This window comes from Lichenostomus cassidix, chromosome 3 (genome assembly GCF_008360975.1).
Source record: "Lichenostomus cassidix isolate B80296 chromosome 3, HeHo_3.0, whole genome shotgun sequence".
NCBI lineage: Eukaryota > Metazoa > Chordata > Aves > Passeriformes > Meliphagidae > Lichenostomus > Lichenostomus cassidix.
The window spans coordinates 41,443,611-41,503,351 of NC_139483.1; the positions used below are offsets into that span (position 1 = coordinate 41,443,611).

Sequence of the window (59,741 nt, forward strand, 5' to 3'; positions counted from 1 at the left end):
TGTTCTCTCCCACCTTGCTGGTCAAGAGCTGGGCCCTTGGAACATTACAAAGTTATTTGCACAAGCTGCACCCAACTTAAAATCTGACAATCCTAACAGAGGTTTTCGTTCTTTGATGCCTCAAAACGCATAGCAGCCACCACAGTCTGTCTGGCCTGGAGACTTGCTGGATAATGGGAAAATCTGGAAGCCTGTTAAAACATACCCTCTGGGTTAATCTTGACCCTCTGACCATTGGTTGCTCTGCATGGCTGATAACTTAATTTGGGGAGGATGGATCTCCTGAGGAAAACCTGAGCTGCTGGCATGCTGGGGAAGCCACGCTGCATAGCTTCTTGTAAGGTGTTGAAAAACACCTCTCAAGTCTCCACCTGTTGTTTTGCTACAGGTGAGTTACAAAGCAAGAAAGAAAAGCAAGTTATGCTCAGATAGCGTCAAATACAACTTATTGGCTGGGCCCTGGTAAATATCTGGAACAGATGGTACAGATATATGTATCACCTTTCCATAACCCTCTTGACACTTCCTGTTACATTCTGGATTCTGGGACAGTGGGGAAATTAAATATCACCACTGATGTCACAAAAGTCAGCATGTCAAACAGTAAACTGAAATATCTCTCTCTTTTTTTTTTTTTTTTGCCACTGTACTTGGAATAATGACTGGGTAGTGCAGGTGTAGAGTGTATGCTGGCAAATGTAAATTCTTGTCCCGCTGTGTATTACAGTGACAGTGTTTATGCTCACAATGTCATTTGCTGTGTCACTGCAAACCAACAATTTGAAATAAAAAGATCTAACAAAGAGGCTGTGTATTCACTAACCATTTTTCCTTCCTTTACCTTTATGTAGTCTTATTAGAGGGAAGAACAGCAGGAGAAATCCATCTTCTTTCACCCATTTCTGCTTTACACTTCACTCACCCCAGAAGCTTCCTCATGGTCACAGGGACCACTTCACATGTCTCTCCTTTCTGAGCAATTCTTAGCAAAAGGCCATGATAGCTCTTTGTGTATGTAAAACGTAGCAGAAATATTAAACCAAAGATCAAAGGCAGTTCTGTTCCTCAGATATTTTCCCTGACCCTTTAAACTGGCTGGGTGCAGAATGAATAATAAGGACCAGACTCTGCCATCAATTACACTGAGTTAAATCCAGAGCAGGCTGTTGTAAATCAAGTTATTTTAGAGTTACACAATGTAACCGGGACCAGATTTGGGACCTCAGTCTACAGGCCAAAGCACCAGACTGCAAAGGTAAAACCACACTTCTTTCCCCCTTCATTTCACCTAGACTCTCCTTCTCTTCCCATAAGCAGCCCCATCAGCCTGCTTAGAAAAGCACACAAAGCTAAGGCCTTCCTAAGCCACCCAACCAGAGCAATCCTACCTCTAAACACCGCCAAATGTATCACAGATAAATCAGGTTTTTGTTTAACTAATGTGTTAAAATGCAGCCCAAAAGGACCGAACAACATCTAATTTTTATCAGCAGTTATGAAAGGTGGAGGCATGAATTGCCTGCGTGAAAAACTTGCTGGAGGAGAAGTAAAACCAAAAGACTTTAAATGTTGAGTAAAAAATGTCTGGAAGTACATTTATACAATAAATTCTGTCTCTTGTTTTTCTCTTCACATTGCATGATGCTTCTCCCCTTCACAGAAGCCTAATGCTTTAATCCTGCTAAATATTTGCAAATTGGCACCACATTGGATCAAGACAATAGAGGGCGAAAAGCAAAGCGATGCAAGTCATGATATACTTCTTATTACAGAGATAGCATTTCACAAGATTAAAGAGGATTTTCTAGGCAATGGAGACAAATCCAGCACCAGCTTTATTGAGCAAACATCGCAGATGCTTCACCCATTAACATGTGGTAGTGCAAGCAAAGGAGATTATCTCCTTTTCCAAATGAGCACCATCAATGTTGCCATTCCATTTATTACACATTTTCCCACTCAAGTGTTCGCTTGTGAGAGGTGATGCATGTTGGCTTTGGGGACCTGTGGGAGGCAATGGAATAGTCTTTGAAGCAGATGTTCCAGCCTGGTTGCAGCATCCAAGGAGATTATCAATCTGGAGTATTGCTCTTGGGAATAGCACCACCAGCCAGAATAGGAGAAGAGAAATGGGGAAAAAAAGAGCAATGCCAAGCCCTTCCATTATGGGCATTTTATGGGCAATGTGTCCTGAGAACCTCCACTCTGGTCAACCCAGAGAGACAAAGCTATTTGTATACACCAGAATGTGCCATCTTTTTGCCACTTTGATTCCTAATCATCAGGAACAGAAGTGCCTAAATGAGTGTAAGGGGAAAATGAATAGGAACCTGTGCAGCAACTGCTGTCCTACAGTGGAAACAAGTCAATAGACCGGATTACACAGCAAAGGGGAGCTTATGTTAAACCAGGACCCTAGGATATAGCACTCTCCAGCCCCAAACACCTTTTAATCCTGTTTATGACAGAAATGACAACTGTTGGGACTGTGAAGAGCCCCAGCAGTCCCAGGGCACTGCTTGGTTGCAGCCCCGACTCTTCCCCTTGCCACTTCAATTTCTTCTGCTGTGCTGCTCTCTCCTCTGTGGTGTTCTGCATTCAAAGCACAGGTCAACATTTCAAGCCTCATAAATGTTAAGACCTCAGGTGTTCATACAAGCGGCACAAAGGACCCAAAAGAAAGCTGCTGGGATGTGTGTATTCACTATGAACTGTTGCAGATCGATGAGGATCTGGGGCTGCTTTCTGGTTAGTCAGTCCTGGCTTGCACCACGAAACTTTACCAGCAAATGCAGCCTCCGTTCAGAACCACCTGGTCTCAATTAGGATGGATTTGTGGCACTTTAAAGGGGTTTAGTGACTGCTTTAGCTGACCCTTCAGATGAAGAACTTCAAAAATCTGGCCTGGATCCCTAACAATAACGGTGCTTATCGAGGCATCCTTCCATCATCGGGCTTGCCAAGTGCCTCCTGTCCATTTCTCATTACTTTTTTGATGTTTTTGCTCCCAAAAGCATTGAATGTAACAGTTGCTTCTCTGAATTCACAGAGGTAAAATGCCTGATCACATCCACAGGCTTCTGTCTGCATCCTGACAGTAAGCTCCCAATGTGAACAGGGGAAGTTTCACCTCTTTAAAAATCAGGTTAGAGTCCAACCTGTTTGCTTCTTTTGCAGTTTCCTGTTAAAGGCAGCTGCTATAACAATATCATACTCCATTTCTCCCTGGCTTAGAGCAACAGTATATTAAGTGTCCCCCATCACCTGAAGTCAAGCAACAGCAGTTGTACATTGCTGAAAATCTGGGATCACAGACACCCAGAAAATTAGGAATACATTGAAATTACTAGGCCAAACCTTCTCTCTGGGTTGCCACCACAGATGTTTTATTTGCACAAGTGCCTCTAACAGTCAAATTTATGATGGAACATTCTCAATGCAATTTTGATTAAATGTAATGAATATCCATTCTAATCGGGCAAATGATACATCCTGCAAAAATATTTGTCCAGTTGGTCAAAATCAGTTTTAAGTTATACTTTGAAGAAGGACATAAAGACCTCTTTCTCAAAGAAATTTAGCAGGAGAACATTATTTTGTACTGCTGCTCTGCCTCCTACCTCAGGCACTACAATAATTTGTGGCCTCCTAAAGGTGAAATGCAACTGAGGATTAGTGCAATCTGACTTGGAGAAATGATAAAGGGACTCGATTTCCACTGCTCTTCTCCGCCTCCTACAATGCTCAAGCTAGCAATGATGTGATGGAATGAACAGGAGATCAGTTTAAAACAAAAAAAAGCAAATACTTTTTTTACACAGTACTTCTCTATGCCCAGAGGTGTGGGGCCTCTGAGGCTGGCTGTCCTGGACAGCCACATGAGCAGCAACAGCCACATCTGTGAAGGAGAAGGCAAATTCATGAGCGACAGTTCTATGCAGATACGGAAAGGATCGGGGAGGGATGTACCCACAAATGGCTGCCTCCTTTAATTGTAGGCTTGAGTCAGATGCTAGAAACTTGATTGATTTAAACTTTGAAACCCCGAGATTTAGCATTACTTTGCATTTTCTACTTGAATCCCTGCAGATCTTCTCAGTTGTCAGCAGCCCAAATTTTGGTCTCTTTCTGGGTTACCCAGCCTAGATAAACATACGTGCAGTTAAAACTGTTTCCAGGAACGCCTTCCTCTCCCTGCAATCTCTTATCTCCCAGAGGAGATTGTCAGAGTGTACTTCAAAGCCCTTTGAAAACGGCCAGGGCTGTGCCTGTAGTCCAGCAGATGCAGGCACCCTCACCCCAAGGAGTCAACAGCTGCCCCTGCATTTGGAGCTGCCTTATCACCACCACAACAGTGAGCAGCAGGAGAGACTTTACCCCTCACTATCACAACCCAATCTTCAGTCTTTGCTCTGCAACACATTGCCCATCATCTCCCCAGATTCACCCAGGTGGGTTGTAGAAGATTACAGGAAAATGAGCAGAAAAGGAAAGGAGTGGCTTTGCTCAGCCCTGAGAAAGAGGGAAGCTTGAGGCCCACTGAGCTTGTAATTAAAATGTGGAAAGGCCATGACAGAGCTCAAAAGATGGAAGAATGGGACACAGGCAGCAGAAAAATGCTGAGCACCAGGCTTCGGGCAACATGCCATTTTGAATTAAAAATAAATGAGAAAATTGCCTATAGAGAGGGGAATGCAGGGGAGGGGCAGCTGTGGAAAGAGAGGGTGACAGAGCAGGGGCTATTGTCCAAGCACTGCCCTCAGATAAATCTTGTTCAGCGTTCTTCCACTGAAAGACTCTGAGGTGTAGTGAGGCAGAGGAAAATGGTGCAGCTGTTTTACAGTGTTATTATCCCTGCTGAACCATGGATGACCAAGTGCCTGCCAGGACAAAAGACAGGACACCATGCATGCAGCTCTCACTCCATCAGCAACTTGAAAGTGGAAGCGCCAAATATAAAAGTCGCATTTTTGCTTAGAACTTGTTTTCTGCTACTGTTAACAAGCAACTCAGGGGCAGGCTGCCCAGGGAAGTGGTGGAGTCACATCCCTGGAGGTATGTAAAAGGTGTGTAGATGTGGCACTTAGGGACATGGTTTAGTGGTGGATGTGGCAGTGCTGGGTTAGTGGTTACACTTGATCTTAAAGGTCTTTTCCAATCAGTGTGATTCTCTGACCATAGACACAGGCCGGGTGGCCACAGAGAGCCCATGGTACACACATGGCCAGGGACACTCCACCATGCTAAGAAAAGTAGTAGCTGTCTGGACAAGGACCATGCTTTATCCCATGTCATATTTCTCCTATCTACATTAACCCCAACCCGCTGCTGCTACTATTACCCTCCCAGAGAGAAGGGCTTTAGGAAAATGTTTGGAGTTAACAGACCGACCTGTGAACCAGAAGTCAGAAACATCAGATAGGAACATGGGAGATTGGTCCCAGGGGACATCAGAGAGCAGCAAAACTCTGAGCAGCAGGAGAGGATCAATATTCATCCCTCCCAGTGAAGCCAGGGGGAAAGTGCCAGAGAGGCAATGTCATTATAAGCGTACCTGCAGCGAAAGAAGCTCAACAGGCATCCCCACCTCAGTCTTTTTCAGGCTACATAAAGTTTTACAGGTCTGCAACTCTGCTGACCTGGGTGAAAGGATTCCTCATTTGTCTCTAGATAATAAGAGTAGGATCTAACCTAAACACACAGACCTAGAGAACCACAGACTCCTGGGGACACTCTCAGCACTAGAGTCAGAATCAGTGTCTAACACAGGTCTCTTGCAGCCAGGGGGGAGCTCCTCAGATTGGTACAGTCCCTTCCAGATCAGCAGGGCTGCTCCTCATGCTTTCTTCTCTGGACACATTTCCCTTGCTGAATAAAAAGCTGCTCCAAGGTGAGGTTTTATGCCTTTTTTCGTACACATCATTGATCTATCCACCCTGGTAAAACTGTGGAGAAATAAATCAGCAATGCTGAAGAATACTCTGCCTCAGATGGTAAAATTCATTGGATTACTCAACTGCTTGTTCCCCAGGCTATACATAAAGGACTGCACTAACTGGATAATGAACAACCCTCAGCCATTACATCTTCCTGCTGGCTGCCAGCAATGTGGGAAGCTAAGGCTTCAGAAAGTCCTGATGGATTCTGGGGCCCTGTTGTTGGCCTGAAACCCATCCTGCTCTTTTGAAAACATTGGATAGACTAGGACAGTCAGGCTGATTGATGCCAAAAGTCCACCTCATCCCACATCCTGTCTCTAGTCAGCACAGATGCTTAAGAAGAGAATGTTAGAACCAAGCAAATGCTGAGTGATTTTTCCCTATTGTATCCAGTGATTTTTCCTCCCAGCTTCCCGCTGTCCACAGCTTTGAGACTTCCTAAAGAAAAGGCTTTGTTTTAATACAGCCCTCCTTGGGGTTGTTAATTTCCTCATGCATTACTCTAATTGGGATTTTAATGTGCTTATGACTAAAGTAGGTAAAAGTAGTGTCTATCACTACCCATTGCCCAGGAGTCCCTTTGCCAGTTCTCCTGAGGTTTATAATGCCTCACTCTTTCCTGAGCAGTTTTTTTTTCCTCTCTCCTCACTCTGCTGCATGCCAGGGCAACACTAAAGGCAGAAGTTGACAGAGATCTCTGTCAACAAGAGAGCACATAAATTACTAGAGCTCAGAAAGGTTGCTCAATTGTAGGGGCACTCACATGCTTCAGCAAGGTTCAGTGTTTAAGCATAATACATACGACATCAGGTCTGCTGCATGTGGTCATACAAAAACCCCATCTCCTGCAGCAGTGCCCCCCCTCTCTGTGGGCAGTAACTGATGTCTAGAAAGAAAACCAAAAGCAAACATAGAGTGGTGAAGTGTCCTTACAGACACCTTGTAAGGACAACCTGTCACATTTGTCAATGTCTCAGCTCTAGTCAACCTTCAATCATACCCTAGAAGTATGTTCAATCCACAAAATACAGGGGAAAAATGGTAAATGTGACCTTTTCCTCTGTTAAAAAAAGTTGAATTTATCCTAGACTACTTTAATTTCATGCAAAAGAAAACAAAGTCCTCTCTTGGGAACTTCCATCCATCACAAAGCATGAGCAATTTCAGCATTCCTTAGGTACAGTGGACTTACTTCAGCATGCCCTTATCAGCCTCGCTGCCGGCCCATCCAGTATCTGAGGCAGAGCAGCTGAGGGAGCCTTTTGATCACAGCAGCACATGCATACACATAGTTACCATGGCATAAAGGATGACCTGAACTGCCTTAGCCCTGCCCAGATGCCAGGATGTGTAAGACAGCAGCCCACCTCCACAGAAAAGTGACACCCCACAGGTAGCAGAGGGGTTTTTGTGCCAGGATTTGGTAACAGCAGGTTCTGGACTCTCATCTAGCGGAGGCCCTTTTCCTGCAAAGTCAGCATGCAAAGGTGGGGTGACTTGGTCTCCAGCCAGCACACCCCAACTCCCCACCCCGCAGAACAGGAACCCCATGGAAGCAATTCATCGAAGGCACCAGCAAGGGCAGTGGTGACTCCACACCAGGTACTCACCAGAAAGCAGCCTGCTGGCAAAGCTCCTTGTCTTGGGGGGAGTTGCAGAGCTGCAGGCACGACCAGATGAACCATCTCCAGCAGTCCCCAGTGTGGCCGTTAATAAAGCAGAGATTCCAAGCTTTGTTCCAGTGAGGAACCACCCATGAGAAAGAAGAACAGTGCACCGATCTCCTTCCTCCACTTTGTGCAGGTTGTGTGCATTCCCATGGTTGAAAATGCCTTGGCCTTGTAACCCAAGAGACAGGAGGCACAGGAGGGCAACCTGGTATGGCACCCCCCAGTATGCCTGCTCCTCCCAGCTCCCAGAAAAACAAAAAAACCAGGGGCAGTTGACAAACCTCAGCCTGTTCTTCCAAAAATGTCCTCTGGCTCCTCCAGGACATGTGTGGCACAATGTGCAGCAGGCAAAACACCACATTGCCAGCCTTGGTGTTCCCCACGCTGTCCCCAGCTGTGCTGTGCTCCCTGCTGCTCACCCTGCTTTCAGGGCCAGGCACAACGAGCCTGTCCACACCTCACAGGGCCACAGCAAGATGCTGCTGTGCTGGCAGGGAGACAGAAAGCTGGCCATCACACCCTTCCCACCCAGCCCAGCAGCCTGGGGATGGGGCAGTGCAGGGAAAAGGCTGTATTTTCTGGCCAGAGGCCTTCTGCTGGGTCACTGGGAATGCAGTCCCTCCCTGCTGGGTATCGGCACAGTGCACAGCCAGGGACTGACCTCCAGCCTCCTCGAGAAGGCAGCAGAGGCAGACATATACACAGGTCAGAATTTATTTCCAAATACCTCATTTATATCATTCTCACATGAAATATTTCTTTTGGAATATAGCCTACACTTAGAAAACAGAAGAGAGTTTTTTTATAAGGCACATCAGATTATAGACTACATAGAGACATCTCCCCCTCATTTGAGCTCATAAAATACTGGTAATTTTAAAAGTAATATTTCTAAAGCCTAGACCCTGTGTAGCCCCGTGTAGAGCAGTATCCATAAAGTTATTAGACCTCAGTTTACACACACCTAGTAAAAGGCTATAACAAGTTGTATATAAATCACATCTTCAGAAACAGTCACAGCTGGCTACATTTAAAAGTAATGCTACTCCAGACTATGAAACAGGCTGCTTATAAAGTATAACCTACTGCTTCCAGTACAGCATGATATCAAGCAGTATGATCTTGCAGAGGAAATTTTGTTATTTTTGAAAATGGAAGCTGCTCAAATTCAAGCCTGTCTCCTCAAACCCACAGTTTTGATCGACCGAGACTGTTTCTTACAGAGAAGCAAAGCACCCAAGAGAAATCTAGCTGTTTTTCTCCAACACGTCAGAATGACTGCATATCTGAAATGCTGTCAAAGCATTTGAGTAAGAAATATAAAGGCTCAGATCTGAACTTCATGACCAGTAAACATTAAACCATTACCAACCAGATGCAACCAAGTTAAATGCATCCAGCTTCTGTGCTACGGAAACTGTTTTTCCAGGCTCTTCCAGTGCAGAAGCCAACACATTTTTATTGAATTAGGCCCTAGGTAAAGATTTCCATCTCATTTTTAAGTTTTTAGTGGTGGAACATTACCCATTCTGCACTCATTCTTCTGCAGAGAAGGAAAAAATGCTGTCTGTGGAGGCTATGCCAATAGCACAGAATCCATTTACATAGTGTCATTTTCCTTAATGGGCCAGGAGGTAAACTATGGTCAGCTTTATCAACTCAAATGGCCTCCACAGTTCTTTATTATCAAGCATTGATTCATTTCTGATCAAAAAAGGTTCCAGCCTTCTGTCATTGCAGTTTAGTTTAAGAATAAGGAAAAGGTCACTTCAAGGCTGTGGCCAAAGGAAAAAAAAAAAAAAAAAAAGAGATCTTGAACTATCTAGAAGGGGAAAAAAACAGTAGTTGTCACCATGAAAAGGCAGACAGCACAAACTAAATGTGCTCTGCAGAACAGGTTTAAATACTGATTCTTGCAAAGAGTAGTGTTGTCATTCAGGTTTCTCAAACTCACTAGAACTGCAATTAGGCATAGCTCAGTAGGAACCACCAGATTCAGTCAGAGAACAGCTCACACTCAACCCTATGTTGATCCCTCAGCTACATTTTAGGCACATTTTAGTTAATTTGTTGGACTGATCTGGGAAAAAAGAAAAGAATTATCAGTTACATTTCTGGGGTGGCCTCAGACAATTTCACAACTATGAGCTTGGACAAGATTCAGCCACAAGTGACTGTTGTCTTTAGATGGGAAACATTAACTTGGTTGGAAACAGCATCATGAAGAGACTGCAGCAGCCTCAGTTTCTAGAGTCCAGTTTGTTATAAATCTCAATCTGCCTGATTTGTTATTTGTTTAGCAGCCTTAAAAGGTGAAGTGGGGCATCCTGAAATTCTTGGCTGTAGACTTAAAACCAGATGCGGATTATGTGGTGCTGCACAGATATTTGTTACATCACTTAGGAAAAAAAATTAAAAACCCCAACACAACAGTATTTACATTCTTTTGAGCTGAAACAGATGAACTGTCATCATGTCTGAAAAAACACAGAAGAAATCGCCACTGCTCGAGGTAGCGAGTTAAAGCTTGGTCATGTTCTTGGGCTTCTACTCGGCTTCCTGGGAAAGGCAGGAAAGGAGGACAGAAAGGACTTTCAGAAAGACAGGAGGTGACAAATGAGATGTCAGCTCCATAAGGGATTAGGTTCCCTCACCACAAGCTGAAGGTATATTCATGACCTTTTTAACCATGGCATTTGCGTATAGATTACACCTCTTGCATACCCTTTTTAAAGTGATCCCTAAGAGCATTGGCTTGGGAAGACACAAAGAGAGCAGGAGTGGGGTTTTAAAGCTACAAATGTCAATTAGGAGGCACAGTGTTATTTTTCCCTTTGATCGTCCATGTACAGAGCTCTACATTTCCACCGTTGCTTGTGCGTTCCTCCTGCAAAGCCCTGGCAGTGAAGGCCTCTGTTGTGCTCCTCCCCATCAAATACACCTTACAACACAAGAAGTTGAATCCTTTGGACAAATCCTTCTACGCTCACAGACACATGGTGCTTTTTTTTTTCCTTAATGAGAAGTTCTGGTCACAAAACCAGATGCCAGACCTGATTTATAGCAATTATTTAACTAAGAATCCTTCTGCAACCCCCAAAAGGGCAACCGAGTTATCCAGTAGCAACATATACACATACATACAGATCTACACTATACACTCAGGACAACACAAATTGAGATTTCAGCTAATATAGCCTCTATTGATTTCCTCAGAGTAGCACTCAGGTCCTTGCAACCCCTATACAAAACAGCAGTATTTTTTCCACCAGGATTTGGAGAGGTTTTTCATCTTGTCTGGAGTCCTACACTTGGATTTCTTTGGTTGCTGCTGGGTATCTGAGTACTGAATACCAGCCACGATAGCTGCATCAAAGACCTCCTTGAGGTTTTTCTGAGTCAAAGCAGAGCACTCGATGTAGGACGCAGCTTTTATTTCCTCAGCACAGAGCTTTGCAGCCTCCTCTGATACCGGCTTTTCTTTGCACTTGTCCAGCTCGATGAGGACTTTGACATCCTCCCGCAGGTCCGACTGCGTCCCAACCAGGATAATGGGTGCCTTGGGGCAGTGGCAGCGAATTTCGGGAACCCACTTCTCACTGACGTTCTGGAAGGACGAAGGGCTCACCACGCTGAAGCACAGCAAGAAGATGTCCGTGTTGGTGTAGCACAGAGGCCTGAGCTTGTCGAATTCATCCTGCACAGAACAAAACTGTGTGTTAGCACTCCACAGAAAGAGCAGATCTAGCCTGCCCTGACCATTGGTGAAGCTGAGGATCACCTGCCACTGTCATGTTGACAGGTACCCCAAAATGAGCACCCATGCCACCCAGCGAGGTGTGTTATAAGCAGAAGCCACCTGTACCCAGCCCAAGGGCTTGTGGCTGCCAGCCAGCAGGCACCCTGCCACTGTCAGGCACACAGGACAAAGGTGGTGGCTTCCCCGAGTACCTGAGATTTTCTGACTAATGCTGCAGGTTATTTCAAGTGCTTAAATATTTCCTTTGCTCTTTGTGCAGGGCCTCTGCCCTACTTGAGCAAAGAAGCAAAGCTGTGGGAAGCAGGTTATGGCACACAAAGCCACAAACTGAAGAGGGAGAAAGCAGTTTCCACAGGCCCACCTTTTCTAGGGGTGAGTCAGTGAGCAGCTCTGATGAGGAGCACCCAGTACCTCAAAAGCTGTTCTGCCAACACACACTGGCAAGGGCAAAGCTGACATGTGGCAGCAGGTGTACCTTTCTGGGTACCCTTCCTGGAGTCAACTTCTAAACTGGTAACTACTTACCAACATCCTACAGGATATGGGAATAAGTTCCCTGCCATTGTGCCCAGGGATTTAAATCTGATGGGAGCAATAATGACTTACAATATGCAGGCTTAACATGCCAATGGCATAGAGTAAGAGCTTTACCTTTCCCTCCCACCCATGCCACATCAAACAAACTGCATACGGGCCTCCCAGCACTACCCTTCTGGGTTTTTTTTCCTTTTAGTACAAACTCCAGCAAAGCAAGGCCCTTTTCCAGCTTCAGGACCTAGCCACAAGAAAGTCAAACACCTCATGGTAACAAAGGTGTGCTGATTCTCAGGGAAGAATGCAGCTAGATGCGACAGTTACCCCAGGCAGGCTGCTTTTATGCTGACAGCAGGTTAAAAGCAGGGTAACACTAGCAGCCTGAACAGGTAGGATTTGCCTCAGCAGCAGTGACATTTTAATTAAAACGGGCCGCGTTCTCAAAAGCTTGGAATTGAAAGTGCACAAAAACATAAAGCCAGAAACGTCTCTCTGGTACCAGTTAACTGATGAATTTGAAGCTGCATGTTAATTTTTGAGATGTGAAATTTTGCTTCAGAGCCTCTGGAGGCCTGGGATATGCAGTTTAAAGCCCCCTGGAAGCCTCAGAAGGCTTGTTCTGCTCAAATGAATTTCTTGCAGTGGTATCTCTGAGAGAGACAGCGATTTATAAAACAGGAGTCAAGAAAGTAAACTTCATTAGCTCTCTTGATTCTCAGATCAAGCCTCAAAGGAAACCAGGCTATCACCACTTGGCTCAAGAAAAACCTCACATTTACTGAGAGATGCTGCTCTGAACAACAAGGCTGTTTGCAGAAGGCCACCTGGCCATGTAATTGCCTCTCCTTGCTACATGAGAAAACTCGAAAGGGCTCAGTTCAATGGGTTTGGAAGTAAACCTCAGATCTGAAGGGTTTCTACCAAGATGAAATAGTGCCCTTTATATCCCAAGTATACTCCTGCCATTTGAATGGTAGGAACACCGCCTGCAGGGATTTTACACCTCTTTGGGCTAGTGACACTGAAATAGAATTTCCTGCTGCCTGGAGTACTTTTTTTAGCTGCAGATTTCAGCAGACATCTCCCAGCAGCAGTTTTACCAAAGTATCCAGTCAGAAATCTTTTACTCAGGACAATCTCTGTCAGTTTAGATAACTTCTTCATTTTAAAGGCAGTAACTTTACCCATTCCAGCTGTACTTGGGCAGCCAGAGCAAACATCTTAACCATTAGTGGCAGGGAAGGCAAGAGGTGACAGGGCCTGCCCATCCCTCCTGCAGCTTGCAGCTGCATTTCCACAGGCACTGCATGTCCACAGGCTGTCACCCAATGGCAAGTTCACCTGCCATGCTCTGCATATGAACATGCACAGCCAAGACTGTTGCACACATCCAACCACCCCATCCCTTCAGCAGGACACAAAATCATGGGACAGTTCTACTGCTTGACTTCATATCAGCACCAGCATAACGCTGTAGGATTTTTGCTGTTGCTTGTAGAGCACGTGGGAATTCTACACTGCTGTCAAGTACTGCATAGCCCTTAAAATCCCTTTCCTAAGTAGGGCGCCCAGTTACTACTCATCTAAATAGGTTTGTATGTTAAGACCACTGAGATTTTTCAGTGTGGTTTTGGTGAAGGCATAGACCTAGATCCACAAAGCTGCACAGGATCGTAATTCCCACTGCCTTCAAATGACAGCAAGGTAGCAAAATAGTTTGGCTACTTTTGGTTGTCCAGCCTTGACTCCTGGCAAGCAGTGTGGCACACTGCTCAGGGTGGTACAAGTCTGGGTCTTCTAGAAAATCAAGAGGCGGTAAGAAATGGACTCTTTTTATGTATCAGGCAAAGTAAGAGATGAGAGGCATCAGCCACCCTCATCTCTTCAGGTCTTAGATTACAGCAAACCTCAGCTTTGCAGCACTTTCTAAAGGGGTGGGAATGGCAAATATGAAGCCTCCACAGACAACACCCAATAGGACTTTTTTCTCCCTCCAGCTTCTTTCCCTTCAAAAACACAGTCTCTATCTTTGGACACCTACGGCTGTGGATGCTTTGCATGCGTACATCCCGAACACCCTAATTCTTAAACACACAGTTATTTAGCAAAAATAAAGACAGTGACAACCACTCAAAGAGACAACCAGGTGGCCGTTGAATCCCCAATATGTTCAGCCTTTCTAGTCTGAAAGTCTAGGGCTAAACAGAGCAGCAGCTTGAGCCAGCAGAGCAGCAGCCTGTGCCCAGCCTGTCTAAGGAGGCACAGTATATCCCCCACCCTTCCACAGGCAGGCAAAGCAGTGAGTTAAGCAGCAGTGAAAATGACAGCGGATAATAACATGATCAAACAAACACTGGGAATACTTTCAAATCCATGAAGTCATTTGCCGGACTACTTTGCGCAACAGCAACAACTTGTCCCCTCCCGATGTCACTTAAATCAAGTAAGTGGCTTCACTGACCTGACCAGCTGTGTCACAGAGCTGAAGTCTCACCGGCTTGCCATCGACAGACACAACAGCTTTGGAGAGAAAGGAGGGAGGGGGGAAACTGTGGTGAGTTCAACTATACATGTTTTCCATTAAAGAAAAATTTTAAAAGGAAGATTTACCATCCCTCAGCTCTTAAAGCCTTTTCTTCAATTACTTAGATTTAACAACTTAGCAGAGCAGGAAGGGAGTCTGTCGCTAACACTTGGGCGCACACAAGCCCTTCAGGGCTTTCCGATTCATTTTACTACAAGAGATGAGCTAGGCAGGGACGGCACAAGTCCTCCGCAGGCAGCGCAGAGAGCGAGCCCGGCAGTCCGGGATATTCTTCTGCTACAAAGGTTTAGTTCCATTCTCCCCCCCGTACACATTCAGCACGCCCGGGACACGAAAGCCCCCGCTGAACCACAGAGAAACCCCTGAATTTGCCCCTTCGTAAGGCGGGTATTCAACCTGCCCTTTAGGCGATTCCGATGTCCCCGAGAGCGCTAAGCTTTACACCGGAGAGTTCCCAATTAAAGCCCGGCTCTGGCCGCGCGGCCGGGCATGACACCAGCTGCCAGCCCGGCTCCGTTACACCGGAGACCGGTCGGTGCTGCTGGCTGCGATGGCAGCCTGACGAGCTCGCTCCTGCTTCGTAGAGTCCCGCTCCCCATAAATAAAAAATGAAATCACCGAGCCTGGACATCGCCCCCCTCGAGCGGCTCAGCCACGGTCCCGGGAGCGGCACGGGCGGGACGCGCCACTCCCCGCGGCGACAGAACCCCCTACCGCCGCCCCGGTGCCTGCGGCCGCCCCGGTGACTTACCGGAGAAGTTGTCGAAGGCGGTGGGGATGTACTCGGTGGGGTACCCGTTGGTGGTGTAGCTCACCACCAGGCTGGTCTTCCCCACCGCGCCGTCGCCCACCAGCACGCACTTGATGCTCCGCCGCGGCTCGGACCCCGCTCCGGCCCCGGCTCCGGCCACGGCCGCGGCCCCGGACCCCGCCGCCCGGCAGCGGCCGCCCAGCGCGGCTCCCAGCGCCGCCGCCGCCCGCCCGCTGCGCACCCTGCGCGGGGGCACCGGCGGCACCTCGCAGCCGCCCGGCGGCACCGGCTTGCTGATGTATCCCGCCTCGCCCTCCTGCTGCGGCGGCATCCGCGCGGCCACGCAGAGCCCCGCGGTCCGGGGGGCGGCGCGTTGCCCGGGGCCGCCGGCCGGGGGGCGGCGGGGCGCGGCGGCGGTGGCGACGGGCGAGCGGTGCGGGGCCCCGGCGGGCCGGCAGGAGCGGCGCGACCGCCGCGAAGCCAGCCCCGGTGGCGGTTCCCGGGCGCGGGCGGTGGCGGTGGCTCCCGGCGCGGCTCTGCTCCCGGCGGCTCTGCTACCGCCGCGCCCCGCGCGCCAGAGTCCCGGCCGCCGGCCCCGCGCCGCCGCGTGACATAGAGCGGCGCGGGGAGGAGCCCGAGCCGCACGGCCCGGCACGGCACGGCCCGGCACGGCCGCCAGGCGGCGCCGCAGCGCCCCGCGCCGCACGCACCGAATGCCGCGGGCGGGCACAGGGGGCGGGCCTCGCCGCGCGGGCGCGTCTCTCATTGGCCCCCTCGCCCCACCGCGCAGCGCCATTGGCTGGGTTCGCCACTGGGCGGGGCGGAGCCGCCCGGCCCGGCGGGGTTCCCCCGCCCCTGCCCGCGGAGCCCCGTGACGGACTGTCCTGCCCGGCCGGGCAGCGCTCGCCTCGGGGTCGTGCCCTGCGCCGCGCTTAGCAGGGCAGGACAGCCCTGAAGTTGCGGCGGCTCCTCTAGGCGCGTTTGCCCTGGAAGCCGCTGAGTGGGTTCCCACCTGCACGCTTGGGGAGGGATAAACTCGGCCGTGTGCCGTGGGAAAGGGGCTGCCTCATTTTTAGCACCTTTGAAATGAGTTGGCCGTGGAAGTTTTGCAGTTGAACACTGAAAGTAAAAGGCTGATGAATAGCTTGGCTCTGCTCTCAGTTGGGAGCATTATGAACATATTTCTTTTGGGGACCTTAAGTCACCATATAAATAGCCACCTGGCGAATCTGGGCTACCTCATTTGGCAGGCAGCAAGTGCATGTGTCCTGAACAACTTACCCAGATCCTAAACAACTTACCCAAATCAGTTCTGATAAGCACTATTCCTTATCTCAACTCTATGGCAGAGTTGAGAATTCAGTTTACCATTTTCAGCATCACTGAGTTGCCAGTGAGTCCTGAAGTGCTGTTTCCCCTTTTTCCTCTGGGACAGGGAAACCCATGAGAGGCAGCACATGGACAGCTGCCCAGCATGCCCCATCTGTCTGTCCCATGGTCACTGGAACTGACATCTTCCCGCTCCTTTAAACCCTGGGGCTGTGTGGTCTAACCGCCAAAGGGTCTACAAAGACTCATGTCTCATGGAAAAAAGCCCTCTGTACAGCTGATCTCATTTTCTTAAGTGCCCTGGCCTCTTTCATGTGAAGCGTCACTGTGGCTCCCCATAGGGCCATGGCTCTTGTGCACTTAGACATTTGGATATTCCAAAGCAGGGCCAAAGCCAAGGTCCTTGCTGCCTGAAGGCAGCTGGGAAAATCCCAGGTTGGATACCCTGTGCATGCAGTTGAAGGTGTGGAAAGAAAAATCTCCCTGGAGCCCCATGCCAGCGCAGCAGCACCCACTACCTGCAGGGAGCATAGCCAGGCAGGGATGGAGCACAGCAACCAGCAGAGCATGGAGGCTCAGTGTGACCCTCATGCTCAAACATGGTCCTATCACATATGGCATTAGCCCCAGAGAGAGCCATCACAGGGCACCTGGCTACAACCAAGAAGCATTTTTGCATTGGGTGCTTTCATACATTTATCTCTCTGTGATGAAGCCTCTTAGAGATCACCCAGACTGCTGAGCTCTGCCAGAGGCGACAGGTAGAAGGTCTGGAGTGGGAGTCTGCCTGCACTCTGGCTTGTGCTAAAATAACAGAAATGGCTTAATTCATACCTTTGGTTATTTTGGTACAAGTCCTCATGGGGATGCCAAAGTTAGAACAAAAGCATTCTATTTTAATTCAGTGTAATTATAGCCTGTCTACCTAGAAAAGCTGAATTGCTTTAACAATACTACTGCAGCTAATTCCCCAGAGTATGGTTGCAGTTGTGCCAGGATAATGCTAATATGGCTTATTCTTGTCAGGAAAGGGAAAAACATTATGTGTGCAGTGCAGGCTCGCTTTGCAGGCAGCTGCAGCTGTTTGGAAGGTTACCTCCAAGGCAGCCTCTCTCCACACTTATTCTTGGGATTGCTCCCTCCATAGCAGAGCCTTTCAGCAAGTGTGCTCTTCAGCCACCTGGCTGCAAAATCACAGCATTTAATTTGGTATTAAGCACCTTCAGCCCAGCAGGTGTTCCACTGAAGGGCACGAGAAGACTTAGGATGGCTGCTGTGCTGTAATGGTGAGGGAGCTCAGAGCTATCTGGAGCATGGCAACATCTTGAGCAGTGATGCTGTTTTAACAGTGAACCGCGAAGCTCAGTATAGGAGTGATACAGGTGACAAATGACATCCCTGATCAAAGTCAAGTACAAACCCCAGTACCAAAAATTATTACAGGTCCGCCTTTTCCTTTAAGTGAGACAAAAGGAAAACTGATTAATTGCACAGAAGCTTATGTCCCTTATTCTGCATTGAAAACAAGTATCTTTTCAATGGAACTCTGAAGGTAGTCAGGATCTTCGTAAAGCGAGGAGTATCGTCAGTAATTTCTGGTGAACTGCATGGAGTATGGAGACTGCATACTGTTACTTCTGCTACATTTCCTCCCTGCATTTCCTGCATTTCCTCCCTCCTCTATGCAGGGGGCAGAGCCACATTGGCAGCCCAGTGTCTCATTTTTATTCTGCACGGTTCTGAGTGTCTGCATAGCTGCATCTCTGCACAAGACAAGGCATTGCTTGTGAAAGGCATGTACAATGGGAAGAGGTACAGCTTTCAAGGGTGTAGTTCCCTCAGAGTTTATTCTTCAGGCTCTGAGCAGCACCCAAAAAAGTTGTCTCCTACACACATGAGCTTTGATAGAAAGGCCTGTTGTGCCTGAGGAGAAGAGCTGTCAAGAGGAGTCTCCATCTCTGTGCCAAGCTGTTTGTTACCCTTCTCCTGCCAGAGCCCAGCAGCTGGTAGCTTTCCATCTCTTGAAATCCAGAGGAACTTTCCACCTCAGGGAACAAGAAATTGGAGAAAAGTCAATAGACCAGACTAGGTTCATTCCACATTTATGCAAGGAAAGAAATAAAAGGAGCACTATAATTACATTTTAACTACCTTTTACTCTCAGCAGCATCCCATAAATTATGTACCTTGTTAGTACTGTGGAATGGCACATGATGCTGGAAGTCAGCATACAGTAAATATGCTGACGGTAAATACAGTAAAGACTGTAAGCTGGATGGCTCTGGTCATCTTGGGCAGTGTGTCCTGGCATGCTGAAGTCATGAGAGCAGATGAACTTCTGTCCATTTTGTCCATTTTTGACAAAGAGAGGTGAGCAGATGTACTGTGATCTCTGATGCCAAGCCAGAATGTGACCCAGCTGAGGGCACAAGGATTTGGGGAAATGCCACCCCATTTGCAGCAGCAAATGGCAAATTCATGTCCTGCATCAATGCCACGATGAGAACTCATTGAGAGAAAACATGCACAACCACAAGGAAAACCCCTGTAGGTGGGAGATGAGGGGGTGGGCAATATGCACTGGGTGACAATCCATTTGAACAGCATCGAAAGATGATGTGAGAAATCTCCTCATGCAATGCTGCAAGCAAAAAATGCCACGTGTACATTTTCAAACACCTTCAGCAGACAAAGACAGCTGATGCATTGAGCTAAATAAGTTTCAGTGGGATAACTATAACAGTCTGCATTGTTTCTGTGCTCGGGGAGGGGGGCGTGAGTGGATTCAGAGCTGCATGGTTGCCCTATACTGTAATGTACCCTGCCCAATACAGTAGCCTTTTGTGTAAGAGGATGAGCTAACCGGTTTTTTGTGCAGAGGGGGGGCCTGTTTGCACCACAGCAGCAAGTCAGAGCAGCTCCCAGGCAGCCCTGGTGGCAGTGGGCTGAGGGGGCGTTGATAGAGGGATGCTGTAACAGATAGCCCCCATTTCTGAGCTTTTGGCCTCAATCCTATCACATGCACACATCTTACAGGTTTGAACCCAATTGTTTCCAGATCTCTAAGCTGGGGGATAAACAGGCTTAACTCCACATAGGTCAACAGGGTGGCAGTTGTCTGTCTCAGGGCTGAATTTGACACATTATCAGCCAGTTCACAGAAAAGTTCTAGCTCTATCCTACATGCTCATATTAGTCAAATATTATTCTTTGAGAAAAATGACAGAGAGAGGAAATTATTTTATCAAAACATGAAGTAGGTCATTGTTATACCCTGGCTTATCATTTTCCCTACGATACAAAAATATGAACTGGATGCTGGCCTTGGAGAATGAAAGCTTTTTTTTTCTTTTCTTGCAGAAACTTGAAAAGCCTGACAGGGAGAGAGGTGAGGGAGTGAGGCAGCACGCTCTGAACATGACGTGATGGACTGCTGCTTGTTCAGGGGAAGGGTATGGCCTGCTCTGCAGGACAGTCATCAAGATGCTGATCTTTGTCAAGAAGAGCAACCCCAAGATCTGGAAAAAACCCATCTGTGATTCCCCCATCCATTTTTCAAAGAGTGACTCAACTCAGCCAGTCATTGGCAGGTGAGGTGGTGAGAAAAGAAAGGGGAAGAAAAGGAAGGGAGGAAGAGAGCAAGGAAAGGAGAGCAACCTGGGAAAGAAAAGGCAGCTAAAATCAAGGACTGTTCTGACCTGCTCTGACTCTAGAGAAGTGCCTTTGAGGCTGTTCTCTGAGAACTGTGAGGGGAAAGGACTAGAGAAGTACCAGATTTTACTGCTTTCATTATATATTTGATTTGTAATTTTAAAAAACTATAGATTTTCCAGGGCTTTTTTTTATTAACGTTTCCATGCCAAGGTATGGATTTCAGGGAAGTTTTCACTACCTGGGAAAAGGTATCATAAATGGCACACATTATTAATGCAATAAACTCTCATCACCCCACCAGCTATGTTCAGACTGAGGCAGGGTACCAAAAACTCATAGGCAAAACCAGTTGTTGAGATAAACCTGGGAAAAAACCCACAAAACCAAAACAAAGCACAATTGCTTCAAGGCTCCCAAACTCCTAGTTAATTCAGAAAACAAATTAACCCTAGCCTCCTATCTACAGTCCCTCTGCAGGAGAACCACAGTGGGAGGTGAGCCCTTTATCTCACTTTCAAAATCCTTTTCAGCTGATCTGGGGTCACAGATGCAGAAAAGCACTGCATGTCCTTATTTTGTGTGACAGTCACCAATTTGCCAGCTTGTCCTGTAAGCCACTCACTGCCTTAGGGCTGCCCCACACCCCTCTGGGTGCACCAGAGGTGGGAGCTCATCCCAGGGCTCTCCCTGCTGGCTCTGAGCAAGGATCAAGCAGTGGACCCAGCAGGTCACCTAGGCACCACTGGGGACACACTGGATAAGACCTAGGTGGTGGCAAATAAATGTCTTGGTATGAAAAATAACAAAGATACCAGTTTTTCCAAACATCTGAATGAAAGAACTGCCCTTGTCCTGCAGTATATTGCATTTTGCTGCCCTTCTGGTCAATTTATAACTATTCTTCTATTTCTGCCACAGGACCCCCTATTTACAGATACAACCTGGAGAGAGTGAGGAAATCCAAGGACTAAGCTGGAGGAGAAGAAAACATGCTTGGCACGCTGCAGGGCCTGGTGACAGCGACAGAGGAGAGAGCTGAGCAGAGAAATGACAGCTCAGTTTGGACACAAATCTCTGAGGAGCTGGAGGAGACGCACCCACACTCAAAACAGGCGTGGTGTCTGCAGCACAGCTGCTCTTTGCCAGACTGCCTGTCAGCCCACAGGTGAATCCCCTTATTAGTTTTTCTTAGCTGGCACAACCACCCTAGTTCCACAGGTGGACTCCCAATACAGCTGTCAAAATCCTAGTCTGCCATGCTTCTGTTCTTTAGGGATTCTTTCCAGCAGCTGGGAAAAACTTTCTTTTCTGCTGTGCATTCCCTTCCCTGTTAGAGTAGTGAGTTACTTTTCTGCCACAGCCTTCCTGACAGTTGTAACACTCCTGGGAAGAAACCCTGCTGGGCTGCCTCTGCTGGTTCCTGCTGCAGCCCTGCTCTCATCCCTGATGTGACCACTCTCTTCAATCCCTACTGGAACTGAGGTGACCTGCATTTATGGGCATCTTCATGTGACCCCACAGGCAGATAAATCTCCATGGCCTTCATGCCCAATTGGACTGCAGTCCAACATCTCTTATGTACACTCCTACCGCAATCTTCGGTGATGTAATCTGTACTCCTGAAATCGTCTGTATCTCAGAGGTGTTTTCTGTACAGCAGATATTTTCTTTTTTTAGACAGGCTAAAAGACCTTTATCAATTTTCTTTTCAGGGTTATACAAGGCATCTGTTTTTTTTTCACACTGGTTAAATATCCAAAGTCTCCTCAAAAGGGGATGAACCCCAGCAGTCCATGTGCATCAAAATTCATTGGCCCACTCTGTGCACCCCACCTGCATGCCATTCCCAAACCCCTCACTTTGCCAGAGCTTCAGGCCTTAGGACTGCTTCAAAGGGGAGTCAAGATCCAGAGCAGCCTGCCAGACCTGGGGTTTCTTCCCCAGAATGTCCCTCCTTATGGCACAACTGATATAAGGGGCCTGATCTCCCAGGCCTGCAGAGAAAGACCTGGGAAGGGCTGGGGAGATTCCAGCTGTGCTGTAGGAAATGCAGAGCTTGTCTCTGGACCAGGAAGACTTCAGGCCTAAGAATGCTGACAGTTTTACGTTGATAAAGTAACTGCAGGGATATCTCTGCATTTCAGGTGCAGGGCTGTGTGTAAGAATAAGGTCCCTGTTTGCAAATGAGTTGTGACAGAGGATGATGTGATCAGATCTGGCTGGAGAACTGGGAAGAGGCAGCTACAACCCAGGCTGATGGCATAGAGCAGTGAGCACAGAGGGAAACAGCAGTGAGGAAGGAGAGAGGTTTTTGGCATCTTAAACCCAGATGCTAACACTATGAGAGAAAAGGGAATGCAAGAGAGTAATCAGACCATGTGTCCCCTAGCAATAGAGAACCAGGACACTAAACAATCTTATAATACTAAGTAACGTCTTATGGTACTTGTAAAATATGCTCATATTGGGCTGAAATGGTCACTAACCAGCTCAGTACATCAGTACTCCTGGGAGAAATCCACCACCTCCCCACCACTGTGGGGTGTCCCCAGAGGCTACTCTCACCTCTCACCATGCACATCCTTGCATGAGGGGTGAAACCAACTTCCTAGCAGGACACTTCACTTTTGTCAAGAGTGCTGGGAGGTGAGGGGAGGAGAGAGATCTGTCTGCTCTGCAGGGATGTTCCCATGCCTGCTTCTTCACCCTCCCACCCCTTGAAGCTTGGCCCAGCCAATACCTCTGTGCTGCTCTCCCTTTGTGGACAGTTTGTCCCATGCATTTTTAGTTGGTTACTCTGAAAGTCTGAAAAACAACAATTGATCTTAGTGTTATCTCTTTTGGAGCCAGTCACTTCCTCTTGGTATCAAACTTGGAAGAACCCCATAGTTGCTGCTGAAAAGCCTTTTTCCTTTCCACATTTAAAGATCTTTTCCAAAAGTGGTTGCTAGGATCTCATTGGTGGGGATTAAAATGCTTTGACCAAGCCAATGCAAGTGTTAGTTTTATTGAAAGTAAGCAGGCTGTTTTTCCCTGATAGCTGCCTGGCTTTGAGGGCAGGAATTACAGGAAAGCATCCACAACTGGCTTCAGGGCAGCGTAGCAGAGGGGTAAAGTCATGGCTTTTTCTGTGCTGCATGGTAATACAAAGGCAGGAAACCAAAGAGCATGATTCACTTGGTGCAGAGCAAACCCTGCCAATCCAAACCAGCACTGTCCTGGCTCAGGTGGTTGTACATGGAGGCTGCCAGGTACCTCCCTGATCTCCAGGTTAGCTGAGCCAGCTGTGTCCATCTCACATCCCTGGTGCTGGCAGCCACATCTGGGAAGGAGCAGGCACTTCTCAGCATGCCGTGTTCCACCCCGCCAGAAATCGCCTTGGGAGAGAACTGTGTGCAGGTTTGGGATACTGGAAAGCAGTTATGCAGGCATGATATTTCTCTTTCCTGGGACAAAATTAAAACCTTTGATTCCTAAGTTTTCAGGACAGCACTATCAACCATAATAGGTATACATTATTAGACATAGAAGCCAGCCACAGAATAAGGTTTTCTTTCCCTCTCAAGCAGCCCATCTCTACCTGGGGCTCCTGCATGAGCATAAAAGGCTGGGCCCAGGAAATTGCTGGATTTTGAAACAAAGAGTTGCCAGAACAGTACTACCACCGTGGCTCTACATGGCACTCTTCCAGAATGGTTTACTTTCACACAATAGTGTTTTCACCAGTTTAGTTTAAAACAGTTTTCTGAACAGAATGAAATTCCAAGTTTCTGAACAGAATGAAATTCCTTTGCTGGATGACCTTGACAAATTAGTGTCCTCTCTTAGCTGGGGAGGGAGCAGACAGAATTCATATGCTGAGAAACAAAACTCTGCAGGAAAACTGCTGAGTGAAAACTGAGCCCCAGTTTATTGGGGTTTGAGAAGGCGCTTTGTAGATGTCTTGAAGTCCTCAAACTAAAGATGTGAATGAGGGCAAAGCATTACTGGTAGATAATGTGATCCTGGCTTCAAACCTGCTTCTCCTTCTGCTTTACAGATTTCCCTCTGACAGAGAGTGTTAAAGCAAGAAGAACAAAAAAGCTGAACCTCTCCCCACTCTGGTGGTTGAGGAGAGGGGGTTTTGTGGAGAAGTGACCTAAGGGGCTTTGGGCACCAGACTCTGTTAGCTGTAAATACAAACCCCTAAAAAGCACCAGAGCTTTTCCACTGAAGTAAAGGCATCAGGAACAGGAGATTAATAGGTTGCCAGCTGTGTCGGCATGATAAGCCAAGCAAGAACCCAGACACTTTCAGTCAAAAATGGATTGAGACCTCAGCAGGGACACATGGCAAATCAGCCAGAAGCCACACATGGAAAACTGAGTAAGGCAGCACAGGCAAACATTTCTTATCTTTGCTTTACGTCAATAGAAATGGCATTGTAAAAGAGGCAGCGAAGTATTTGCTGGAGAGGAGGAGGGAAAAGTCCACAAGCTTTCTTGGCTGTACATGTAGGTTTTAAAATGCTACTGTTTTCCTCAGAAACTTGTCATTGAAAACAAACACCCAGCAAAAACCACCCAGCAAGTTCTTCCAGAAGGCTGGTTGGTTGCTTGTTTTGGTGGATTTAGCCAAGCTGTGCTGGCAGGAATCTGCCTGCCACTGCTGTTGTGCTCCGAAGGCAGCTGGGAAAGTACAGCCTCTTAAACTAGTCTAAAGCACAGCTGTGATAATTACCCCATCTACTGTGATTTGCCACAAAATAGGACTCAGGGGAGAGGCAGACCTCAGAAATCTGGGCTTTCTACAAGGTGATGTCTGCAGCCATGTCCCTGTTTCCCACAGCTCCTGCTTTTACAGCAGCCCAGCCCAATTACCTTCATCATCTTTTTCTTTGCTTTGTGGTTTTATTGTTTTCTTTAAGGCTAATTAACAGAAGAGTGGATGAGCCCCAGATTTCTTGTGTGTTTTTTTTTTTTTCTTTCTTTGGTGGTGGCCATGGTACTTTTAATTTTGCTGAGTTTTCCTTTTGCTTTTAAGCAATTGTATGTAAGAAAATCATCTTTCCTACCAGAGGCAATACCAAGGAAGGAGGAGACTCAGCAAGGATAACAACAATTAAGGTAAGGCCGAGTGTAGGTTTTGCCTTCTCCTCCCTCAGCTTTGCAGCCCCACCCTGAGTGGGTAATGGGTCCTCACTGCACCTCTTCTGTCAGTGCCCTGGAGCAGAGAAAGGCACAAATATTCCCACCACACAGGTGTGCAGGTGTCAGTGGGAGGTGAGCTGGGAGGAAAAACAGGCTGGGGTAAACACAGCTGAAGCCTCACAACCTGGATCTGGCCCCTGGATCCATCCCTGCCCTGTGAAGCCTCAGGCTGGCCACTGGCCGGAGCAAAGCTCATCACCGGGTTATGGGCAGGGCTGGGCTCACTGGACACCCAAGCTGTGTGTCCTGGGGCAGGGCCACCCACTGCACACCAGTGGGGAGCTGCACATCCCCACACCAGCTGCACAGGGCTCTGCAGAGACTTTAACTTTGTGCCTGGGAGCTGGCCTTAGAAAACTGAAGGTGCTCTGACAAAAGGTCCAGTTGCTCAGGTATCAAAGTAATGATACCACTCATAAAAATAATCTCAAAATAGGATTTTCATATAATGCCACAATTAATGAACACAAATTCTGTGTATTTGCCACCCCTGACACCATAGTGATGGATATGATTCAGGAACAGAGACCGATGACCCAGTAGCTGAGTGACTGATCATCTCCCTCTTAACATGTGCCTGGGGAAAATGAATGGAAAAATTGGAATGGAGAAAATGAAAAATCCATGGTGCTGAACTGCTTTCTGTTTTTCTCAGGAGAGGAACTCCAGGCAATGTGTTGGTAAAGCACTGAGCAGCTTCCACTCTTCCTGACCCCACCAATTTCCTCTGCACAAACTCTCCATATGGATTTGACATGTGGCCCCTGAGAGGCCCTGAGGCCTCATATGTCTCAGTAAGTCAAAACGTATGGGGTGGAGAAGCCATGTCCCTGCCTAAGCTTCTGCAAGTCCCTCAGGGTCAAGTTAAGTGCAAGCCTGATCCTGTTCTCTGGACCAGGCTTGCATGGTGCATGCTTTAAGCTGCCCAGCCTCACCAGGCTGGGTTTCATCTCAGCTGCAGAGCTCAGAGGAGGTGGCCCCTGTTTTGCTCCAAGTGGACCTGGGCAGCTGAGCATCCCCACCAGACCAGGGCACATCTCCATGGCTTCATGCCCTAGGGCTGGGGCAGGAGATTAAGAAACAAGAAGACCGTGGGACTTGCAGGCTTCTCTGGAGCCATGTACCCCTTTTAATGTTTCTGTGTGTCTGCTTTTCTCCTCAGACCCAGGGGCTTAACCTGGGTACTTCCCTGCTCCACAGGGATGCTGGGGTAAGTAAATCCATTAAAAGCTGTGCACTGCTGAAACATCAAGTCTACAGCCACATAAAATAATGACAGGCCAGGGAATGTTTTTCACCCCCAAGATCCATTGGCATGCCCAGCCATCCCAAGGGAGACAAACTCCTATCCCCCCAGAGTAGGAGAGTTGTGCCCAAACCACCAGCTGAGAGCCACCCTGGCTCCTGAAACATGCCTGGGCGTTGGCTGTGGGAGTATTTGCTTGGTCTGGGACAAACTCTTGCAAGGACAATGCCAACCATTTAACTGGATGGGCAACTGCCTGGGCCTGTGCCCTGCCTCTACTTTATTAATTTATTAGTACCTTGCTGCTAGCCTACACTTGTACAGACAGTGAGCTTGCAGTGAGCAAGGGCAATAAAGTGCCTGTGAGGGGAAAGTTCAAAGCATTTTATTTGTTTTATAAGAAAAAAAGTGCATTCTCCTCTGCAGTTCAGTCTCTCTGGTCACTGCGGAGCTGGGTTTGGTCGATGCAGGTAGTGTGATTTTTTGTGCAGTGCCTGGCAGAGGGAGCCTCGGTGGCCAGGCATCACTGCCACCCCAGTGGATGCTGCTGCTGCTGTTATGAGCAGTACTGCAGCCAGGTTTAAGAAAGGGGTGTAATGCTCTGAGTGGCCAGCTTACCAAGGGGAACAAAGAAATGATTATAGGGGCAGGGAAAAAATAAGGGGGAAAAAAAGGTAAAAGAAAACAAAGAGCCATTGACAAGAGACACAAATTAGCTAGGTCTCGAGTGTCCTTCCCCATCTGATAAAACAAAAATGTCCAGAGCAACAATTAACAAAAAAAATATGAGGGGTAGAATATCTCTGTTTTGCTCCAGGTACTGACTACCACACAGGGCTCTCTTTTTTAGTTGCTCTCATGCTTTGGGTTGTCTCGGGTCTTGGTTAATGTAGAGCTGGTTGCACGTGTGTGTATGTGTGGTGCAGTCCCCACAGGTTTGAAAACTGCCTTTTGCAAAGGAAGGGAGGCCCTCCTAAAAGGCACCAAAGGAGCAAAGTGGGCTCAGAGGATGCAGGAATGTGCTTTGGCTGCTCCTAAGGGAATGCAGCTCAGGAGTTGGAATCAGCACCAGAAAAGCACTCATAACTAGAGGCAAATCCAGCAGGTGTTTAAGGTTGGGAAGACAGTGCTGAATAAAACCAATGCAACAGAAAAGGAAAGCTGTGGAGAGTACTGCTCCTGGGCTGCTCTGAGGTACGTTGGTTGTTTCTGGCTCACTGGGCAGCATTGAGGTGAGGGAAGCATGGGCTGTCCCTGCAAAAGGGCCTTATGAACTACAGGGAGGTGAACACTCTTCACTTTTGCCACATCAAAGGGAAGGACAATAATCTGCTCTCCACAACAGGTGGAGGTAAATAAAGAAGCAAGAGCTCAAACTGCAGCATGGAAAGCCCAATACAAATGGCAAGACAAACTTTCCAGTGATGTGGATGATTGCATATTGCAGTTGCCTTCAGGGACTGAGTCATCTCCAGCAAGGTGAGACACCCAGGGCTGTCAGGAATGGTTAAGAACAGCTGATTTGGTTTCTAGGTAGCTGGGATGTGGTGGTGTTTCCTGGCAATTGCTCTTCCAACCATACTTTTGGAAAACAATTGTCTTGTACTGCTGCCACTGCCTGCAAGAAGACATAGTCAAGACCTGTCAGATGTACAGCTAAGTGCATTTAGTGCTGTCAGTCCTGGATTTTAGATTTCTCTCCATCAGAGAAAGATCACAGAAAGAAGGAATGACATTTGTTTTTTACAGTTTTGTGTTTGGAAGCAGAAAGTTCCTTGTGATATTGTATCATTTACCTATGTCGCACCATCTCTGTATGGTCTCACTGGAAAAGTCTCCATTTGGTTTGCAGTGATTCCTCTTTCCTTCCCTGCTGGGTTGACAGACTCAGCTGGTATCCTCAAAATTGGTGTAAATTCCTTTGGCTTTGCACAGCAGCTGGTGGCACCATGGGTTATTCCATCAACATTTCCCCAACAATCTTATTGCCATAGCATGAAGCAGAAGGGGAAAGCCCTATCTTTGTTAGTAAATAATTAAAATTTCTCTTGTTACTGGAGGAAGCATGAATTGAAGGTGAAGAAATAAAACCATTTTTCCCCCAATGCAGTGAGAACTGGATTCTGCAAACCCCCATGCATCTTGCTTCCCTGTTAACTGAAGCGTAAATGTTCTTGCGTTCAAGGCCTCTCTCTCCTGACTGGAGTTCTTCTGCATGGCTTGTCCTTCACAAGCTAAGTGACAATAATAAATTGTCCAACTTAAGCAAGGGACCTATTTCACCTCCTCACCACACTCATTAAAAAATGGCAATGCTAAATACACTTAAAGATCAAAGGCCTGGTATGCAAAACAGGTCCTGTGCAGCAAACTGATGGGTTTCGAAGGGTTTTGTCGCTATGGTGCTATTGCCTTGACAAGTTAAAATATCCCCTGTCAGCCTCTGTGGGAGCCTAGACAGAGAAGGAACCATCAAAAAATAACTGAATGCTGTCTTTGACTATAGTCACTGAGTGGTTAATTTTTTTTAAGCTTTAATCATCCTTGACTTCAGGTTTGGCTATTAACCCACCAACTGATCATTAACTCTACTGACTGAATGACTGATTTCCAGAGGATTGGTCCAAAGCAGGATTGGTTTTTAGGGTTTTTTTTTTCTGAAGGACTTTGATATCTCCTACCAGCAGACAGACAACCTATTGAATCCCCGTAAGACTCTGGGGCTTAGCAGGGAGGTACTTGCAGGTTATCTGCATAGAAACACACTGCTCAGAGCTGATAAACTCACTGACACTCTATCCTGCTTTCCAATTTAACTCAAGCCTTGCTAAGCAGCAGGAGTAACCTGACTGAATTGTTGGGGGTCACAGCTTGAGGTCTTTAATCAACATTCCCAGCTTAATCAACGGGAGTTTAGCAAGCCTGAAACGCAAATCAGGATATTTCTGGTATTTACCCTGGTGCTTGTCCTTTTCCTACCAGGACGGCTGGTTAAGGATAAATGTAGTGTTGATGCAGAAATCATCAAATGCTAATTCTTTTTTTACCTCTTCTTTTTTTGAAATGCCTACAGTTGAAATTTTCTAATGGCAATTTTGCTGGTTAGAGAATAATGTGCTAATAAATGAAAGGAGAAACTTATTTTCATTAATAACCTATTCTGACTCACAGTCCATATCCTAAGCCACAAGACCATCCTGCCTTCCTGACTTGAGATCCATAAGACCTAAGAAGCTGACTCTGACTCAGCAGAGAAGGGCTGGGATTGGGCTGTGTTTGCTATGTGTATCTTTCTTCCGAACGCAACACAGACAGAAATAAACTAGGAAAAAGCCTCTTGTACACTGGCCCTGATTCCTCTCTGGGAATCACTGGGGTTTTGATTTCTCCCTTTGGTATGAAAATGAATTAAGCTTGGATTTATAAATAGCAGTCTAACCACCCCTGTCCTGACAGGCACAAATGTCAGGAAATATGTAGTTAGTTCCACCAGCGCTGCATCTTTGAACTTTAAGTACCTCTGTCATACCAGGGGAAGCAGAGCTGCACATCTGGAAATAAAAGGTTCCTGCTAGACTTTTCACACTACTTAATTCCAGCTTTCTTCCAGATAGTAGTTTTCAGCAAAATGTTTTCTAATTGAAAAATACTGAGTCCTTAAAACTATTGTTTTTCTAATGAGAGCTACAAAGGAAAACATGCCCAATACATTTCTCAAATAAAAGTAATAAGGAAAAAATTTTGAATATCAAAGCATCACTTTTTCCACTGTTGACATTTAGAACGTTTTCTTTATTTGAATGCCTTCTGCAATTTAAATAATTTTACTTTTAAGTAATAATAAAAAAAAAACTTGAACACACTGAAATTTAATATTACTATTGATTCAAACTGCATTTTTATTGTTTGCTTGCAAATATTTTCCATGGCTTCATTGTCTATCCTATTTTATGACTTGACTTTTTCAATTTCAAGCACCTTCTCTTGGCTGAAAATAGTAACCAGATATTTTGTGCCTGAATAAAAAATAGGATGAAATTCCAGCTGAGACAGCCCACATGTGCCTTTGGAATATGTTCACAGAGACACAGCACACCTGTGCTATGGCTTTGGATATAATAGCAAGACTTTGCTGTAAGTCAGCCAGGTGAGGAGAGCTGCATCAGATCGAACATGCTACCACCCTCCTGTAGGGAGCTGCTAGCATGAGGTTCAGCAGGACAAGAAAATGCACAGGACTAAACAAAAACTGGAAAAGAATCATTTTCTGTGTATGTTTATTGAATTTTTCAATTGCAGAAGTGCAGTCATGTTGATTCACAGTTGGCAGGATGAATGTCCCAGTGTAACAAAAGCACCAGGTTTTCCATTCCTGTTCATTTCCAGTGCTAAAATCCCACCAAAAGAAAATCTGTTCCTGTACTTAGGGAGGGACTGTTCCTGATGGAGGCAAAGCTCACAAGGAAGTACCACCTGTAGTATTGAAGCCAAGAGGTTGCAGAGGCAGCTGCTGTCTGCCTTTCCCATGGTGCATGCCTGCAGAGCTGAGGGACCAGGAGTGCATCAGTAATGCTGGCTGCATCCAGCACACATGTAAAGCTGCCTCTTCAGGCTCAGGCTGTGGCAAGATCACATTAGAAAGATTTTTCTAACTCCCAGGAATGAACTAGCACCTCTGTCAACACAGTTCATGGCAGGGCCTCAGAAAAAAAAAAAACCACTACAACTGCAGCCACCTCTACAGTCAGTTGTCACTGCCCCTGAGGGCAGAAACCCCAATAAAGCCTAGACCCAGGAGCAGCAGCTCTGTGCTTGCTGTGTGCCTGGGACTGGGATCCTGAGCTGCTGGGGTTGAGCTTCTGGCTGTGGGGCTGCTGGCACACGGAGCTGCAGAGCTGTGCAGCTTTGGGGCTGCTGTACAGCTGGGGTGTTGTGCTGGATGATGGGCTGTGGGGACGGGTGGTAGGCAGTGCAGGACTCCTGGGCTGTAGGGCCGCAAGGTTGCTGGGATGTGGGGATGCTGAAATTTGGGCATTTGGGAGTTTAGGGTTTGGTGCTAGGCTGCGGGTCTGCAGGGCTGCAGAAATGGACTTTTGGATGCAGGTCTGCGCTTGGTTGTGGGACTGCTGGGACACCGAGCTGGGGAGGTATGAAGCTTCTGGGCGCTGAGCACAGGGAAATGTTAGGCTGGAGGGCTGTGGAATCCAAGGAAGCAGGGGTGCTGGGTGGAGTGGCTGCAGGACCGCGGAGCGGCGTGCAGGGGCTCAGCGGCGCTGCGAGGCTGGATGCTGGGCTGGGAAAGGGGAGGGGATGGGGAGAATGAGGAGCTGCTGGGCTGAGCTGGGCGCGGGTTAGGCGCTCCCGGGATGCGGGGTTGGGCGCGGGGAAATGTTGGGCGATGTCGGGATGCTGCAGCGGCGGGTTCCCTCTGCTGGCCGTGCTGCCTTGGCGCCCCGGAGCAGCCACTTCCCTGCACGCCTGTGCCCTGCGTTAGCCGGAGCAGCAGCCTGAATTCCCAGAGATATCTTGGAGGGAGCTTTTTACCTTCGTGCCTAGAACTGGCAACAGGAGCCTGCATGCCCCATGTGCGGTGTCCTGTGGCGCCATCAGGTTACTGATTTATTCCATCAGCCACAGCTTAGAGATCACAGCTTCACACTCTGAGGCCAGTTGTTCAGTGGCTGGTGTCACTCACAGGAGACCAAACCTTGGCATCGTCCTTGTTTGCAGCTTGCTGTGGCCGTGTGCGTTGCAGAGCTGTGAGCAGGAATGGCACCCGATACCCTCAGCACTCCTCTTGTCCAAACTGCACAGCAACCCCACTAAGTGCCACAACAAAATTCTGGTTACAGCTACAGTCTAACACTCCTTCCCCCAGAGACAACCGGGACGCATATACAAGCACTGCATGGCAGGGGGATTTTTATGTCCTTCTTGGATACTTTTGATACTTTTCTTGGATTCCTACCTTAAAATACCTCCCCTATCAGGCATGTCCTGGTGTAAGTACAAATAGGCTGTGCTGCACTTGTTTCTTCATCTGCTCTGGGATGAACTAAGTAATTGCTCACCTGGTTAACTACTCATCAAATACAGGCAGTGCCAGCCCCTTGGACATGGCACACAATACAGCAAATGTCCCAGAGCTGTCCTGTGCCACTTGTGCAGTGTTAGCAGCACAGCTGCACCTCAGGCACTGAGACCTGGCACAGTGTTTTTTCCACACTCACATGCTCCATGGACCACTTTTTGATTTTTTTTCAAGCAAGTAAAACCTGACGCTTGAACTGCTCATGAACATCAGGATGAAAACACACTGTTTTTTAGGCAATTTTTCATCTGCACACCCCAATATTTTCCAACAGAGGTGCAGACCATCTGTCACAAATTTAAGGCAACTGGCAACAGGGTTGATTTTCTTTAGCTCCCTTTCCCCTACAGATAACCCTGAGGGCCTGCAGACAATAGGCTGCAAACTGTTGTCGTTGATAAATGAGCTTCCTCCCCTTCCATACAGCTTGGAAAATTGCTTTGTTGTCTCTTATTTAAACAAATTAAATATTCCAACTCCAGACAAAGCTAGAGCTAATAATGGAAAGAGGATCAGTTTAGGATTTGAGACTACCTCCTGATTCTTTCTATCTCTACCCTCTCTGTTCTATCACACAATTCTTAGATTTTAATTTAATAACAAAGTGCACAAACTCAGCATTTTAACCAGAATATCTGAGCAAGGTGAGGGACAAAATAAAAAATCTTTCAAAAGGTATTGATGTTTCAAGCTGTAACATTGATGCAGGGTTTGAGCTGGCAAGGTGAGTATTTACAGTCTTTTCTTCATCAGCAACACAAAAAAGCCCCACTTTCTGCATTTTCTGCTCCTGACAGGCTCTTTGGCTTCACCCAACCAATATTCTCCGCATCAGCACCCAGGGATGGGAGCCTGTCAGAAAAAACCAAACACATATATCTGCAGTGCCAGCATGAATACAGATAGAGCAGGAACACATTTTGTGCTGCAGAGCCCTGGAGGCAAGCTTGGCTTGCAGCTCCCATGTGTGCGTGCCAAGCTACCTGTATGTGCTGCAGTACAGACGTGTTCAAACCCTTGCACCGCAAAATGCTGGTGCTATTTTAAGGATGGGGAAGCATCTGGCTAGCAAACAAGCCTTGTGTGTTTGGGCCTGGCTCATTTAAAACCCTCATTTCTTCCAGAATATTGGAAGTTATGAAAGTGCCTGCAGTAAAATACCTGATAAGCCTCTCCTCCTCTATAGAGAGGGTAAATGCATGTCATTTTCCAATTAGCTCTTGCTCTGAGCAATTACGTTGATCAAATAATTGAATAAGTGACAGGAATGTGAATTCTGGAGACTGTTAATTTCATTCATCTGCCAGTTTATAGCCTGACTTGCATGAACACATAAACCAGGCTAACGTGTTATTTATAACTTTGCAAATGCAATTATAATAGTCAAACATTAAGAGTTGTGTGTGCAGAGAGGAAGGTTTCTGCTAGTAAATTATAATAATAGCACAATAAGGGAATTTGTTCTTTATAGCCAGCATGTAAGACAGGAAGGATGGGAAGCTTATGTTTGAAAGAGTGAACAAGGCTGGTGCCAGCATTAGCAGGTGGAGCAATGGCCCTGGCCTGAATGTGGGGCAGAGGGGCAGCTAAGCCTTACCCTCCTGTTTCGTGAGACACTGTGTGTGTGTCCTGCCCCAGGGGCTGCCATTGAGAGCTAAACATGTCCCCCAGCTCCACATACACTTCTCTCCAAGTGAAGCTGAGCATTGTTTTTGAGGAAGAACCAGGGCTGTGATCCTTTGCATGTTTCCTGCTCAGGGCTGGTCTTGGGTGAGCATCATGATGCTCTGGAAAAAAAGCTCCAGTTGAGTGTGCTCCACAAGTTACTTTGAACAACCCTTGTAGTCGAAACCAGGTCCTTGATTTACATCAAAAGCATCAATCCTGTTTGTGAGTTTTCTTCAGGAAAAATAATAATAATAGTAATAATAATTTTTAAAAGTCTCCTCAGGAATCTAAACCATTTGATTTCTTTCTTAAAGTCATCCTTAGATTGTCTTAACTGATTGTACCTTTTATCTGAACCCCCTGCAGCAACCTGGCCTACCATCCAACAGGCAGTAATTATAGCAGAGATACACAGCAATAAAAGTAGTATGCAGGCAATGAGCCACTGCCTCACAGGGAATGTTACCTGGTGGAGTGCTACACTGGCTGCAAGGAGGAAATCTGTGCAATTAATTGCTTCCTGATTAAAGGTGTTTGCAGTCTGGCCCTTAAATCTTCAAGGCCTGAAAACACATGCTGAGTTAAATATGGAATTTGCCCACAGTACTCCAAAACACTGCCCCAGACAGCAGGATTCAGTGCAGTAATTTTGGTTGGAAGTAAACACTTTCCTGTCTAAATATATTTTACCCTGAGCCAAGTACTTAGAAAGTGCCCCAGTCAAAACTAAAGGGCCACAGAAGGACTTGTGTGGATTTAAAACAGTTTCTAGACCAGCTTAGTTTAGCTCTTACCATTTTCCAGTGAGGAAATGCTCCTATGGGAATTCATTTCACAGGGTATGATGCAGCAGAGGCAGAAACTCCACAGGACACCTCAGGCTGAAAGGCTATTTAAATGGTAATAAACTTCAGTGGAGGACAAAAAATAGTGACGATTAGAGGCACACCAAGAGAGGGGCTATCTGGTGTGAAGCTGCTGAGTGGCAGCAGCACTGAGGCCTTCTGTTCCCTGCACACAACTCTTGTCACCAAGCAAATAAGATGGAGCTTAATCCCACCGGGAGGGAGGACGCCTATTGCAGGCCAGTGCACAGCAGGAGCAAAATACTCACCACGGGAGGTTCTGGAGTTGGTAAAATGAGGGAGGTTGGTGTGTCTCAGGAGACTGGGACAATGCCAGCCTGCACTGGTGTCAGGCTCAGGTGGAGCCACATCTCAGAAGAGCAGGTGATCCATGGGCACCCTTCCATGAGCACCCTTCCCTAAGTGTCATAGTTTTCTGAGGGCATTTCCCCCCCCTAACATGGTGTCACATATTACAGCCGGTCAGATGAAGTGACTTTATTTTAGTGTGTCCAACGCTGTTATTGCTGCCTCCTGGAAAGTTGCAGCACTGATGATTTATGGAGCCTACTGCTCCCACTGAAGAAGGGGCAGGCTTTGTTTGGGACCACCATTTGTCACACTAGAGCTGAGGTGTCCCAGAAACACACATTTTGTTTGCTCATGTGCTGCTGTTGCTCTAATGCTGCCCTCCCACTCCTTCTTTGCCAGTTGATTTGCAAAATTCAAAAGAAATTTACTGACCCTCCACTCATGTAAAGCACTTTAAGATCTAATTACCTCTGACTATAGGAGTGGGCTTCCCAAACTCAGGGGGGCATATTCCGTCTTTAAGCACCTTGCTTAGTGGAAGTCAGAGGGACAAAGATTACAGATCTTTCCTTGCAAGCCTCCCAATCCCCCTCCTCCCCACCCAGATTGTCAATGGTGAGAGCAGGCAGGGAGTTACACAGCCTGTATCGTGCTAGGACAGATGTACAAACTGTAACTCAACATGCAGTTTGACATCCTTCCTCCACAAAGGCAGTCTGGCACATCTGCTGGAGAAGTTAAACCGTGGAGTGGGAAAACTAACAATCCTGCCAATTGTTAGTGAGGGGGGAAAAAAGCAGAGCAGAAGCTGCTTATCAGAGATTTGCATTTTGAGAGAAAAAACCACTGAATCCTGAGGAAGGAAGGATCCTCTGCAGAGCTTCAAGTATTCCCCTGACAATGCCATCCTGCAGGAGCTGGGGCTGGGAGCTGGGCTCCTTCCTACGGTGAATACTTAGTTTGAAAAACTAATGTAACAGGAATCCCCAGACTGCAGCAGTGCTGTAAAGCTATAATTAAAACAAAATAAAACAAAGCAAAACACATTTGTCTGAACAAATCTGACTGGCACAGACTGCTGTGTATGAATTGTGATTTTTAGCAACAGTAGGAATGACTCAAAGCCCAAAGAACTCCACAAGTCTGGAAGAGTCTGAGGCAAAGCTTTCCCTCATCCCAGTCAGTCTGGGGAATGTCTGAAGTTCAGATCTTAAGTTTGCAGGTGTTTAGATTTGCATGCCTTGTATTACAATGGATTTAGCTAACTCTCTCTGCCATTCACAAGAATTTTGATTTTGTCTGGATCACCTTTCTGGGAGGACAGAGGAAGAACTGTGTGTTGGTGTAAACAGACGAAGAGCTGTATGCTTTTTTATTTTTAAATAACTTGAAAGCATCATCAATCCAAGCATCTCCAAGGTTTCTCCAAGCAGCAGTGAAGTTAAAACTACGTGCTCTTCTGCCTTACCCACCTTGCTAGTGCAATGCTTTCACTAATCACATGCCAAGATATTAGCACGTCTGGAGCTGTTGGAAGATTCCCAGCAGCTGCAGGGCCACATTATATTTTGGGCAACCTTTGATTGACTCTGATTTGACTCTGATGCCTCAGAGTCCAGTTCCTACCTTAAAGAGATCAATCTCTCAGCTTTCATACCTGCTTTTAGCTCTTGCACCGGACGATGAGAACAGACGGAATGCAATCGTATCTGCTTGTGGGTGGTGCCTGTCTGTGTTTCCTGCATTTAAGGGAATGGATGCTCACCAAGGCACAGCTCCGGGGGACTCCCGCTGGTCACCCTGTGCCATCGCAGCTCGCTACAAGAAATTTGGGGAGCAGCTTTCTCTCCGTCCTCCCACATTACCTTCTGCTGGGTTGGGAAGTGGGATGCTCTGCCCATCGAAAGGCATGCAGCTACTGCATGGGGAGGGAGAGAGAATAAACACCACAGGGCCACAGAAGGGTGATCTAAAATTGCCTTAAATGTGCCCTGATCAGCCATGTGAACCCAGGGGAAGGACTGTACTGCTCAGTGGTCAGCACAGGCCAGGCCCCTTGCTAATAGTTTCTCTCTGCTGTGTCAGAATCAGCACATCTGTAGCAGACAATCTAGTTCAGCCTGTAACCCTGAAGTTGAGAATTGTATTACAGGGAACGTTGAGGCTGCTGAAGTTGTATTAGAAAAGTTTCCTAGATGCAAAAGAGGTAACAACTCTGTGTCCAAGGTGGTTCAATCAAATTCTGATCTATTACTCCAATCAACATCCCCTGAAATGATAAATGACATATATCTATTTTCTCCACACTTTGTGGTGTTTCTCTCTCCACCGTCCCTCAAACTTTGTAGGGATTGAAGGCATACCACAATTCCTGAACCTGTGAGGAAAAAGGTGTCTATGCTGACAAAGCTGCTCAACAGATATGACCCATTCCAGATCTTATTTCCTTCAGCGAAAATACACTGAAGAGTCTACAAAACGACTAAAATTTTAAAGTAAAAAGTAACCCAATTAAAATGTAACAGTTGTGCAGTGAAGAGAATATAAAGAATGTCTAAGTTACAATGGTGGGTGGTGGGGATCTTCTGTGTTACCATGCTGGAGTGCAAAGCTGCGTTGTGAAGTTTCACAGGAATTTCAGTCCAATATTGAAGTAAAATGACCAGAAGTCACACAAACTGGACTTCGAGAAGTCATTTATCTGAACATCTTACATGAGACAGACAACTGCAGCTGCAACAAGTGATTTCTCACATCCCTGCAGGGGCTTGAAGTGTAGCAGTGTTTTTCAGGCAGAACAAGTCACATGTTGGTACCTACCTTTAGGAAAAGCAGAAAGGTGAGATACCCTGCAGAACACTGCCAATGGTATAGAAACACCTCAGGAAAACATGAAGAATTAAAAAACAGTACTAGAATTAGAAAATGCAGAACACAAGCACTACCAAGGAATGAAAAAGAGTTGAGCCTAACATCTGCATCATTCTCTGCAGCACCTTCAACCCCCAGCACGCCACCCAAAAGCTACCAAGCCACGCTGCAGGGCAGCACACCTTCAGTGCCCGCGCCTGTTCACAGCCTGCTGAGGTTTCAGTGCACAAAGCTCCACCTAGTGAGGGGACAGGCTGCACTACACATTCCGCGTCCAAGCTAGGTAGGGATGGACTGCAGACACAAAAAAGTCTGGAAGCTAACAAACCCTTTAGCATTATGCTGCCTTGGATAATACATCACAGACACAAAGTCCCATCAGACAAGAGTACAGCCTCTTCTCTGTGTCCAGAAATGCTCTCTTCCACCATCACCTCACTGAAGTGACTTTGAAATAATGTAACTTAAGTGCCATCACTTGGCTTTGGTCAGCTGGCTGCAGCCTAGGTCTCCCTCACAAAGGACTGACCTGAAGCTCTCTGACTTCACTGTAAGTCTAACTTCAAACCAACATCCTCTTTCTGATGATCAAAACAAATACACCACTAGCTGTGTATGTCCAAAAGTTTTAATACATGGTCTTCACTGTACAGAAAAGTTATTGCATTAAAATCTAATACATAAATTATCTGAATCAAAACCAAAATCATTTTACACAGTTTTGTCACAGCAGCTAAAGGAAAACAGGTTTTATATGCAGTTGTCTCAAAAAACCCAGTATCAGTTCTTTCTCAAATCAGCAGAACTGCTATTGTATTATTCAGTAGTTACTGCAAATCCCAGCTAGAACAACACTATCCCCAAGTGTACAGCTTAGGAAAAGTGTCACACCAAAACTGAAATTTATTAAACCATGACTCAGCATACATTGATTTTTCTCTGTTAACTAAATTAACATTAAAAGGTGTTTAGTTCCATTTAATTCCACACCATTTTCTTTATGTTATTGTTTTTCTTTTATTATGATCTTAAGCGATTCACAAGTTACAAAATATGCCACTTACAGCAGTTTATACAAATGCACACCTGTTTGCATTGTGACAGGCACATGAACATGGTATTTGATGAGCCACATAGAAAGCCAGATTCCCTGATCCATTGAAACCAACATCAACATAAGCCCACAGCTCCATGGACGACAGCAGAGACAAAATCAGTAGGCTCGGTGTGCCATAAACAGATTGATGAAGGGCTCAGTGACAGAGGCATAACAGAGCACGTGACAGAATTACACTCTACATTTCACCCTCTGATGAGGGTAAAATGTGCTACACTAGCTCACAAAAGAAGCATGAATATGGCTCTTCTCCTTTTCAGCCTTGTGTCAATGCTTGGGAATTAGGAAACTATAATTCAGCTTCTTACATAAAATCCTCAAGCATCACAATAATCAGTCTAGAGCTCCAGATCTAACCCTTCTCTTGCAAACACACACACACAAAGGCCCATCTGTATTTATTCTGCTTTCTTCTACTGTTAAAAAAAAAATACCTGTGTTCACAGGAAAAAAGGCATCCCTTCTCCCTCTCCTCCAAAATATCCATCACAACAGAGAGCTCTTATTTATATGGCACTCAAAAATATTTCTCAGATTAGGTTGCTGCCTTTGCCCACTTTAAACTGATGACAGAGATTATATTACTTTGCTACACTTCACTAGATTCTAGTAAAAAAAACAGTTCACTACTGAAATAATGCCAGTGGGTCTCTGTCTCTTGGATATAACATGTTCACACAAGTTCTAACTCTCGCTGTCCCTTAATGGGGACAGGTCAATGGTTTTCAAGGAGTTTCAGCTGGCAGCAATTAGTTAAGTAACTCTTTAAAAAAATTTGTATGACTTGTTTTGTGAATTGCTGTCAAAAGACCCAAACACTGAGAAGCAATAGAGCAGAGACAATAGGATGCTTTGCAAAATCTGACAGTTCAAAAGGCATCCAAAGAGCAAGAGAACAAAACCAGCCACCGAAGTGAAAACTGCGTTGAACTAGCACTGTGAAAATAGGGAGAAATGAAGAAACTTCAGTGGAAGCAGTTATGCAGAATGTTTTACTAGTGATACCTTTTTTTTCTTCAGACAGTCACAAGGCATTCATTACCATGATACAAATGGCAAATGCTTTAAATTGAAAGCACTACAGGAATAGGATATTTAATTATTCCAGTTAAGGACACTTTTTGAGGGACTAATACAAGGTTCCTTAGCTATAACATGATTTTCTCACAACTAAAAGTTTGCACAAAAGGAGAAGTTTACACAGCTTAGAAGTTGATACTGACAGCTTTCCAAAGCCAGCCTTGACACAAGACTTGGCTTATTTCATTTACACAGACATATAGTGCACAAGCCAACACCATTCAATCCAAACATATGAGCATTTGTATAAACTTCCCTCATCAACATTAGAATTGCCAACCAAATCCTTGTGATTTCTGTGAAAAGGATAGTACTTCTTGGTTATTGCTATATTACAGGAAACAATTCTTGCAGGAGACAATGTATATTTCAAAGTTCACATCACTTACAAAAAATCTGTCTCTTCACCAGATGCTGCTTCTGTACAGAAAAACTAGCATTCAATTTCTTCCAAATGAAACAGTTCCCCCAGACCCTCCCCCTGCCCTGCATACCTCAAGAGCATTTATGCCTCTTCACTATGGTTTCTACCAGCAGACAACAGCCCATAATGAATTTGTGACAGCACCTCAAGCAACAGTGCACACTTCGTCAAATGGATGTTTGACCCCAATTAAATCCATGAGAAAACATGGAAGAGGAACACAAAGAGGAAGGGAAGCAATTTATTCTCACTTCTCTTGAAGGGAACAAATGGTTCTGACAGCAGAAGGTTTGTTTTCAGACAACTATGATTTAGGCTGACAGGCCAGTTTATTAAACAGAGTAAGTCCCTTCATCCAAACACCAGAACCTCTACTAAACACATTTATAATTTCGATCTGCCTCTGAAATGAGTGAAGATAATCTCAGTGTTAAAGAAACTGAAAAGTCTGCATTGCTAGCACACAAATCACATTGAGCAAATCCATGTCATTTATATGCAGTGCTGAGTCACATCTGGATGGTAGACGTGCCTCACTGAATACCACACCCTGAGAATGCTTCAGCACTTCCTCTCCTACCAGAACACTGCCCAAAAAAAGAACTCCTCCAGTGACATGATGAGAATTGCTCTTTTCCTGCCATGTGCTGTGGATATATATGTAAGACTTTCACAAACAATTGGCCAAAACTTGTGTATTACAGTTCTTTCCCAAGTCACAAATACAGCACAAGCCCTTCCTACAGGATATGCTGTCCAAGGACATGTGATCTCCACCTTCTCACTTCCCTACACCCCATCCACCAAGTAAAAGCATTGCATGCTTGCAGGCATCGATTCTAAGTCTTCAGCTTCTGGAAGGCAGCAGTTAAGAGTTCTGCATTTTTCAGAGACCCAAAAAAACCCCTTTAGTTCATCTATTCAAGGTACAACATTTTCAGTAAGTGCTTCCATACTGTTCACAGGAACAGTTAGGTTCACTTCACACCACAGAGGTGGTACTTTCTGGATTTACACGCATCAATCTTGAAGCATTTCTCAGATCCTGTAGCTGCTTGGCTGGCTTTCCAACTCCTTCCTCAAATCTTTTCTCCACAACAGGAAGGACAGTTTCATACAGGAAAGAGGCGTTCTGCCTAATGAATGCTTTTTTCTCAGGGTCCTGCTCACACCGTAAGCTGTAATCAACATGCTGGACAGCCACCAGGATGATTTCCACAAGACTCTCCAGAAGAACCATATGCAGCTCTGGAAAGTAAAGCTTTAATGCTTCCTCCAAGAAGGCCATAGTCTGCTTAGTGAAAGCTACTACAGTGTAACTAAGGTTGACCCAGCAGTCATCACCTGTGTATTGGTCAAAATTGCCCACCCCACAGCTCCTCATCTCCTCCCTGAGCTTCCCCAGTGCCTCTGGAGTCATCAGGTTCATCTTTCTCCACATCTCCTCAGAGTTGCGGTGCTTGGTGGCCTCGATGATGATATCCTTGTAGCTCTGTAAAGCACCTTTGATATCCTTTACCAGGAGGGCATGAATGATGAAGGTGAGATCCAGCCCAATCTCACTCAGCTGCTTGCAGTGCTCTTTAGCTACCTGGGGCAACAAAGAAAAGCAAAGGATGTTATTAGTGTGCAGGCCCCCTTCACATCTTACACATCTACCAAATTTTGCTTTAAGAATCTCATTAATGAGAAATAACTGAAAGATAAACCCTGGCTGTCAAAAATACTCTGGACAATTACACTATAACCCAGTCACACATAAGCTTTATTCTCCCCCCCTCTTCCCCCCAGTTAGCAGCTGAAAGAGGGCATAACCTGAGAAAGTTAGTCTTGCAATAAAATTTGAAAATGTAGTTCAGGACACCCTTGAAAAACAAAGAGAAATTTTTGAAGTACTTATAATTCAGATGTAGATGATGGAAATTTTAGGACCTCCTACGAGTTTAAGGCAAATTAAGAATAAACACATTTTGCATTCCTGATAAAGGCAGAACTTTTTGTGACATGTATTTTAATCTTAAGGCTTTCCTCTGTTAAATTGAAAAAAACCAAACCAACCACAAATGAATATTAACCTTCCAAAGCAGGAAACCTCTCGGGAGCCCCCCACGAGTCAAAAACTAAACCAGGGTTAGAATAGCGAATTTAAAGCTTTGAAGCCTTTGTTTCAGCTATTGTGTCCCATCACCCTCTCCAGACCCTCTTACCTTGACACACTCTGCCGCAGTTGACAAACTCTCTTTGCTATCAAACACTTGCTTACTGAAGGCATCTACAAACATCCTCATGGACGAGCGGGCCCAGACAACAAAGGCCGAGTAGCACCCGTTGTTGCCGGCGAAGTCCGTCTCGAACTCCCTGGCCGTCTCCAGGAGGCTGGTGAAGAAGACATGGCAGAGCTTGTGGATGTAGAGCAGCGTGGCACCCTCGATGCGCAGCTGCCGGATGGCCGTCTGCACCGCGGCCGCCCGGTTCTTCAGGAAGAGCTCGCACGCCTTGGTGGACTGGCCCAGGCGAATGAGCTGCGACACGGCTCGGCGGGTGGCCCGCGGCCCTCCTCGCAGCGAGCGGTCTGGGGACAGCTCAAACACCAGAACATCCGTGAGCTGCCGGACCCGCTCATCCACCTTGGCCCGCAGCTCCTTCACGGGCTGGCTCACCGGCTTGTCCGCCAGGTACTCGTTGAGTTTATCCAAGAGGTCCACCGCCCCCTCGAAGTCCCGCTGAGCGATGCAGACGTCCAGGTCCTCGGGCAGCTCCTGGATCCACTCAAGCGACAGGTCAACAACCTCCTCCTCAGCAGAGGGCTCCTCCTCCTCCTCCTCCTCGTCCTCATCCTCGTCGAAGGGGTTGGTAGATTCGGGGGGCGCTGGGGCGGGCCGGGGCAGCGCCTCCTGCTCCAGGCGTCGCTTCTCGCTGAGGGCACGGTTGCGCTTGGTCTCCTCCAGCACCTCCAGCCACTCCTTCTTGATCTTGGCGTTCTCGGCCTGGAAGATGCGGCTCTCGGGGAACATGAGCAGCTTGAACATGTCCTTCATAGGCGGGTTGTCCTTGACGTTGACCACGGCCAGCCCGTCGAGGGGGTACAGGGCATCGTAGCGGTACGCGCCGCGGCGGTTGGGCAGGGCGGTGGCCACGAGCAGGCAGTCGTTCATGAGGAACGCGTGCACCCGCTGGATCTGCGCCATGTGGTCCGCATCGTACTCCACCAGGTCGCCGTTGTACACCAGGTACTTGCCGGGGCTCTCGGGCAGGAGGTCGCGGCAGCCCTCCACCTTCTCCAGGAGGGTGGTGAGCGTGCGCTGCCGCCCCTCCTCGTTGGCCGCCGCATCCTTGGCCGACAGCGGCAGGAAGGGGTCGGCGGCGGCGGCGCGGCGGGCGCCCAGCGCGGGGTCGTCGCGGTCGGCCTGCAGGAGCAGGGCCTGGGTGACAGCCTCCATGATGCCCTTCTGCTCGGTGAGGATGTGGCTCAGCTGGTACATCTCGCTCTCCAGGTAGCTGATCTCCCGCGCCGTCTCGATGAACTGCCGGTAGTTTTGGTAGACATTGCGCTTCAGGCTCTGCGCCGTCTCCTCGCTCAGCGCCTGGATGCGCTGCCGGTGCTCCTGCAGGTCCCGGTCCCCGTCCGACTGCTGCGACAGCTGCTTCACGTACTCCCCCGCCGCGAAGCCGCCCGACTCCAGCTGCCGCCGCAGCCGGCTCCCGCCGCCGCCCTCGCCCAGCGCCAGCGCCATGGCCGCACCGCAGCCCCGCCGCTGTCCCGGTGACGCGCTGGGCACGCGCCGCGCGGGGCGGAGGGCAGGGCGCGCGCAGGCCGGAAGGACGCGGCGGCAGCGCGCGGGGCGGTGGTGCGCGTGCGCAGCGGCAGTGCATGGCGGGTGCGGCGGTGACGGCAGCGGGAGACGCGCTCGGCATGGAGGAGCAGGATCTGCTCTTGGCGCTCAGGCTGCAGAAGGAGTGGGAAGAGCAGGACAAGGCGGCAGCAGAGGCGGCGGCGGCGGCTGCAGTTGGGCGCCCGGATGTCTCGCCGCAGCGCTCGGCCTCCCGCCCGCTGTCGGTGGTGGACGAGGCGTGGGAGCTGCTGGACCCCAGCCCCGACGTGCACGCCCTGTTCGTGCAGTTCAACCAGACGCTCTTCTGGGGCAAGCTGGAGGCTGTCACCGTGTCCTGGAGCCCCCGCATGACCAGGTGCGGCCCCGGGGGGAGCGGAGCGCCGGCTCGGCTCCCGGCGCGGCCCTGCCCGCTGTCCCTCTGTCCCTCTGTCCCGGGGCCGGGGCTGTATGGGGCTGTCGGCAGGGCCGGGGAGGCGGCGGGGAATGCCGATCCTTTCCCATCGCCCCGGCGCCAACTCAAGGATCGGCCGATTTGCCGTTTTGGCAAATATGGGCCAATAATAGTATGTTAGCAAAACTTCGAATATACTAGGAGGGGGAATGTAGAAGAAGTTTGAGGTTTAACGAAAGCAGGAGTCTCTGAAGTGCAGTGTGCAGTCCTGCAGCAGATGCAATTGCTGGCGGCTGGAGTCCTGCCCCCTCTTATCCTCTGCTGGTTGTTATTCTTTAGACATTTGGAAGTGGTTGGATGTTGCAATGGCAGAGGACTAACTCTACCATTAGATTTTCATGTTTTCTTTCTGCTTTTCCTTTCAGCTCTGCTGGTATCTGTTCGTATCACGAAAGAAGTGGGTTGTGCTCTATTCGTCTTAGTGAGCCGCTTCTAAAGTTAAGGCCAAGGAAGGATCTCGTGGAGGTATTTGACCATTGCTCATGAATCTACACATAAAGTGTCTTGTGCCTCCCCCCTCCTCTGCTCCATACAAACATTTTAGATTTCATAGTGGGATTCTTACATGCAGTAACTTACAGATCATAAAATAGTGGTGGCTTTACTGTTGTTTGTATGGCTTGTGTTGCAGTATCATGGTAATCTTTAGTTTTGTGTTTCTAAGTGGGCAACTCCAAGTAGGAGTCTAAAGTCACTTGTTCATTATACTGACTTTATAAAGAGAAAAAAACACCCCAAGTTTTTAACTCCTAAATTGTCCTTTAATATTCAAACCAAACGTGGACCGTAGTTTCAAAAGGGCCAACAGCAGAAAATAAGTATATAGGATATGACTTAGCATGACTTGGTGTTTTTTCTTGTGCCTCTGCCAGAGCTGCTGCTTTGAGCTGGCTGAACGTTCAGATTTGCCTAAGAACAGAAATGCTTCAGAATTTCAACTTGCTCAAAAGTAGCTCTTTTTTGGGTTGTATAGGGGATGATCTCTTTAAAGATGTGACTTAAGTTTGAGGATGATTTCTCCTTTTTGGAGTGCTGCTTATTGTAGTGATATTCTCTAGCATGTTTTGGTGGTGTGGGAATAGGGTAATTTGGTTTGATAGGTCAAAGTATTATATTTTATGACCCAGACTGAATGTGTGAATAATCAAAGATAAGATCAGTACCACAATCAATGTAGAGAAGTGAAATACTTGCAGCTTAATTTTGAAACTGAAAATGCAGTGCTTTCCACTAAATATCTAATGATTGCATCGTTTCAGACACTGCTGCATGAAATGATCCATGCCCTGCTCTTTGTCACTCATAACTTCAGAGATCGTCAGTCTCATGGACCAGAGTTCTGCAAGCACATGCGACGCATTAATCTCCTGACTGGAGCCAATGTCACAGTGAGAATAATCCTCTTCACCTGATTTAATAGAGCTTTCTTCCTGGTTTGGTGTCTTAGTTGCCTGGTGTGGTGTGAGTAATGTTCTTGTTAGACAGTCCATGGTTGGTACCAACACAAATTTGCATCCAAGTGTGTGCCAATTCCATAGTTATTTTGCTGAGGACGGTGGTGGAAACAGGTTGAGGAAGATGTGGTGAGCTGTTAGTCATATAATTTTCAGGTATATTCTCTGTAAGAATTTTCCTTTAAGCTTTTGTGGTAAACTAGGAACAGCTTAATGATAGCAGGGACAGGATAGCTCCATGTTTAGAGCAGTATTTGGGGAAGAGCAGTCAAGATGTCAGTAGAGGGTGATGATATTTATGTCGCTATTTAAAAATAATGTGTCTAATAAGATCAATTAAGGTAATTGCTGAAAGGAGAATACAATACTGGTATTGTTTGCAATACATTCTAAACAGTTTGTCTTCTAGGTAAGATTGTAGATAGATTTCCAAAGTGATTTTATTGCAGTTCAAACAAGATAACCAGGACATATTATTCAGGTCCAGCTCTTTTAACTGGTAATATAAAAGTCACAGCAGTAGTGGAAGGAATTGAATGGAAATAGATTTAAAAAAATTACAGAGCTAATGATATAAAATTAGAAACTTCCTGAACAACTGTTTGTTTTGGCCTTTGGTTTTTTTTTAACTTAGATCTATCACGATTTTTATGATGAGATCAATTTGTACCGCCAGCACTGGTGGCGATGCAATGGCCCTTGCCAAAAGAGAGCACCTTACTTTGGGTATGTGAAGCGCTCCATGAATAGAGCACCCTCTGCACACGACTACTGGTGGGATGAGCATCAAAGGACATGTGGGGGCACGTTCACAAAAGTGAAGGAGCCAGAGAAATTCTCAGAGAAGTCCAAGCAGAAAACTCAGCCAGCAAAACTTCCACGTTTCAAGTCAACTGAAAAAGGTATTTTATGAAATCTTTTTCTGTTCCAAACTGATATTTGTCCAAACATTTTCTTGAACAAATATAGACCAAATACTACATAAGCTTTGTTTAGGTGTCACTGTTACATAGCAAAAGAACATGGCCTGTTTGCTTGTGCATTTTTAGGCTGCTCCTCAACTGAATTGTCTGCAAGAAGTTTAATTTGATGCACTATTTTCAAGCAGCAGATATTTTATTTTTTGTGTGAAGCACGTCAAATAATAAGCCCATGATTTTTTAATGAAAAAGTTATTAACTAATTTTTTAATCTGATTTTTCAGACAAGGCACAAATGCATGGTGTGCAAGAGCTGACTCCGTTTAGTGGGATGGGATATCGTCTTGGAGGAGGAGATGGGGTGCTTTCAGAAAAAAACACAAATGCCAGCAGCACCATTGGAAACAGTGAAGCACATGGCTCACAGCATCGTTCAGCAGTAAGGACAGCACCAATCCCTAAAAATGAGATAAAACGGGAGAAGCTCCCCCATAGTGGCATCTTTCCACTTCATACTGGTGGTGCCAGTGAGAAGATCAACTTACCTTTAAAGCGTGAGTTTCCGAAACCCTCTGCTGCTGACACAGAAGATTACGAGAATGACTGTGGATTGCCTGCTAGGATGCCTCGTGTTGCTGAAGAAACATCAAGCCAAGGCTCACCAGTTGACAAGAGAGCTGGGCCATCTTCTATCTGGACACCAAAACAAATTCGTTTGGAGCAGAGCTCAACAGCTCAGGGTGCACCTGTGAAAAAAAGCTTAGAATGTGTTAATTCACTGCAGCGATGGCCGAAAATGGAAGACAAAACTGCCTTTGAAAAGTATTTCATCAAAAAGGAGGGTACTGATGTCACTACAGCTGCAAAAACCAGTGCTGAATTTACACAGTCCTCTGCAAGTCCTAGCAGTCCTGTGAGGCAAGATAGAAAAGTCAGTTGTCCTGTCTGTGAGACTGAAGTTTTGGAATCTAAAATAAATGAACATCTTGATTCTTGTCTTGCATAAAACAACAGAAAGCTGTCTCTAAAAGATAATCCATGACTGGAAACAGTGGTGGAAAGGTAATTTGCTCAGGGTTTGCTTAGCTGTGGTTACACTCCTGTGTGCCTGTTCTGAAATGGAATTTGAAATGTAACTGACCTCCATACCCTCACACTAATAAGTAAAAATTGTGTGGAATGCTGCTAGCAATACTGGTAAAACTGTTCCTGGGCATGTCATAAAAGCTTTCATGATTTCCCATTTAAACTTCCAATGCTATACAGGACAAATTAGGATTAAAATGACATTACCAGGCAGTCTTTATTTTGCTTCTTTGGTGGCTGGCAGGCCAGTCAGTTGAGTGCTAAAGCCATTGTGCCATGAAGAGCTGTGAATGCCAGGCACATTGTGTTTTCTGAAGGAGCTTCCTGAAATGTTCTCTTGCTGCACTAAGGTATTTAGCAGGTTAAACATTAAACAGTTTGATTCTTTGCAATCAGTAAAACTGGTTGTAAATATGTTTGCTTAAACAAAAACTTGTTTTATATAAATAGTTTTTAAACAGAATTGTTTTATATCTAGTTACTGTAATTTTAAATGGCTGTATCAGCCTGGTTTGTACATGTTTACCATGTTACTGCTGCTCTCTTAACTCATTTTAAATGCTGTGTATTTTTTAAAATATTGACCCTACAGAAATAAATCACTTTGTTCTTGCACACTTTAAATAAATTGTTACTGAAGTTTAAGTTTCCATTAAGCCTGGCCATTTTGTGTTACTTACCGGTGGGTTCACCTGTATATTTGATAACAGTCTGGTTTAGTAGAGCCTTTCTGTATTAACACTTTTCCTTCTGAAATTTCCCTGTAAAAATAGGTGCTGGTGAATACAGATTGCATCATCTTCTGTTTTCTCCATCCTGTTTTTAAAACAGTTTCGCTATTGTTGCACTTCTGTGAAAAATTTTATGAATACTGATGCTAAAACTTACTTTGCCATTGTTAATTTTCCATACTTCCTTCTTAAAGCTGTAGTATCTGTCAGTGTTCCCAGTGATACTTGACATTTTCAGAGACAGGACTACCAAGAAATATTTGTACTATTGTGTGTTTTTAAGATAAGGATGAGATTTGCACCACAGAGTCTCTCACATCATGAAGCATTTTTTGAGAGATATTTCCATTGCAATTGTTCCCTGAAGTTTCTTCATTTGTCTTTCCTAGTGTGACAGATGGGAGTAAAGGAGAATGATTGTGGGTATTGTCAAATGTGAGGATTTTTTCCTAATGTCTTCTTTTACATCTAAATTGTTCATTTTAACAACAAGCTGAAAACAAGTGAGGAATTTAATGGAATAGTGTAGCCTGTTGAGGGAGAGGGAAATCTTAAGCTGTAGGCAAGTCTGTCCCTCATATACAAGTGTCCTAAAATAGATCTTTGTCCAAACAATTGAGCAATTCTGGATTAGCTATGGGAAAACAGCACCTCCGTCATATGTGTTTTTACAAAAAAGTATTCAAATGCCAAGATCTCTTTTATCCAGAGAGGAAGGCTTTGCAGTTGCTGCTTATTACAGGCTGTTATTAATGGGTCATGGTCACCTTCATGCTGGGTATGTTACTATGAATGCTGTTTCTGTAAAATGTTGTGCTTGAATACAGTGTCCTACCCACAACGATAACAATGACTATACCAGTATGTTTTTAAATACGCTGCTCAATTTGGGTCAAAGGTGAGAAATTTCATCTTCTTTGTCAGTTGACTTTGTCCTTGAGTGAGTTTAGATACTGCCTGGAACAGCACAAGCTGTTAGTGAGCCTTGAACAAACACGCTTCACTGAAGTGCAGCGTAAGTTGCCTGACTGGAAATCTGAGAAACAAGTTAATAGACTTGATTTCTGAGGCAAAGCAGCTATGAAAGAGGGTCAAGTGTGTGTGTGCTGTTTGTCAGCAGAAGGTTCTGCAAACTGAAGGAAAAAGCCATCTCATTTTGTGGTGACCTACTAGAATTGCTCCGAATGATTCAGAGAGGAGTTGCAAAACCAGCTAAGTGGGGGTTACTTGGCTCTTTCATCACTATAATAAGACACTGCTCTTCAGTTGCTTTGAAACTGGTTATCAGGCAAGGAATCTTGGAGGTCAAACATTAGCAAGTATTTTTTGCTTTGTGGAAATGCTATCTAAGAAGTTTTCACAATATTTGAGTTCTGATGAAGCAGCGAGGAGAATCTTTTCAGCACTGCTAATGTATGTTAGTATCTTGCAAGAAAATATGCAATACTCTGCTTTATAATATATTTTAAAAGCAACAATGTGCATTCATTGCTCCTTTAGCATCTCCAGTAGCCCAACCACTATTTGTTTTCAGCTGGGTTATCTGGGTCACATGGGAAGTGTATTCTCACAGCAAGTTCAACCCTAATGCCTGTGCGTAAGCTGATGAGGAGGCTATTTATGTCTAGGTGGAAGCAGGCCCCTCAGGCAGGGCTGACCCTGCTGCTCAGGGTGTGTAATCAGGAACCTGAGCCCCCTTTCTAGGAGCACTTTCCAAGAGAACAACCAGAGAAATACTGTTCATTTGGAACAGGATGTGCTACCTGTCTCTGGACCAGTGTAATGAAGGGCACCAGGTAATAATCTAGTACAAAATCAAAGGCTAGAGAGGGCTTAGTCATAACTGGACAAGTGAATAATAATTCCTGAGGTGCAAAGTAGCTATTCAAACTTCCCTTGGTGCAGCAGGAGGATGTGCAACAGATTAAATGGCTTGTGAGGGTTTTCTTTCTCCTCATGTATTCTTCCGGAGCCCCTCAATTCTCTTGCATTTTTTATACACACAGCATCTCTTCAAGTGAAGCAGGATTCACTTTACTGAAGGGTAACAGCAAGAAGGAATCAACAGCAAGTTTCTGAGGAAAAAGCCAGGTGGACATTAAGGGTTGGAGCAATCCATGGTGATGGTGGGATGATGCAGGCTGCCCTGGCTGGAGAATGTTAAAAAACTGGCACCACAGCAGTTTGCTTCACCACTGCTGGATGTGCTCATCCTGCAACACCGTGTCTGCACATTTAGTCGAATTTTGTAAACTTAAATTGAAAGGCTACTAAAAAGTTGGGCTGGGTGACCTCCTGAGGTTACACCTGACCTACATCCTCCTATGAGCATGATTGTTACTGCTTGGCATGGTGAAGGCAGTAGTGAAACTGCTGGTCTCCAGCAGCTGCTCCTGAATAGATAGCCAGCAACCATCAATTTTACACTCTAAACAAATACCTAAGTTCTTACTCTCATCTGGATTATTACAGCTTTCTTGGGGTTAAGGAAACTATTTTTTTAAATATGAATGGAAAGACTCTGTATGAAACTAGCCTTGAAGTGTGGTTTATGGGCAGACAGGCCATGGAAGAGACTAGCATTTCACTATGTGTGAAAATACGTGAATTTGATTCCACGTACTCCTGCGTATGGAAAAAAAAGCCAAGACCTCAGCTTTGGGATTCTTCAATAGGCCGTTAGGTGGCACTCCTTGCACGTAAGGAGTTCTTTGTTTTTTTTCTCCCTAACCTGTGCGGGGAGAGAATAAAGTGCAGGGTTAGCAGGCTCGTGTTTCACCTACACTGCACTTCAGGCTGAGCATGGACCAGCAGCAACCCTGACTGGGCCACAAACAAGTTAAAGGAGGAGGGATGGTGGTGGTGGGGTGGAAATATCTGCATCTAGCTGGGAGATGAGAAGTAAATTTACAACTAAGTAGGTGTTCTGTGAGTGATTCTTTTAGCTTTGCTGCAAGAGGGATTTGGAAGATGAGAGAGTAGCTCCTTTTACTAGTTCAGGCCTCAGGAGTAACCCCAAAGGCATCCTTTTGTGAGTTACAAATACTGCACTGCTTGCATCCATCGCAGTGACAAAGTTAATTTTCTATCACCGTTTGGCATCAACCCAGCTCTGCAAGAGATGTAGGACAGGGGTTTAGGATGTCAGAGAGATTTATAAAACACAAAAACTCCTGTGCCTTGGCTAAGCCAGGGAAGTGGAGGGTGTGACAGGCTCAGGTAGTGTACTACAGGTGTGAAAGCCTAAAATGGGACATGGCCATGGCCTTAATTCCTCTGCTTCCTTTAGCTTCTGCCAGGCCAGGCTGCTTTAAGACTAGATTAAATTTCTAAGTAGGTGCAGCAGCTTGGCCTGAATAGCTCACCCTGTCTCTGTTCCATCCATCCCTTATTCATCTAATTTCACCTGCTTTTTTTCCCTAATAAGTCTTAGATATGACATTTTCTGAACTGCATAACAAAGCATGTTTGAAAGGGCAAAACCCAACAAGCAAAGTATTTGGCTCCATCACTGCTTAATTTAAAAGCAGTGATTACTTTATTTTCTTTAACTGACGTCTGTCTCTGTATCATAGTTTTTGTGTTTACTGCAAGTACCTTCTCTTCAGAGATCTATCACTAGTGGCATAAAAAGTCTGGGGCAAAATGTGGGTGAGAGCTCAGTGTAGGCCTGGTACAGGAACTGGTTTATTTGGGGGTTTTAATTCTTCCCGTGGCTTCATTAAGCAATTTACCCATGGCAGGGATGGCCACAGGGCCTCTCTGCTCTTACCCTGCTTTTTTCCCCGCTGCTTTGCTCCCCTGCCTTTGCCTTCCCACTGACACTGGCCTCTTCCCAGAAGCTTCCCTCTAATGACCTGCTTTTTTCCCCGAAGGATCCACTCGGTGGGTGTGCTGCCACTGATCTGGAAGCAGTTTTTGACTCACCAGGAAGGTGTGGGCTGTGTTTGGGGGCAGGCACAAAGCTAAAGAGCTGTGCCAGTGACTTGCTTGGAGGGTGTTCTCCTGCAGATGCTGCTCAGCCTGTGCAGCACTTGCCTGCAGCCAGTGCAGGGTGGGACACAGCCTGTCTGCAGCATCCACAGCAAGAAAAACTCCCTGCTGTGTGACAGGACCACACAACTGGGCACAGGCTGCTCCAGGGAACATGGCTGTGGAAGGACGTGGCATGGATCTGGGCTGTTCTGGCAGATGGCAAACAGAAACACATCCAAAAGGAAGAGTCGTCCTGAGGATAAGTCAACACCCCCGGGGCTTCAGAGAGGATGGCACCTGTACCAGGTGGAGTATGGACAGCTGCAAGGAAGGAACTTCAATCTTAAATCTGCCTTCTTCTCCAGGATATGCTGCTAAGAATTCTTTGGGTTGCTCCTTTGATTTACACAAATCAATTACAGGGTGGCTGAACACAGGAACAGGTTGCCTGCAGAAGTTGTGGAGTCTCCATCCTTTGAGATACTAAAATCCAACTGGACATGGTCCTCACCAGCCAGATCTGGGTGACCTTGATCAAGGGCAGGGGAGCTGGGCCAGACCACCTGCAGGAGCTCCTTCCCACTTACACAGCCCTGGATTCCTGCCTAACACTCCCAGAAGCACTTCAGGTCAAATTGAAATTACAGCTGAAGGCAATAAAGGTTCACCTGCTTGCCCCTGCTCTGGCATAGCCCAGGGTGCTCACACCATCTCTAACCATCAGCTGATTTCCAGCTATGCATTTCTTCCTCTCCCTGCAAGGTTTGGCATGAGCAGCTCTCATCACTGCATCACCTGGACCATAGGAGTGAGGAATAAGTCTCCCATGACATGCATCAGAGACTGGGGGACTTCAGGCAGGAGCTGGGCACATGCCATGACACAAGGACAGGTACAAGGGAGCTCTGCCCTGCCAAGCCTAACTGCTGAAACCTTGCCAAGTCACACCAGGGGGGAAGGATTATCAGCCCTGCAGACAGCATCAATTAGAACTCAGACTTAATTAACTTTGATATACCTACAAGAGATTTAGAATGCCAGAAAAGCATCCCATGAGAGGAAATAGGAGGTATTTCAGGCACTGCAAAACCCTAAAAGTCTATTCAAGCTATCAGGCAACATTTCCCAGGCAATTTGGCAGAGTTAAAACAACTCTGCCAAGATGTCTCACTGCTAACATTTGGGCTTATGCTTGGGCCATGAAATGCAATTTTGCTGAAGCAGATGCACATCCCATGTGGTAAGAAATGCCATGACTTTGGAGCTGTTTGTGAGGTGTTATGGACACAAACATTAGACACAAGCATCCCCTGAAGGAATGAGAAGCCCTCAGTTTGGAGGAAAACACTGAAAAGTTGTTGCCTTAATGCCACCATTTGTAATCCCTGTACAGGTCCCAGAAATGTAATCTTCCCCAAGACAATTTTGCAGCAGCACACTCTGACCCTTAACCAATGCCTTGCACCCTCAGCTGTGCAGGCACTGAACCACAAAGGGGTTGCAGTCAGTCCATGCACACCCAGCAGCAGCTATGGAGGGAAACGCTGCCTGAACTTCTTCAGGAAGAGGAGAGCGATGGGAGGATTCTGCTGTCGGGCAAACACCCTCACTCACCCATGAGTTGTTACAGGATGGGCTGATCCCAGCCCTTAGTGTGTTTTCACATGGGGCTGTGGATCTGTGTTGAAGTGACACCATTCTCAGGAGAGTGACAAGTAGATGTCCCATCCATGAAACCTGTACCAGTTTCCCGTCTGCTCCTCTCTACCTGTCTTCGACAACAAGACTACCCAAGCCTGGTGGGAAGCTGCTGCTGGGTGGTTGTTGCACCGTTAAGGTGCTCTGAATGCCAGGTGAAGGTCATGAGACATGAATTGCCATGGTTCAGCTGTGTCATGTATAACCTCACCACCCGTGCAAAGGAGAAGGAGCACCCTCAGCAACTCAAGGTTAGTTGGCCTCCCAGAGACAGCAGCTTGGCACACAGAGCTTTGGTCAGGCAGTGCTGACTCAGGGCAGGCAGCAGCAGCAGCCAGAGGCTGTGCTGCCAGACATGACTTGGTAGCCAGTTTTCAAGGCATTTGACCACCTGGAAAGGTGGCCACCAGGCCCTGACCAGTTGTCATCTCACAAAAAAGTAAAACCCTAAATGTATTCCTCAGCCAAATATGCTATCATTTAACCCAACCCCCACTCAAGGGATGGTGCAGAAGAGACAAGGGCCTGCAGCTCAGCTGGCAGCAGGTGGGGCAGCGCTTGGGGAGCCATGCGCTTGGGGAGCCATGGGAGAATGCAAAAGCATGGGGGTAGCAAGGGGCTGGAGAGGGCCCCACACACATGTGGGAGCAGAAATGGCAAGGGCATTGGAAGCAGAGCAGTTGCTCTCTAGGCACTCCCACATGAGGAAACTTGAGCAAATTTTTAAAACTACTCTAAGCACTGGATGTGTAACCACCCACCTCCCACTTTCCCCACTCCTCCATCCCTGCCCCAGTGGATTTTTGTGCCAAACAGCATCCTCCCCTGTAATAGCAGTATGTCTCTGTGTCACCTCTGGGACTCAAAGAACATGTTTTTCTGCTTTAAGATGAGGCCTCATCCTGGCTGGGACACAGTGAGGCCCCACCTGCTCTCTCTTCCAGCTAGCCCCACGAGCAGGAGCCTGAAGCATTTCTGCATCCTGCTGCTGGTGTCCCACTCACAGCCTGGCCACAGGTGGCCCCTTGCTCCCTGCCTGCCCTCACGGATTTGCATAAGCCTTGGGTTTATCGTAAGGTACGTGCTCTCCCTCCTCATCTCATTGCATAAGGTTACATGGTTGTGAAGTTCAGAAACCCTCAGCTAGATACAGTAATTTCCTAATGTGCTATTAGGGAATAAATAAATAAGCCCTTTAAATAAAGGGTTAAAAAACCCAAAAACCCCTAAGCATCTAAAATATTCTTATAGTGCAGGTGGGAAAAAATGAAAGTAGTTAAAGAAGTTTAGAAATTGCTATCTACACCTCCTCAGGAGTTCTAGATACAACAAATATTTAGGACTCAAGACAGTCAACTTTTTACAGTTTCTGCTTGTTCATTAAAATATGACTGTGCAGAACACGTGCCCAGCACCACATTATTCACTATTATGTTGTGGCTGGGGAAGGGGAAGTGAAGGGAAAATAAATATGCCTAATGTGACAGCTCAAACCTTGCTCTTTGCTATCGGGAACACCATCAACTGGACTCTAATCTCAGAAAACAGATTGTTATTACCCATGGCCCTTTGGCAAATGTTAGCTGTGTCCACAATCACATTTTCCCTGAAGAAATGTATTCTCCTTGATGTCCAAAGATGTTCCCAAGTGCTCCTATAAAAACAGTTCTTCTGTAGTATCTTTCAGTTCTGGTAACTCACGGTACAACACTCACCAAGACTGTACTTTTCAGATCTTGGGGTGGTGGCATTTAGTTTGTTGCTGTAGTGACTGGTTGGGTTTTTTTGGACACATTCACTCCTATCTTACTGCATGAAAAAAATTCTCAGGATTGCAACAGTAATTAATCCAGTTCCAAAATTCTCATTTCCTTCTGTGTCTTAGAGCTGCCACCATGTCTTCTGCTATAATGCAATCTTTATTAACAGATTTATAAAGCTTATTTAAATGCTCTAATGTACGGAAGACACTTTTAAAACCAGTGATTTGCCTTCAGATAGTTTTGATAGACTTTTTCTTGGCTTTTTGGTTGACCCTGTTTCCTTTAAGTAGTAAAATACCAGCTCATAACCCAATATAATATTCAGACATTAGGCTTTTCATTTGTGAGTAGGAGTCACATCTCTACATTTTAGTTACACTGGCTTCATCTTTTATTCAAAAGCAAAAATAAAATAGAACCACATCAGCCCTTGAAACAAATCCAGGAGAGGAACTGGTTCCACCCTGGCAACCACACTGACACAGACAGGCCCACGAGGAGCACTGGATCCACACGGTGCATATTCAGAGATGAAATTTTACTCCCTGTCTCCAACAGTATTTCAAAGAAATAATGGGTTTCAGTTCAGATACTGCCCTGGAGCAGTGTGCCTTGTATCACCGCTTGCCTCTGTGTGATCCTTGCAAGTTGTTAGCCTATCTCTGTGTTTTACATCCCTCCCACTCTGATGTGAGGCATGCCCTGCGAACTTTTAGCCATCTTTTAGCTGAAGAGGCTGATACTGGGCTTAGAGGCTAAATGAGCCAGTCACCTTGCCAGCATTTATTGCCACATACACAAAGGTCATTATAGTAAATGCTCCAGAAGACCCCATAAACTATTACCAACAGAAGTTTAATCCCAAACTGCATATTTAGTAAGGGGAAAGTCCAACAATTTACTATTGGAATACAAACAAGGAAACCAACTCCTAGTTCAAGTAAAGCTATGAACTTCTCATCTTCAGAGATAAAAATACACTTTTTAGCAACACACATCCATGAAGAACAGGATGGATGGGATGCATCAACACCTCTTTCCTGAGACAAACACACTGTGCATTCTTTCTTCCCACACTTCATGCTCCTCCCAAAGCAGACCCCTATAGCATATTTTTAATTGGCATGTCCATATTTCTCATACCCACCCTACATATTTTATCTTGGTCTCATGTGCCAGTCTCTTCCCATCCTGTTTCACCATTTCTATTCAACTCATCATTTCCATCCTGTCCTGCTAAGGACTTGAGTCTATCCCCTGTGGGTTGGCAATTTACACCTTATCTGTCCCTTCCACTTTTAGAACCAACTCACTTGGGAGCTATGAATTTGGGGTTTCTTTCATATTTCAGGAAAGGGATAAATGTGATGTATATTCACTCAACTTCAAAGTCAGCGGGAAAAGCCTGATGAAACTCAGTAAGTGGTAATAAAGTCAACAGAGCAAATTCTCTGGAACTGGTTTTGTCTGGTAGCAGAGAGGACCTTGAAACCTGCTTCTGTCAGCTGCTATCCACTTCCAACAGACGGGGTCAAGTAACTCTGATGCAGCAGATGCTTCAGAGTGAACACAGCTCCTGTACCAACAGACTTCAGTACATGTGCAGTAATTACTTACATTCAAGGTTTACATTTGGAAAAAGAAAAAAGCTGACAATGGGAGACCTAGACATCCATACTTCTACCCCCATTCCCCCCAAAAGCAGGTGAGATCCAAATCCAGCTGAGACCCATGAACTTCTTCAAAGTCTTTGCTGCTCAGTACTGACAAATTCCCACTAGGTATTTGCAAGAGCATGCAGCTATCTGCATGCCTGTAGGCAAGGTACACATGCTAGACTCCTGGAGTTTTGAGACTTTGAGTTTGCTATTGTCACTTGGCATTCTCCCCTCTTTTACAAAGCATTCAGCAAGCACAGAAATGGCACTTTTCAGTCTGGCTGTACTTACCAGTATGATGGAGATGTGATCTTTCCACTCCTGACCTTGAAGTGGTTAGCACAGCCAGATGTTTTATGTATGATGCAGGCTGTCAGCTCTCAGATCTGCAAGTCTTTTTTGAGAAACACCCAAGAGAAACACTTCATTTTCTCTAGTACAGTGTTTGACTTCACTCTGCAAAACAATCCCCCTGCATATTGCGCTCAACAATGTGATAATTAAAAAAAAAACCAAAAAAAAAAACCCAAACCAGGTCTACACAGGATGGTTGCAAGAAAGGCTTCTTCCTTGTTCAATGTAAAATGAGGATGAGGAAGAGGTACTTTCAATAGAACTTGTAGGAAGTTATACAGCACTGAACATGGAAAAAGCTTCAAAGCACTTTGCCATCAGTTCAGTGCTGCTATGCTTGGGTTTCAACCTAAAAAAACACCAAGAACCATCACCTTAGAGCAGAAATGAGCACAACTGGCACCCAAGTGCCATGAAAAGTGCACTAATGCACTCATCTGGAGATCCAGGTTACTCTTCCTGAAGTAACAGAAGAGAGACAAATGTTTCCTTGATTAGCATACAGTCATTACAAGGCTCATCAAAAGTGAAGGAATATTGTGTGGTACCTCATACAGGTTTGCACCTGTCGGTTACCATTCTTCTGTCATCTTTCAATGGCACATAATTCACTGGGAGCCATGTGAAACTGAGGTGATCCCATTAAACCTTAAAAATCCTGTTTGAATGTGACTTTGATTTTGCACCTCACAGACCTGTCAAAAGTGGTGAAAAAACTAGAGCTGACTCTACATCACTATCACTCTTCAGAAAGCCTAAATATGGTCCTGTTTTTGAGGGAGGAAATCATCAT

General features: G+C 46.3%; 3 protein-coding genes and 1 long non-coding RNA gene across 8 annotated transcripts; 2 read left to right on the top strand and 2 right to left on the bottom strand.

Moving 5' to 3' along the window:
- Positions 1–8,305: 8,305 nt before the first annotated feature.
- RHOU (ras homolog family member U) lies at positions 8,306–15,800 on the bottom strand. The gene is made up of 3 exons (XM_085055465.1): positions 15,200–15,800; positions 14,365–14,423; positions 8,306–11,306 (listed from the first exon to the last, which is right to left on the bottom strand). The coding sequence occupies exons 1-3, from the start codon at positions 15,528–15,530 to the stop codon at positions 10,851–10,853; spliced, it is 846 nt and encodes a 281-aa protein (XP_084911591.1). The 5' UTR covers positions 15,531–15,800; the 3' UTR covers positions 8,306–10,850.
- A 267-nt stretch (positions 15,801–16,067) lies between these two features.
- LOC146439553 (uncharacterized) lies at positions 16,068–30,371 on the top strand. 5 transcript variants are annotated; one of them, XR_014850828.1, is made up of 7 exons: positions 16,068–16,199; positions 19,889–20,118; positions 21,101–21,664; positions 24,222–24,547; positions 25,205–25,287; positions 26,027–26,165; positions 28,151–30,371. It is a non-coding gene; the product is annotated as an uncharacterized LOC146439553 (long non-coding RNA). The 5 variants fall into 5 exon arrangements; XR_014850830.1 differs by having other exon boundaries at positions 21,101–21,347; positions 21,543–21,664; positions 26,027–30,371; XR_014850827.1 differs by having other exon boundaries at positions 26,027–30,371.
- Positions 30,372–39,014: 8,643 nt separating this feature from the next.
- Positions 39,015–44,791, bottom strand: EXOC8 (exocyst complex component 8). The gene is made up of 2 exons (XM_085055466.1): positions 43,233–44,791; positions 39,015–42,616 (listed from the first exon to the last, which is right to left on the bottom strand). The coding sequence occupies exons 1-2, from the start codon at positions 44,757–44,759 to the stop codon at positions 42,008–42,010; spliced, it is 2,136 nt and encodes a 711-aa protein (XP_084911592.1). The 5' UTR covers positions 44,760–44,791; the 3' UTR covers positions 39,015–42,007.
- A 74-nt stretch (positions 44,792–44,865) lies between these two features.
- On the top strand, positions 44,866–49,425 carry SPRTN (SprT-like N-terminal domain). Its single transcript, XM_085055467.1, has 5 exons — positions 44,866–45,213; positions 45,675–45,774; positions 46,569–46,697; positions 47,398–47,665; positions 47,968–49,425. Exons 1-5 carry the CDS (start codon positions 44,897–44,899, stop codon positions 48,687–48,689), a joined length of 1,536 nt encoding a protein of 511 aa, XP_084911593.1. The 5' UTR covers positions 44,866–44,896; the 3' UTR covers positions 48,690–49,425.
- The last annotated feature ends 10,316 nt before the right edge of the window (positions 49,426–59,741 follow it).

What these genes read in the sequence shown, in the direction of transcription:
- SPRTN (XM_085055467.1), top strand. Translation starts at nt 44,897, where the DNA reads ATGGCGGGTGCGGCGGTGACGGCAGCGGGAGACGCGCTCGGCATGGAG. An exon ending in CAAGGAAGGATCTCGTGGAG is followed by an intron (nt 45,775 to 46,568) that starts GTATTTGACCAT and finishes GCATCGTTTCAG; the next exon opens with ACACTGCTGCATGAAATGAT. An exon ending in TTTCAAGTCAACTGAAAAAG is followed by an intron (nt 47,666 to 47,967) that starts GTATTTTATGAA and finishes CTGATTTTTCAG; the next exon opens with ACAAGGCACAAATGCATGGT.
- EXOC8 (XM_085055466.1), bottom strand. Translation starts at nt 44,759, where the DNA reads ATGGCGCTGGCGCTGGGCGAGGGCGGCGGCGGGAGCCGGCTGCGGCGG. An exon ending in CTGCGGCAGAGTGTGTCAAG is followed by an intron (nt 42,617 to 43,232) that starts GTAAGAGGGTCT and finishes TTGTTGCCCCAG; the next exon opens with GTAGCTAAAGAGCACTGCAA.
- RHOU (XM_085055465.1), bottom strand. Translation starts at nt 15,530, where the DNA reads ATGCCGCCGCAGCAGGAGGGCGAGGCGGGATACATCAGCAAGCCGGTG. An exon ending in CGCCTTCGACAACTTCTCCG is followed by an intron (nt 14,424 to 15,199) that starts GTAAGTCACCGG and finishes TTCTCTCCAAAG; the next exon opens with CTGTTGTGTCTGTCGATGGC. An exon ending in TCTGTGACACAGCTGGTCAG is followed by an intron (nt 11,307 to 14,364) that starts GTCAGTGAAGCC and finishes TGTTCTGTGCAG; the next exon opens with GATGAATTCGACAAGCTCAG.